At 43.0% G+C, this 72,089-nt stretch overlaps 1 protein-coding gene across 3 annotated transcripts; it reads left to right on the top strand.

The window, feature by feature from the left end:
- Positions 1-17,979: 17,979 nt before the first annotated feature.
- Positions 17,980-66,324, top strand: prkd1 (protein kinase D1). 3 transcript variants are annotated; one of them, XR_008632673.1, is made up of 22 exons: positions 17,980-18,194; positions 25,028-25,231; positions 41,325-41,463; positions 44,887-45,018; positions 47,423-47,646; positions 47,747-47,770; positions 49,594-49,798; positions 50,335-50,412; positions 51,249-51,408; positions 52,080-52,203; positions 53,227-53,304; positions 54,518-54,685; positions 54,921-55,026; positions 55,261-55,313; positions 55,430-55,502; positions 55,656-55,762; positions 56,761-56,922; positions 57,082-57,180; positions 57,314-57,474; positions 58,407-58,608; positions 60,148-60,233; positions 61,082-61,220. XR_008632673.1 is itself a non-coding variant. In XM_055156893.1 (22 exons), the coding sequence occupies exons 1-22, from the start codon at positions 18,192-18,194 to the stop codon at positions 61,271-61,273; spliced, it is 2,682 nt and encodes an 893-aa protein (XP_055012868.1). In that variant the 5' UTR covers positions 17,980-18,191; the 3' UTR covers positions 61,274-66,324. The 3 variants fall into 3 exon arrangements, 2 of the variants coding, with proteins under 2 accessions (XP_055012868.1, XP_055012864.1); XM_055156893.1 differs by having other exon boundaries at positions 49,597-49,798; positions 58,407-58,513; positions 61,082-66,324; XM_055156889.1 differs by having other exon boundaries at positions 58,407-58,513; positions 61,082-66,324.
- Positions 66,325-72,089: the final 5,765 nt, after the last annotated feature.

Raw genomic sequence — 72,089 nt, 5'->3', positions numbered from 1 at the left:
ACACACACACACACACAACACACACACACACACACACACACACACACACACACACACACACACACACACACACACACACACACAACACACACAACACACATACACAAACCACACACACACACACACACACACACACAGACACACACATACACCATCCACACACTCTCACACCAGTGTACACAGACTCTGGGGCGAGGTGGGTTAAGTGTCTTGCCCAAGGACACAACGGCAGCATTCATCTGTGGGAGCTGGAATCACACCGCCAACCTGTGTTTCAACAGATCTGTCAAACCAAATCAACCAATAATGTTTTAACGTGGAGAGCGGGATTCGAACCGACAACCTTCAGATCAGTGGAGAGAGGGAGAGGGGAGGTAAAAGAGCAGAGATCATGTGCTAAAATGTGTTTACAGAGAACAACATATGAACGTGTTTGATGAGTTTCACTTCTCCCCTCACCTGGCTTGTGGGCGGAGCCTTGTACAGACTCGTACTGCTAACTATAAGAAGGATTTGAACAGGGCGTGTTTTTATAATAATTATGGGAGAAAGATTGATACAGTGTCTTTCATTTGCCCAGTAACGTTTCTTCTCCTGTTTTTGTACACCTCTGCAAACATCTGTGAGTCTAACCTGCGCTCTCTGCTCACGCTTTGACTGACAGCTGCTTTAGTCCTGATTTAGTCCTGGTTCAGCCACAGGTTCTGGCCTGGTTCAGTCCTGGTTCAGTCCTTGTTTAGTCTTGGCATGGTTTAGTGATGTTTAATCCTGGTTTAGTCCCGGTATAATCCTGGTTTAGTCCTGGTTTAGTCCCGGTTTAGTCCCGGTTTAGTCCCGGTTTAGTCCCAGTTTAGTCCCAGTTTAGTCCTGGTCTTATATTTTCCAGATCACGTTCTTGGCACCTGTGTCTGTGTGTGTGTGTGGTTGCGCGTGTGTGTCTTTGTGTCTCTGTGTGTCTATGTGTGTCTGTGTGTGTCTGTGTGTGTCTATGTGTGTCTGTGTGTGTGTGTGTGTCTGTGTGTGTTTATGTGTGTCTGTGTGTGTGTGTGTCTATGTGTGTCTGTGTGTGTGTGTGTGTGTGTGTGTGTGTCTGTGTGTGTGTGTGTGTGTCTGTGTGTGTGTGTGTGTCTGTGTGTGTGTGTGTCTCTGTGTGTGTGTGTGTGTCTATGTGTGTCTATGTGTGTGTGTGTGTGTGTGTGTGTCTGTGTGTGTGTGTCTGTGTGTGTCTGTGTGTGTCTGTGTGTGTCTGGTGTGTGTGTGTGTGTGTCTGTGTGTGTCTGTGTGTGTGTGTGTCTGTGTGTGTCTGTGTGTGTGTGTGTGTGTGTGTGTGTGTGTGTGTCTGTGTGTGTCTGTGTGTGTGTGTGTGTGTGTGTGTGTCTGTGTGTGTCTGTGTGTGTGTGTGTGTGTGTGTTGTGTGTGTGTGTGTGTGTGTGTGTGTGTGTGTGTGTGTGTGTGTGTGAGTGTGAGTGTGTGTGTGTGTGTGTGTGTGTGTGTCTGTGTGTGTGTGTGTGTGTGTCTGTGTGTCTGTGTGTGTGTGTGTGTGTGTGTGTGTGTGTGTGTGTGTGTGTGTCTGTGTGTGTGTGTGTGTGTGTGTGTCTGTGTGTCTGTCTGTGTGTGTGTGTGTGTGTCTGTGTGTGTCTGTGTGTGTGTGTGTCTGTGTGTGTCTATGTGTGTCTGTGTGTGTGTGTGTGTGTGTGTCTGTGTGTGTGTCTGTGTGTGTGTGTCTGTGTGTGTGTGTCGTGTGTGTGTCTGTGTGTGTCTGTGTGTGTGTGTGTCTGTGTGTGTCTGTGTGTGTGTGTGTGTCTGTGTGTGTCTGTGTGTGTGTGTGTGTGTGTGTGTGTGTGTCTGTGTGTGTGTCTATGTGTGTCTGTGTGTGTCTGTGTGTGTCTGTGTGTGTGTCTGTGTGTGTGTCTGTGTGTGTGTGTGTGTGTGTGTGTGTGTCTGTGTGTGTGTGTGTGTGTGTGTGTGTGTGTGTGTCTGTGTGTGTGTGTGTGTGTCTGTGTGTGTGTGTGTGTGTGTGTGTCTGTGTGTCTGTGTGTGTGTGTGTGTGTGTCTGTGTTCTTTGTGGCTCATGTTTTTTTCATGCAGGCAGCTCCAAGATGGCGTCTCATTATCGTCACGGCGACAAACACGGCTCAGATGTTTCCACAGCTGTTCACAATCAACAAAAGGTTTTATCACAAACACAAATCGGATCAGAACGTTCACAAGAAAAGACCTCAGAAAGTGCTCCTCAAATCACAAGACACAACTCAGAAACATCAGTGCACAGCCAGGAGTTTCAGAACTAAACCAGGACTAAACCAGGACTAAACCAGGACTAAACCAGGATTAAACCAGGATTAAACCAGGCCAGGACCAGGACTGAACCAGAACTAAACTAGGTCTAAACCAGGCCAATGCAAGGATTAAACCAGGACTCAATCAGATCTAAACCATCTCCAGTCTACTTTAGGTATAACCCAGGTCTAAACCCGGTCTATCCCAGGACTAATCCAGGTCTAAACCAAGTCTAAACCAGGTCTACCTCAGGTCTAAACTAGGTCTAAACCAGGTCTATCCCAGGACTAACCCAGGTGTAAACCAAGTCTATCCCAGGTCTAAACCAGGCCTAAACCAGGACTTAACCAGGTCTAAACCTGGTCTATCCCAGGTCAACCTCAGGTCTAAATCAGGTCTAAACCAGGTCTAACCCAGGTCTATCTCAGGTCTAAACTAGGTCTAAACCAGGTCTAAAGCAGGTCTCAAGCAGGTCTCAAGCAGGTCTAAACCAGGTCTAAACCAGGTCTTGTATGGCGTGTTGTGAGAGGAGCAGGGAGCGTGTAATTGGTCGTTAGTCCGTCCGTCAAACTGGATCTGGTGAACGGCGTCGTCACGGCAACGCGCCGTAATGGGCCGCTTTGTGTCGATCAAAAAGAGCAGCACAACAAATACTACACAGGGTTAGACCGGGTTTAGTCCTGGTTTAGTCTTGGTTTAGTCCTGGTTTAGTCCTGGTTTAGTCCTGGTTTAGTCCTATTTCAGTCCTGTTTCAGTCCTGGTTTAGTCTTGGTTTAGTCCTGTTTCAGTCCTGGTTTAGTCCTGGGTCCTGGTTTAGTCCTGGTTCAGTCCTGGTTCAGTCCTGGTTTAGTCTGGTTCAGTCCTGGTTTAGTCCTGGTTCAGTCCTGGTTTCAGTCCTGGTTTAGTCCTGGTTTAGTCCTGGGTTCAGTCCTGGTTTCAGTCCTGGTTTAAGTCCTGGTTCAGTCCTGGTTAGTCCTGGTTCAGTCCTGGTTTAGTCTGTCCTGTAGTCTGTTTCAGTCCTGGTTTAGTCCTGTTTCAGTCCTGGTTCAGTCCTGGTTTAGTCCTGGTTCAGTGCTATAGTTCTCTTATATTATTTCAGACTGATGATATTGTGTTGATTAAAATCCCTCCTGGCCTCCGTATGTGGAATATTCAGTTTTCCGTGTGTTTTCCGTGTGTATTCCATGTGTTTTCCGTGTGTCGCGTGTGCTTGGTATGTTTGGCGTTGCTCACATCTGTTTGGCGGCCGCTCCATCAGCTCGCTCGCCCGTTGCCGTGGAGATGTCGGGTTCAGGGGTCACGGGGCCAGGATAATTGCGGCGTCCATCTTGGCTCCACGATCACAGTTTCCTCTAATGAGCAGCAGCTCCACTCTGCAACTGCTCTGATTAAAACAGGACTAACCCAGGACTAAACCAGGACTAACCAGGACTAAAGCAGGACTGAAACAGGACTAAAGCAGGATTAAACCAGGACTAAAACAGGACTAAAGCAAGACTAAAGCAGGACTAAACCAGGACTAAAGCAAGACTAAAGCAGGACTAAAGCAGGACTAAAAGGACAAAAAGGACTAAAGCAGGACTAAAGCAGGACTAAACCAGGACTAAACAGGACTAAGCAGGACTAAACCAGGACTAAAGCAGGACTAAAAGACTAAACAGGACTAAAGCAGGACTAAAACAGGACTAAAGCAGGACTAAACAGGACTAAAGCAGGATTAAACCAGGACTAAAAACCAGGCAGGACTAAACAGGACTAAAGCAGGACTAAAGCAGGACTAAACAGGACTAAAGCAGGACTAAACCAGGACTAAAGCAGGACTAAAGCAGGACTAAAGCAGGACTAAAGCAGGACTAAAGCAGGATTAAACCAGGACTAAAACAGGACTAAAGCAGGACTAAACCAGGAATAAAGCAGGACTAAACCAGGACAAAAGCAGGACTAGACCAGGACTAAAGCAGGACTAGACCAGGACTAAACCAGGACTAAAGCAGGACTAAAGCAGGACTAGACCAGGACTAGACCAGGACTAGACCAGGACTGAACCTGGCCTCTCCCTGGTCTTTGTGTCAGTTTAACAGGAGGAGCACAGGGACCATTCACACTTATTATCTCCCTCCAAAGACTCCCCCTGACCCCCCCAAACAGAGACCAGAACCAGAACCAGACCAGGACCAGGACCAGGACCAGACCAAGACCAAGACCAGATAAAAACCAGGATCAGACCAGGACCAGACCAGGACCAAACCAGCACCAAACCAAGACCAGACCAGGATCAGAGCAAGACCAAGACCAGCCCAGGACCAGACTGTGGCCCCTGGACTTGTGTGCACCACCTCACATCTTTTATCTCCGTGTGTGGACTCCCTCGTGATGTAAAACCTGGTCTGGTTCAGGGACTCACTGATCCAGTCCTGGTACTGAGTATCATCAGTGATACTTAATACAAACAGCTGATCATAGTCGCCCTGAAAATCTCAGAATGTTTGAATTTATTATTTGAATTTATGTGATTGAGTTTATTCATGTATTTGTTTTATGGTCACTTAGAGACGTCCTTTCTGTCTTATTTCATTTTTGTTTTCTGGAAATAGTTGCTGTGTTCAGTCTGTGCTCTGATGGTTTATATCAGATATTGACAGATACTTAAAGTCATAGTATTGAAAAAGCTGGATCAGTGCATCTACAGTCAGGATCTGCACAGACACTCTGAGGACCTGGACCTCTGAGGACCTGGACCTCTGAGGACCTGGACCTCTGAGGACCTGGACCTCTGAGGACCTGGACCTCTGAGCTGGACCGGGAGTCCTCTGCGAATATCAGGTGACACAGTGAGATTCAAACTGTTGTGTCCTTTGGCAAGACACTTCCCCAGCATGGCCTAATATGAATGTGGAGTGGGAGTGTTGGTGGTGGGAGGGGCTGATGGCACAGACTGGCAGCCTCACTCCCGTCAGTGGGCAGGGCAGCTGTGACTACTACTTAACTCATGTAAAATGATGATAAATCTCTAGCGCAGGTTCTATCCCACCAAACCAAGAATAAGAAACACAACACTGTCAGACGCACTGTGAGTAGAAGTCGTCTCCCTCTGCTTCTGCTGCTTCTGCTGCTCCTGTGTCTCTCCAGTGTGTGGAGCTGCTCTGGTCTGCAGGAAACTCTGTGACCACAGAGAGGAGCCAGAGAGTCACTCTACACTTCACACATGGAATATATAGAGTCCTGGTTTAGTCCTGGTTTTCCAGGTTTAGTCCAGGTTTAGTCCAGGTTTAGACCTGGTTTAGTCCTGGTTTAGACCTGGTTTAGTCCAGGTTTAGACCTGGTTTAGTCCAGGTTTATCTGGTTTAGACCCTGGTTTAGGTTTAGACCTGGTTTAGTCCAGGTTTAGACCTGGTTTAGTCCAGGTTTAGATCTGGTTTAGACCTGGTTTAGTCCAGGTTTAGACCTGGTTTAGTCCTGGTTTAGACCTGGTTTAGTCCAGGTTTAGTCCTGGTTTAGACCTGGTTTAGGGACTGAACAGGGTTTAAACCAGGACAGTGGTTCAGTCCTGGTTTAAACCTGGTCCTGATTCACCTGCTCCAGTCTCATGTGAATAAGAGAGGCCTTTTTATCAACTGGACACTACTACTGTACTACTACTACTATTACTACTATTACTACTACTACTACTACTACTACTACTATTACTACTACTACTGCTGCTGCTGCTACTACTACTACTACTACTACTACTACTACTACTACTACTACTACTACTACTACTACTAACTACTACTACTACTACTACTACTACTACTACTACTACTACTACTACTACTACTACTACCACTACTACTACTACTACTACTACTACTACTACTACTACTACTACTACTTACTACTACTACTACTACTACTACTACTACTACTACTACTACTACTACTACTACTACTACTACTACTACTACTACTACTACTACTACTACTGCTACTACTACTACTACTACTACTACAATTACCACCACTACCACTACTACCACTACTACCACTACTACTACTACTACCACTACTACTACTATTACTACCACTACTACTACTACTACTACTACTACTATTACCACTCCCACTACTACTACTACTACTAATAATAATGATAATAATAATATAATTACAACTATTACTACTACTGTATTACTCTTACTACTACTAGTACTTGTGGTCTCAGTGACAGTGTGGTTGTAGCAAACATGTTTATTTCAAGCAGATGTCAAAAGTTCACACTAATGTCTCTCTTTATTTACACATGTTTCTGTTCCTGTTGTTTTTCTGTTTTATCGACACAGTCCTCCCTCCATCACCCCCTCCTGAGAGAGAGAGAGAGAAGAGAGAAGAGAGGAGGAGGAGAAAGGGAAAAAAAGACAGGGAAGGAAAAAGGACATAACAAGGGAAATACAGAGAAAAAAAGAGGGAGAGGAGAGAGTGACAGAACGAGGCAGGGAAGAGCAAAAGAATGAGAGAGAGAGTGTGGTGAGGTAAAGAGAGAAGAGAGAGAACAAAAGAGAAGAGAGGGAGTTGAAAGAGTGGAGAGAAAGGGGGAGAAAGAGAAAGAAAAAATGAGAGAGGGAGGAGGAGAAGGTAAAGAAAAAGGGAGGGAGAGAGAGAGGAGGAGGAGGAGGAGGAGGAGGGATGAGATGAAAAAAGAAAGTGTTTGGTAATTTATTCAAGAGAAACATATGTCTCGTCTCTGGAGCTTTGTGAAACAGCACCTTTAATTTACTTTAAAAATAACACCTTTAATAAAGACAGGGGCAAGAGACAGGAGCAACGCCCGCCAGGCAGGAGCAAAGACAGGACCAGAGCCAGAGGAGCAGACAGGGAGAAAGAGAGAGAGAGAGAGAAGAACGAAAGAGAGGAGAAAGAGAGAGAGAGAGAGAGGAGAGGCTTTGATTTTACCAAGGCAGATCATTTTAACCACATGAGCTTAGAAGAGATGGAGAGAGAAAGAGAGGAAAAAAAGAAGAGAGAGAGAGAGAGAGAGAAGAAGAGAGAAGAGAGAGAGAGAGAGAGAGAGAAGAAAAAGAGAAGAGAGAGAGAGAGAGAGAGAGAGAGAGAGAGAGACAGAAGAAAAAGAGAAGAGAGAGAGAGAGAGCTGTAGAGCTGTAGACAGACTAATAATGCAGGATTAGTCAAACGTGTGAATGAAACAAAACACAAGTGCAGGTCTGTTTTGATGAGGTATAACCTGTCTCAAAACTCACTTTTGTGCAACATACGACCGATAAACAGGTTTTATTAAAATATGTAACGTCAGACCACAAACAACGAAAGAAACACAAACAAACAAACAAAAACATACAGAAAAACAGGTAAATATAGAGACACAAGCCGAGGAAAGAGAGATCCTGACGAGACTGCACCTCCTAAAAATGAGAAAAAACAAAACAAATATATGTAACATCTACTGTTTGAACATTCAACTTATAGATTAAAGCTGCACTATGAAACCTTTCCAGTAGAGGGTTCACTACCTGCCTGTCTCCCTCTCTGTTCTCTCTTCTCTCTCCCTCTCTCTTCTCTCTCCTCTCTCTCCTCTCTGTTCTCTCTTCTCTCTCCCTCTCTCTCCTCTGTGTTTCTCTCTCTCCTCTCTCTTCTCTCTCCTCTCTCCTCTGTTCTCTCTGTTTCTATGGAGTGTCAGACATTCAGCAGCAGTTCTCCATAATGCCTCATTTCTCCGTGTAAACACCATAAACTCCTCATTTATGAACAGGAAGTTTATTTAAATCACATTTTTACTGCTCTGAGTCAACACTGTCGTAAACTACAGCCATAAACACTAATGCACTAATCCCCCCTCTGTGTGCTCTGTGGTTATCATCTGTGACACCAGTGGATCATTTTGTCATAATTTGTACATTTTTCATCGTAATATTGATATAATAAAAAAGTGCTGATGGTCTCTTCTGTGGATAGCTGCACATCACACTAGTGAACAGAGGATATTAACAAAAAGTATAATAAAAAAAAGTACCAAAATAACTACACAAGTCTGCAGAATCCCACATGCATCACCGATTAAGAAAATAAAACTGTAAAATAAAGTGCGTACATCACAGTGGTTGTGTAATAAGTGAAAATGTGTGATTAAAGATTGTCCAAACATGCAGAAATCACTGACACAAGTCTGGGGAGTAAATGGGGAAACAGATAAAACATTAAAAACTTAATTTTGCAGAATAGCTTTGATTTAAACCTTCTGTGTGTCGCTAAACTGACTCTGCCCAGATGCCTTCCAACAAGATACTGCCACCCTCACGCCTCATGCACATCACTACATTATATCTGGAAAACAATGAACTAGGACTAAAACAAGACTAAACCAGGACTAAAGCAAGTCTAAAACAAGTCTAAACCAGGACTAAAACAAGTCTAAACCAGGACTAAAACAAGTCTAAACCAGGACTAAACAGCACTAAACCAAGCCAAGACTATACAGGGACTAAACCACAAATGAACCAGGACTGAACTCTGAAATCAGAACTATCCATCCATTCATCCATTTTCTTCTGCTTATCCAGGTCGCAGGGGCATCAGTCTAAGCAGGACTCCCAGAATTCCTTCACCCCAGACACTTCCTCCAGCTCCTCCAGGGGGACCCCGAGGTGTTCCCAGGCCAGACCAGAGACATAGTCCCTCCTGTGTGTCCTGGGTCTTCCCCAGAGCCTCTTTCTGAAGGCACATGTCTAGAACAGGAGGCATCCAGAACAGATGCTTATCTTCATGTGGAGGAGCAGCGGCTCTACTCCAAGCGCCTCCTGTGTGGCTGAGCTCCTCACCCTGTCACTAAGGGAGCGCCCGGCCACCCTGCAGAAACTCATTTCTGCCGCTTGTATCCACAATCTCGTTCTTTCGGTCATTATCCAGAGCTCATGATCATAGGTGAAGGGAGGAACATAGATCGACCGCATCACTGCTGGTGCTGCACCGATTTGCCTGTCAGTCTCACGCTCCATCCTTCCCTCACTCATGAACAAGACCCCGAGATACTTGAGCTCCTTCACTTGAGGCAGGGACTCTCCACCCACCTGGAGAGGGCAAGCCACCTTTTTCCGGTCGAAAACCATGGCCTTGGATTTGGAAGAGCTGATCTTCATCCCAGCTGCTTCACACTCGACTGCAAACTGCCCCAGTGCACACTGCAGGTCCTGGTTCGATGGAGCCATTTGACAAGATCATCTGCAAACAGCACAGATGAGATCCTGTGGTCCCCAAACCAGTGACAGGGGCAGCCCTGGCAGAGTCCAACATGCACTGGGAACAGGTCTGACTGACTCCCGGCAATGAACACAGCTCCTGCTCCGGTCATACAGGGACCGGACAGCCCTTAGCAAAGGGCCCCGGACCCCATACTCCCAGAGCGCCCCCCACAGGACACCACGAGGGACACGCTCGAATGCCTTCTCCAAATCCACAAAGCACATGTGGACTGGTTGGGCAAACTCCCATGAACCCTGGAGCACCGATGGAGAGTGTAGAGCTGGTCCAGTGTTCCACAGTCTCACTACACTGCTCCTCCTGGATCTGAGGTTTGACTATCGGTCGGATTCTCCTCTCTAGTCCCCTGGCATAGACCTTACCGGGGAGGCTGAGGAGTGTGATTCTCCTGGAGTTGGAACACACCCTCTGGTTCCCCTTCTGATACAGAGGGACCAACACCCAGGTCTGCCAGTCCAGAGGTACAGTCCCCGACCGCCACACGATGCTGCAAAGACATGTCAACCAAGACCCACAACATCCAGAGTAAATCAGCACCAAACCAGGTCAAAATCAGGACTAAACCAGGACAAAACTAGTTCTAAACCATGTTAAGACTAAACCGGGACTAAACCACAAATAAACCAGGTCTGAACCAACACTTAACCAGAACTAAACCAGGTCTAAACTAGGTCAAATCCAGAACTCAGCAGAATTAATCCAAGACTAAACCAGGACTGAACCTCAAAAACCATCATTAGACTGAGATGAGTCCAAACACAGTCCCAGTTTGGCTCTAAGTTTGTTCTGAGAGACAGCTGTGGTGAGATGTGTTTATCTGATCTGATCTGAAACATCAACAACATGAAGAGACACGGAGCAGAGCCAGGACCCGTCTCATCGTCTGAAAAGAAAAAACAAATCCACAAATGCTTTTTTTTTTTTTTTGCCTGATCATTTCTATCAAGGCCCAATCTCCTATAGGTCCTGTTCACCCAACCACACCACGACATCACAACACAAAGATGAACTAGACATTTGACCTGATTCTATCTCAATCTAACACTACAGGGATGCAGGGGGATGGGAGGGCATCTGGTTTTGTCCTCGTTTCACTTCAGGATCTGAAACTGTTGTGTCAAATTCTCACATTAACACTTTCTCTGTGTCCATCTGGGAACATTGTACTGCAACAAGAACCAGGACTAAACCAGGACTAAACCAGGACTAAAGCAGGACTAAAGCAGGACTGAATCAGGACTAGACCAGGACTAAACCAGAACTAAACCAGGACTAAGCCAGGACTGAATTAGGACTAAATCAGGACTAAACCAGGACTAAACCAGGACTAAAGCAGGACTAAGTTAGGGACTAAACCAAGACTAAACCAGGGACTAAACCAGGGCTAGACCAGAACTAAACCAGGACTAAAGCAGGACTGAATCAGGACTAGACCAGGACTAAACCAGAACTAAACTAGGACTAAGCCAGAACTCAGCCAGGGACTAAACCAGGACTAAACCAGGACTGAATTAGGACTAAATCAGGACTAAACCAGGACTGAAAGAGGACTGAATCAGAACTAGACCATGACTAAACCAGGACTAAACAAGGACTAAACCAGGACTAAATCAGGACTAAGTCAGGGACTAAACCAGGACGAAATCAGGACTAAGCCAGGGACTAAGCCAAGACTAAACCAGGGACTAAACCAGGGCTAGACCAGAACTAAACCAGGACTAAGCCAGAACTAAGCCAGGGACTAAACCAGGACTAAACCAGAACTAAACCAGGACTAAGCCAGAACTAAGCCAGGGACTAAACTATGACTAAACCAGGACTGAATTAGGACTAAATCAGGACTAAACCAGGACTGAAACAGGACTGAATCAGGACTAAACCAGGACTAAACTAGGACTAAAGCAGGACTGAACCAGGACTAAGCCAAGACTAAACCGCGGACTAAACCAGGGCTAGACCAGAACTAAACCAGGACTAAAGCAGGACTGAATCAGGACTAGACCAGGACTAAACCAGAACTAAACCAGGACTAAGCCAGAACTAAGCCAGGGACTAAACCAGGACTGAATAAGGACTAAATTAGGACTAAACCAGGACTGAATAAGGACTAAATCAGAACTAGACCATGACTAAACCAGGACTAAACCAGGACTAAACCGGGACTAAACCAGGACTAAACCGGGACTAGACCAGGACTAGTCCAGGTCTAAACCAGGACTAGTTTGGGGTATAAGGAGCAGTGTGATTGGTCTTACTGGTCTCTACACTTCATACTCCGCCCCTGCAGCCTCCCTGCGTGATGTCACATAGTACTTGAACTTGTCGAGGCATCACACACTTTAGGCCCAGATTTATTTCAAGTGGATTTAGTGTTTAGTTCCACATGAACCTCAGCATCAGTCCACACTGGCTCTGATGTAAATGTGTGTGTTTGAGATGATATACATGTGTGTATTGGTCCACTTTAATACAAAGAGAAAAGTGAAAACATGACCACAGCTCTCGTTAAGGTTTGTGATGAAAAAGCTGTGTGTGAGTTTTTAATACATTTAAATTTCATCATTTTGGGAAAATAATCCAAATTGTCCCTTTATATCATCCATAAAATATCAGCAGAGATAATCGGCCATCGGCTGCTCTGGATTCTAAACAATCGATATCAGCATCGGGAAAAAAACCTGTGTGTGTGTGTGCAGTGTGTGCGTGTGTGTGTGTGTGTGTGTGTGTGTGCGTGTGTGTGTGTGTGTGTGTGTGTGTGTGTGTGTGTGTGTGTGTGTGTGTGTGTGTGTGTGTGTGTGTGCATGTGTGTGTGTGTGTGTGTGTGTGCGTGTGTGTGTGTGTGTGTGTGTGTGCGTGTGTGTGTGTGTGTGCGTGTGTGTGTGTGTGCGTGTGTGTGTGTGTGTGTGTGCTGTGTGTGTGTGTGTGCGTGTGTGTGTGTGCGTGTGTGTGTGTGTGTGTGCGTGTGTGTGTGTGTGCGTGTGTGTGTGTGTGTGTGTGTGTGCGTGTGTGTGTGTGTGTGTGTGCATGTGTGTGTGTGTGTGTGTGTGTGTGTGTGTGTGTGTGTGTGTGCATGTGTGTGTGTGTGTGTGTGTGTGTGTGTGTGCTGTGTGTGTGTGTGTGTGTGTGTGTGTGTGCATGTATGTGTGTGTGTGTGTGTGTGTGTGTGTGTGTGTGTGTGTGTGTGTGTGTGTGTGTGTGTGTGTGTGTGTGTGTGTGTGTGCATTTGTGTGGGCAGAGGCAGAGTCAGGCTGAGTCACAGGAAGTGGAGTAATCTGTGTTATTTTAAGTCCTGACCTGGGTAAGTCCTGGTTTAGACCTGGTTTAGACCTGGTTTAGACCTGGTTTAGACCTGGTTCAGACCTGGTGTAGTCCTGGTTCAGATCTGGTTTAATCTTGGTTTAGACCTGGTTTAGACCTGGTTTAGACCTGCTTTAGACCTGCTTTAGACCTGGTTCAGACCTGCTTTAGACCTGCTTTAGACCTGCTTTAGACCTGCTTTAGACCTGGTTTAGACCTGGTTTAGACCTGGTTTAGACCTCGTTTAGACCTCGTTCAGACCTGGTGTAGTCCTGGTTCAGACCTCGTTTAGTCTTGGTTGAGACCTAGTTTAGACCTGGTTTAGACCTTGTGTTGAGACCTGGTTTAGACCTGGTTTAGACCTGATTTATACCAGTTAAGACCTGGTTCAGTCCTGGTTCAGACCTGGACCAGTTCAGACATAGTTTAGACCTGGTTTAGAGCAGTTGAGACCTGGTTAAGATCTGGTTTAGTCCTGGTTTAGATCTGGTTTAGACCAGTTAAGACCTGGTTAAGATCTGGTTCAGACATTGATTAGACCAGTTCAGACCTGGTTCAGACCTGGTTTAGTTTAGACCAGTTTAGAGCGAGTTTAGTCCTCGTTCAGATCTGGTTTAGATTTGGTTTAGATCTAGTTTAGTCCTGGTTCAGTCCTGGTTTAGACCTGGTTCAGACCTGGTTTAGACCTGGTTCAGACCTGGTTCAGACCTGGTTTAGACCTGGTTCAGACCTGGTTTCTGGTTCAGACCTGGTTCAGACCTGGTTTAGACCTGGTTTAGACCTGGTTTCAGACCTGGTTTCTGGTTAGACCTGGTTAGACCTGGTTTAGACCTGGTTTCAGACCTGGTTTAGACCTGGTTTAGACCTGGTTTCAGACCTGGTTTAGACCTGGTTCAGACCTGGTTCAGACCTGGTTTAGACCTGGTTCAGACCTGGTTCAGACCTGGTTCAGACCTGGTTCAGACCTGGTTCAGTTCTGTGTATATTTAGAGTCCGTGGGTGCAGTGGAGCCTGAGTCAGACTGAATCTCATCTATGATCCGAGCGAGAGAAAAACATGGAAATGAGTTTATGAAAAAAAAAAGTGATTAACAGAAAAGAGGAGAGAGAGGAGAGAGGAGGAAGAAAGAGGAGAAAAAGAGGAGGAGAACCAGGTGGAAGAGGACGAGGAGATGAAGAGGAGGAAGAAAAGAGTCGGGGAAAAGGAGGAAGAGAGGAGGAGAACCAGGAGGAAGAGGAGGAAGATAAAAGGAGGAGAAGAGAGAAGGAGGAGAAAGGATGTGCTGTAGATCCTCACCTCCTCCAGTGAGACGCTTTCCACAGACACACGCTGAGCACCACTGGGTTTCATCCACCTTCTTCACGATCCGGGCCAGAGTGAGCAGGTACACCTCGACTTCCCTCACCCCAGACACCTCCTCCAGTCACCACCTCCTCCCGTGTCACTGAGCTCCTCTCCCTGTGCTGTGTTCAGATCCCAGCGTCAGGAGGGTCTACGGGTCATGGGCGAGTTGGAAAAAAAAAAAAAAAAGAACTTTCAGCAAAATTTCGTTTCGTTTAATGTGTTTAAAGTGTCTCTCCTCAATGCAAAAGTGTCCAACTACAGAGGTGTTTTGTGCTATTTTGACATCAATATCTTTTGGTCTTTACCCAAAACTCATGAGCATAGGACCATAGGAGAGTAGGACCAGAGATATAACCAGGACTAAACCAGGACTAAACCAGGACTAAACCAGGACTAAACCAGGACTAAACCAGGGAACATAGGTGAGAGTAGTAAAGTGGATTGAATACTAAATCCACAGTTGCATTGCTTTTCAGCTTCTACTTCACCACAACAGTCTAATAAATCTACACCACTGCTCCATCCTCAACCAGGACTGAACCAGGACTGAACCAGGACTGAACCAGGACTGAACCAGGACTGAACCAGGACTGAACCAGGACTGAACCAGGACTGAACCAAGACTCAACCAGGACTGAACCAGGATTGGACCAGAACTCAACCAGGACTGGACCTCACTCTTGAGAAAACACAAAAAAAAACATCCAGACATCAAAAAATCTAAATAGTCAAAAAAATATTTTAAAAAGTCTGCAAACTCAAGGAGAAATACAAAGTGAATCATAATTGGAAGACAATTATTCCGATGCCCCGGCAGGTCAGGAGACCAGGTCTTCTAAACACTGAACTACAACATTACATAAGGGTGAATCACACACACTTAAAGACTTTAAACCCAGTGCCACGCTGACCTCTGACCTCTGAGGGTGTATATGAGCTTGTGCAAAGACAAGACAGACAACTAATACTAATACTAACACTAACACTAATACTAATACTTGTCGCCAGGATCATGTAGAGTGTGTATATGAACATTTTCAAACCACAATGTCGAGGTTCACAGCAGCAGTCAGAGAGAGAGTGAGAGGACATGGTCAGCTGCAGTCAGAGCTCCAAGAAACCACTTCATCCTCAAGCTCATTTCCTGTTTGGAAGTGACTTCCTGTTTGTCTAGTGTGTTAGCTATGTCCTTTTATAAACAGTCATTGGTTCTAGTGCCTCTTTTGCCCCCGTAGACCAGGACCTGGCTCTGACACACTGAGCTGTGGACTGGGACAAGAGTCTGAGGTTTTGGGGCAAAGATGATCTGGATTCTTTTGTGCAGTCGGAGTTTCCTGTGTGAACCCTGAGTCCTGTAAAACAGAAACATCTTAACTCTCTATTGTTCTTTTCTCATGTAAATGTGACACAAATATCTATAGAACTCAACCAGGATTTAAGCAGGACTGAAGCCAGGACTAGACCAGGTCTAAACCAGGTCTGGTGTGAGACGACTTTATTTTCTTAACACATTTCAATAATTGAAATAATATTTTCATGATTTTCTCACTTCTGTCTGTGAAATGAATCACCCTCAGAGCAGAGACTGAACCAAGTCTAAACCAGGACCAAACCAGGACTAAATCAGACTTAAACCAGGACTAAACCAGACCTAAACCTGGACTAAATCAGGACTATATCAGAACTAAATCAGGACCAAATCAGAACTAAATAAGGACTAAATCAGGAGTTAATAGGACTAGACCAGGTCTAAACCGAGACAGACTGAATAAATCAGGACAATGCAGGTCTAAGCAGGTCTAAGCAGGTCTAAGCAGGTCTAAGCAGGTCTAAGCAGGTCTAAGCAGGTGTTGTCAGGTCTTAACCAGACCAGGTCTAAAGCAGGTCTAAAATAGGTCTAATCCAGGTCTAAACCAGGTCTAAAGCAGGAACATTAAAAGAAGGACAGGAGGTTCTGAACGTCGCCGCGGAGACGAGTGGGAGGCAGGCGTCTCCGTGGAAACTGTCTCCCTCCCTCCGTCTCCGCGGCGACAGCAATGGAGCAGCATCAGGACCAGGACTTTACATTATTCAACCTCCTCTTTTTAATGTCCTCTTTAAAAACACAACTACAGTTTAGACTCAAATATTAAACATGACCCAATCCAAATCACTATTTGAATTGACACAATTAGAAAAAAAGACTGACTTTTTTTTTTTGACATTTTACTGCAATTTATACTCCACAAACAACAAAATACAATGTTCTGAAATGTGATTCATCTATTAGTTTGTCAGTTCAGATTTCAGTCTTTGTTGTTCCTTCTGGACGTGTTTAAAATATGAACTTTGAAGAGAATCCTTTACTGAAAACAGAAATCAAAATCACGATGTTTCAGAAAAAAATCACCTTTAGAGTTTTAAGTTTCAGGTTTAAAATTTCAGTATTTAAAGATTTTGTAAACCGCTTTTGTGTCATTTATTTTATTTAAGATCAAATTAATATGAAAAACTAAACCAGGACTAAACCAGGACTAAACCAGGACTGAACCAGGACTGAACCAGGACTAAACCAGGAATAAACCAGGACTAAACCAAGACTGAACCAGGACGAAACCAAGACTGAACCAGGACTAAACCAGGACTGAACCAGGACTAAACCAGGACTGAACCAGGACTAAACCAGGACTAAACCAAGACTGAACCAGGACTAAACCAAGACTGAACCAGGACTAAACCAGGACTAAACCAGGACTAAACCAAGACTGAACCAGGACTAAACCAGACTGAACCAGGACTAAAACCAGGACTGAACCAGGACTAAACCAAGACTGAACCAGGACTAAACCAAGACTGAACCAGGACTAAACCAGGACTAAACCAGGACTGAACCAGGACTAAACCAAGACTGAAACCAGGACTAAACCAGGACTGAACCAGGACTAAACCAAGACTGAACCAGGACTAAACCAGGACTAAACCAGGACTGAACCAGGACTAAACCAAGACTGAACCAGGACTAAACCAAGACTGAACCAGGACTGAACCAGGACTGAACCACGACTAAACCCGGACTAAACCAGGTCTAAACCAGGACTAAACCAAGACTGAACCAGGACTAAACCAAGACTGAACCAGGTCTAAACCAGGACTAAACCCGGATTAAACCAGGACTAAACCAGGATGAAAAAAAAAAAAATCCTAAATGTGATTACTTTTTGTCCAGCCCTCTCTCTCCTCTCTCCCTCACTCATCCTTTCATCCTGTCTTCTCTCCTTTCTCTCTTTTATCTTTTCCCTCCTCCTTCACTCTCTCCTCTCCATCTCTCCATCCCTCTTCTCCACAGACTGTACATCTCTCTCTCCCTTTTCTTTTCTTTATCCTTTCATCTTCCATCTTTCTCACTTTCTCTCTCTGCCCTTCTTCCTCTCTTCACTGTCTCTTTACTCCTCCCTCTCTCCCTCTCTCTCACCCTTTCTCCTCTCCTCTCTTCCTTCATGGCCCACCGTCCCCGCTCTCTCGCTCGCTCACTTACTCACTCACTCCCTCTCTCTCTTTTCACGCTCTCCTCTCTCTCTCTCTCTCTCCGCTCTCCTCTCTCTCTCTCTCTCTCTGTTCCTGTTTCTGTGCTGCTGTTGTGTTGAGTCAGACCGCTCTCTATGGCTGCAGCGTGCCTCCTCTCTCCTTCCCTCTCTCCTCTTTCCTAACTCCTCTGTCCTATATCCTCTCCTATTTTAACCCTTCATCTCTTCTCTCATCTCTCCTCTTTCCTGTATCCCCCCCCGACTCATCCCTCCTTTTCTCTCTCCTCTCTACTAACTCCTCTCCTCCCTCCTTTTCCTCTCTCCTCTCCTCTTTTAACCCTCCGTCTCTCCTTCGCTTTTTTCATTCTTCCCGCCGCTTGTTGCTTTGGAGATTTCACACTTTTCTCAGAACAAGGAAACAAGGACACGAGGATGGATTTAAGGAGCTAGGAAGCACGTGAGGACTAACTGTTTGGATACGGACCAAGGATTAAAAAGCCATAGCGTTAAGGACACATGGTAAGGACACTTCTTTATCTAAACTGTCGCAGCCGCGTGGACGAGGAGCTAGGGAAGGTTGCATGAAGACAGCACTGAGTTGACAAAAAAATCTGATAATTTAGTTTGTTTTGGTTGGAGTGAGGTTCGTGGGATATCAGAATTACACCGGATGCCCTCCCAGATTCAGAGATGAGATTAACACAAAAAAAATCTACAACCAAGGAGGCAAGGATGCAAGGGAAGAAGCTAGGAGTCTTCACTGAGGACGCACTGAAGGAAAGAAGGAAGGACAGATGAATGTACTGGGTTAGTCCAGGTCAAATTTAAGAACTAAACCAGGACTAAACCAGGATTAAACCAGGACTAAACCAGGTATAAACCAGGATTAAACCAGGACAAAATCAGGACTAAACCAGGGCTAAACCAGGACTAAACCAAGATTAAACCAGGACTAAACCAGAACTACACCAGGACTGAACCAGGACTAAACCAGGACTGAACCAGGACTAAACCAGGATTAAACCAGGACTAAACAGGATTAAACAGGACTAAACTGGACTAAACCAGAACTAAACTAGGATTAAACCAGGACTAAACCAGGTCTAAACCAGGACTAAACCTGGACTAAAGTAGAACTAAAGTCAAATTTAAATCAGGACTAAACTGGGACTGCACCAGGTCTAAACCAGTCTAAACCAAGTCTAAACCAAGTCTAAACCAGGACTAAACCAAGATAAACCAGGACTAAACCAAGATTAAACCAGGACTAAACCAGAACTACACCAGGACTGAACCAGGACTAAACCAGGACTGAACCAGGACTAAACCAGGATTAAACCAGGACTAAACCAGGATTAAACCAGGACTAAAAACTGGACTAACCAAACTAAACAGGATTAAACCAGGACTAAACCAGGTCTAAACCAGGACTAAACCAAGATTAAACCAGGACTAAACCAGAACTACACCAGGAACTACAGGAAACCAGGACTGAACCAGGACTAAACCAGGATTAAACCAGGACTAAACCAGGATTAAACCAGGACTAAAGGACCAGGTCTAAACCAGGTCTAAACCAAGTCTAAACCAGGACTAAACCAAGATTAAACCAGGACTAAACCAGAACTACACCAGGACTGAACCAGGACTAAACCAGGACTGAACCAGGACTAAACCAGGATTAAACCAGGACTAAACCAGGATTAAACCAGGACTAAAACTGGACTAAACCAGAACTAAACTAGGATTAAACCAGGACTAAACCAGGTCTAAACCAGGACTAAACCTGGACTAAAGTAGAACTAAAGTCAAATTTAAATCAGGACTAAACTGGGACTACACCAGGTCTAAACCAGGTCTAAACCAAGTCTAAACCAGGACTAAACCAGGTCTATACAGGAAGCAGCTAGGACTCTTCACTGAGGAAGCACTGAAGGAAACAAGGAAGGACACATGAATATATTTGGTCTAAATCAAATTCAGAGCTCCAAAATAGAACAGAATATTTATTTATTTATCATTATTTTTTTTTCCATTTCAAAACAGTTGAGCTGTTTTACTGTAATGAAGTAGGAACCTAAAACTGTAACTTATTCAGAAAAAGAAAGAGGAACTAGAAGATAAAATAGCTTCTGACTCACGTTCCTTTGGCAGTTTCATTAGTGAGAAACGATGAGCACAACATGACGTCCGTTTTACGTCAGATGAGACTATACCCTCTTGTTTTTATCCAGGTTTTGGACTGACACAATTTCTTCAACACACCATATGAACTTTTGGACCTGTAGTGTCTCTTTCACAAAAATGTGCTGGTAAAAAATGGACAAAAATAAACAAATCTATCACAAACTGTAAAAATGAAACAAGATACAGAGGATTATCTGGGTCTGGGACTGGCACAAAGCATGTTAAATCACTTCTGTTTAAAGGTGCATTATGTAACTTTTTGGTTGGGGGTCTGATGTGTGATTGCTCTGCCTGGAATGTCCCACAGTATGACTTTAAGCATTTTTACAGGTAGTTTTATGGCTCAAAAATACAAAACAATACAAAACATTCTGACTGTGAGCGGGGTCGAATCTCCACAGATCTGACCTGTAACCTGATAGAAAGTTTTAATGCCACACCGTGAAACAGTCAAGACAACGCAACAGCATCTCCATGGAGAAAAGCATTTGACAGACCACCCAAAAGAAAAGTTACACCATGCACCTTTAAAGGGACAGTCCGGAATTTTGGACATAGGACGTCATTTCCTAGTGAGCCAGAGTGTTGGAGACGTGTGGAGACACTTTTTCAAATATTCTATCCAGTCCTTGTATTTGCAGAGGTCGCTGGTGCTAGGCTAGTGCATGTCAATGGCCATAGTTAGCCTGTCACTACAAACAGTCTTACCCACTCCACAAAACACCCGAAGCAAATCTATTATTACACCAGACTGTCCATGTGAATGTCTGTGTTGACAGAATAATTGTAGAAGTAAAACTAACCTTGCATTTGAAGGATTTATGTGTGAGCAGCAGCAGTGAGTTGTACTAACTGATAGAAAGCTCGGCAGCAGCGGACTGATATATGAGAAAATAGTCCCTCAACATGCGACGATTCACACGATGCAATGTTAGTTTTATTTCAAACATTATTCTGTCAGCACAGACATTCACATGGACAGTCTGGGGTAATAATAGATTTGTTTCAGGTGTTTTGTGGAGTGGGTAAGACTGTTTTTAGTGGCAGGATAAACTATGGCCATTGACATGCACTAGTCTAACACCAGTGACCTCTGCAAATACAAGGACTGGTTGGAATAGATGCATCAAGAATTTTGGACTTCAAGTCATCGTGCAATACAAACTGGGAAGGATTTTCCAAAAAAGTGAGCATCAATCCACCATGTTTGTTTTTCCAGTGGGATGCGTCTATAGTCAAAGTCGATCTTTTCAAGTCTTTTGAACCATATCGCTTCTGTTTCTGGTTCTGATATTGTCATATTTTAGTTTTGGGATTCGGACATTGTAATTGTGTGGTTGTTGGATCCTAACAGCGGAAAACGGCTCGAGAAATTTGTTTGCAAACTCCATAAATGCAAAAGTGAATCAGATGTGTGTGACTCAAACCTCTGTGCAAACTGTTTCTCTTCCCAACGGAATTGAAAAATAGTGAAAGGTGAAGGTGATGGGCAGGACTGATCCACAGGAAGAACCAAAAAGGAAACATTTGACTGACTAAATCATCCCGAGTTTGCAGAGAACATTTTTTATGTAGAGAGCCAACAAAGAAGGATCCTGTTTGTTAAGCGAGAGGTGCAGAAGACAAACAGACTGAGCTGCACTTTCTTGTTCTTGTGGTTTTACAGCAACATCACGTCTTGGTCTCTTTGCAGTGGAAGGTGTTTCTTGGTGAACAGCTGGTGTCTTTTACTTTGGCGTTGACTTTTTAAATTTGTAACCGAGGTTGAGCGAGGGATCAGGATTTTGCTTTGATGGAGCTTCACATACAAAAAGCGGGATGATTTAGGCAGTCAGTGGTTTCCTTTTTCAACCTTCTTGTGGATCACTCCTGCCCATCACCTTCACTTTACACTATTTTTAATTTCCGCTGGGAAGGGAAACAGTTTGAACGGAGGTTTGCAGTCACACACATCTGATTCCCTTTTGCAGTTATGGAGTTCACAAACTAATTTTTCGAGCCGTTTTCTGCTGTTAGGATCCAACAACCACACAATTACAATGTCTGAATCCCAAAACTAAAATATGACAATATCAGAACCAGAAACAAAAGTGATATGGTTCAAAAGACTAGAATAGATGGATCCCACTAGGAAAACAAACATGGAGGTTTGATGCTCACTTTTTCGGAAAATATTTCCCAGTATGCATTGCACAATGATTGGAAGTCCAAGATTCTTGATGCATCTATATTTCAAAGAGCGTCTCCACACATCTCCAACAGTCTGGCTCACTAGGAAATGAGATCCTATGTCCTTTAACCTATCAGCCTTCAAGCTTCTATATTGATTCTTGAATTGAACTGAGTCTTTTGAGCTTTAAGTCATGTTATAATGTTGTTACCTCTTCAAAAACAGATCTGGAGTTATGTTTTGTTTTATATGCACATGTTTGAGTCACATTTTATTATTAGTCTGTCCACATCTCCAAAGCTCAAAATGCTCTGTTCCACCTTGTGATGTCATGAAGCAGTAGTTCCACCTCCTTTTACCTTTAGTTCAGTAGAGATTGGCAATTACAGCACTGATATTAGGTGTATGGAGTTTAAAAACACAGTGGAGCACTTCTAGAGTGAGAGAACAGAGTGTTTTCTGGTTGAGAGAGGAACAAAATCTGCAGGGTTTGTGTGTTAAACATGAAAACTCCAAGTCTGTTTGTGATGGGGAAACATTATAACAGAGATCAGAAAACAGAGTGATGTGAGCTCTTTAAATCTCCAACACACGCCGATATTTAGTTTTGGATTTATGTACAAAACATCCTGCAGAAATGTCCCCGCTCAGCTCTCTGATCCAGTCTGTGATGAAACTGATCATGGATGAGTTTGTGCTGAATTCAGATTAAATAATTGGTGGAAATGATCAATATTGCCTCAAAAACATTACAGATGCACCAATATCGATACTGGAAAATTTGCTGGATCAGGTATCGATTCCATGGTATCAGTTCAGATGATATCCTGGTTGGGTCTTTCATTTATTGGCTGATTTTGTGCCTCATAATGTTTGAACCTGTGTCCATATAAAGCTGCTCTGTGCTGATTTGAATAAATAACAGTTACATAACTCAGCTGGATCTCTTGTGTAATAAGTTAACTGTGTTTTAAAGGGCCATATTACTCTGATTATTTTTGGATCTCCAATCTCTGTTATAATGTATACAAGTATATATAATATATAAACTATACGTATACTATATAAACAGAATCATGGAAAAGGAGGATTGTTTTTTTCCCTAAAACGGGATTTGAACCCAGATCACCTGCACTGGAGACAAGTGTCCTAATACTCTGTGCACAGCGCCCAGCAGCCTCACTGTTAGCATCACTACTTCCTGTCATTACTACATCACTACTTCCTGTCATTACTACATCACTACTTCCTGCCCAAGTTTATCTCCGTGTGTTTTTTTACTGAGTCGTGCTAAAATCTATAGATATTTAAAGATAAAGCTGTGAGCCTGTGGCCTGTGGTGAATGTCACTGAAAACATGTTCAAAATTACACAAATAAGTCTTTTATTTATATAGCACTTTTCACAGACATTTGTCACAAAGACACTTTACAGAGCATTATTCATTCACTCCACACCCGCTGGTGATAAACTAATACTGTAGTCACAACTGCCCTGGGGCAGACTGACGGAAGCGTGGCTGCCATGTCAATCTCCACCATCTGTCCCTCTGACCACCAACATCACTCACACACACCACTTTCATACCAGGCAATGTGGGTGAAGCGCCTTGCCTAAGGACACAACAACAGTTTTTTTGTGACTGGTGCCTCCTGTGGCACCTGATTTTCCCAGTGTCTCCATCCAAGTAGTGACCAGGCCCAGCCCTGCTGAGCTTCTGAGATCTGACTGGATCAGGCTTTGACAAGCCAGTATGGCCACACAGACTTCTACAAATAAAACATAAGAAGACTTCAGCGGGGGACACAACACCACAAACTGACTGTCACCTGCCTCACCTGCCTCCCTTGAACGCACATCACTGAAATTTAGATTTTGAGACAAACTTTAAGTCTCTGCACCTGATTTTTACATCTTAAAAACATGAAAAACAGAACTAGTTCACTGTAAACAGTTTGCAGTATCATTATGAATCAGCACGATGAGACTGAGCGATTTTCACAACTCTCTGAGACCAGAGTTTTCATGTGACATTAAAGCTAACAACAACTAGCATGCTAATGCAAGCATCCTGATACAACGTGGACTTATTCTGACCTCTAGAGCTGCTTACACACTACATCTGTGCAAGACACATTATGCTCAAACACATGTGGAAACATCTGGTGCAGGGACTTTGCTTTGCAGCTTCAGAAGTCGTTTCTCCTCTGTTGACAAAATATTACAGTTTCAAACCCAATTTCGAAACCTGATATTCAATACTGATTCTGATACCACGATGATAATAAAAACATTCTTTACTTAGACAACAGAATGTAATTTTCAACGTTAAACGGTAGTACGTTCTTTTATATTCCCGTGTGTTTTATATGTGTGTAATCCCTCAGTGGTCCAGGTAAGTTCCACACTGATCCATGTGTGTGTACTCTTCTATGTGCTCTTATACTTGATCTGATACAGCTCAACATCATTCTAAAACTATTCAGGAAAGGTTTATTTCTGTCCTGTGAATGAGTGTCTAGTTTCAATATTAGTTTTAGTATTGATTGATATCACTTTTTTTTTTCTTTCACCGCCAACATTGTGACGTACATACTTCCTTCTCCAGTTTTATTTTCTTAATCAATGATACACGTAGGATTCAGCAGCGTCGTGCAGTCATTTTGGTCCAAATGAATTCAAAATGTTCTGCTCTAGTGTGAGGTGCACATATCCACAGGAGGGGCCCACAGCATGTGGCCATTTGTTGTGATGAAATTTATAGAGACGTCAGCTCCCACTGGACACGCAGAAGTCAGCACACTTGTTTTTTGTTTCTTTAGATGAATATTGTGATTTAAAATGTGTAAATTCTAACATAATAATCCACGGGTGTCATAGATTATAACTATAGAGCACATACAAGCACTTTATGTCTGCATTAAAATTAAAAACCCAACTATCAGCTCAGACTCAGTTTTTTTGTTTTTCTTTCTTACTTTTGTTGCTCTTAAAGATGTCGGCGCCTCCTCTGATTCGTGCTCCCAGCCCTCTCCCGTTTCCCGGGGCGACAGAGGAAGAGGGCGGGGCAGCTCCACCAGGGGGCGTGGTCTCCTTCCACATCCAGATCGGACTGAGCAGAGAGCCTGTTCTACTGGACTCTGGAGACCTGAATCTGAGCCAAGTCCGAGAGGTGGCCTGCTCCATCATAGACCAGAAGGTAAGACCCCAGAGAGACCATGTTTACACCGGGTTTAGAATTGGTGTTGACTTGGTTTAGCTCTGGTTTACTCCTGGTTTAGACCTGGGTCAGATGTGGTTTGGAGCTAGTACTGTCTTTATTATCATCTGCATTTGACCCAGTGTGTCAGGGTTAAACCTGCATTTGCCCCTCCTTCAGCCTCTCTACTGGACTAACTTAAGAGCGCCACACACCACAGGATTTTTTGGTCTTAAATGATTTTTAAACATGGAACAAAAAGCACACACCACAGACACAAGGAGAATCTGAGGAGATTTTAAATCTCTGATCCCACAGACTGCAGAGTGATATGACCGTGGTCCACAGGATATAAAGTTGAGAGCACGATCACATCAACTGTTTCCTGTCTACAGTAAAACCAATGACTCTGAGACACTTCAGTGTTCAAAAGATCAGACTCTGCACTTCTAGTTTGGATACAAGACAAAACTGTGTTATTACCTCCACCAAGGAGGTTATGTTTTTGCCGGCGTTTGTCTGTTTGTTTGTTTGTTTGTCTGTTAGCAACATAACTCAAAAAGTTATGGACCCATTTTGATGAAATTTTCAGGATTTGTTGGAAATGTGAAAAGGAAGAACTGATTTCATTTTGGGGGTGATCCGGAAGAAATCCTGGATTCTGGATCACTTTGAAATTTTTTGTTAACATTGTGGTAAATGGGGCCAAAAATTTTGTTTCTCAATATCTCGGTTAATTATTGACCAAACCCCATGAAATTTGACTCAGGGATGGACAATGGGATCCTCTTTCATATTCCAAAGGCTGATCCGGATCTGATCCAGAAGACTGATTTTATCGCAATTTATATAAAAAATGGGGGTAGTCCTTGGCGGAGGTCTGCGCTCTCTGACTGCTTTTCTAGTTATTATTTGTGAAATGTGAAGCAAAACTTCAGATACAGGATTTTTAAAGCATAAAATATTGGAGATAAAGGTCACAGGAAGTAGAGCCACTATCGCTGATCTGCAGCTTCACCTTGATCTATGCTCTGTGTGGATGTAAACAGACACACATGAGGAACTATTCTTGCCTTTTTACTTTTAAAGAAACTGCAAGGTTTTGTGGACTGTCATTATTTGCATAGGATGAATTCTCTGGATAATGTGGATGAAATGCTGCTTCTGCTGCTGTTTCAATTTACAACTTTATGAGATGTGAGTAATAATTATTTTCTCTATATTCCGAGTTTGTTTGTTGCGTCTCTGTGTCTGTTACTCCTCTGATCCTGACGTTCTGTTTTATTGTCTGTTATTGTAGCGTTGCTGAAGTTTGGTGGTTCTGATCTGACAGAGCAGCTCAGAGTCACACACACACACACACACACACACACGAGGAGCGCAGTCATATCAAAATCACACATGAAGACACAAAGTCGGGTCATGCCTCCTCCAACTCGGGCAGAAGCAAATTGCAGCCAAAATAGTGCAAATTCTCCTGTCGTGTGTCGAGGCCTTTAGGATTTGACCTTGATAGTATTGTTCATGTTTTGGGTTGATGGAGGAAACCAGAGGAAACCCACCCAGACACAGGGAGAACATGCAGACTCCACATGGAAAGGCCCAGGAGTTGAACCAGGGACCTTCTTGCTGTGTGTGTTCTGGGTGTTAGTTTTATCCTGGTGCAGACTCTGTCCTGTTCTAATCGAGTGACGTGAACATGAGGCTCTGCTCCTGTTTTTACACATGCATCATCTGTGTTTGTGTCCACTTTATTTTAGACTCTAACCCTCTCTCTCCCTCCTCTGACTCACTGCTTTTCATCTCTCCCTCTCCTCTCTCGCTCTTTCTCTCCTCTTCTCTCCCTGTCTCTTTCTCTCTCTTTTCTTTCTCTCTCTTTTTCTCCTCTTTTCTGTCTGTCTCTTTTTCTCTCCTCTCTTTGTTTCTTCCTGTCCTCCTTTCTTCCTCTCCTCTTCTCTTTCTCTCCTCTTCCCTTTCTGTCTCTCTTTCTCTACTCTTCTCTTTCTTTCCTCTTCTTTTTCTGTCCCACTGTCTCTCTCTCTCTCTCTTTCTCTCCTCTTCTGTCTCTGTCTCACCTCTTCTCTTTTTCTCCTCTTTCTGTCTCTCCTCCTCTTTCTTTCTCTACTCCTTCTCTCTTTTTCTTCTCTCTCTGTCCTTCTCTCTCTTCTTTTCCTCTCTCCATCCCTCTTCCTACCTCTTCCTCTCCCCTCTTTCTCTCTCTCCACTTTGTGTCCCTTTTTCCCACATCTCCCTCTTCCGTCTTTCTCTGTCTTCATCTCTCTCGTTGTGTCCTCTCTCCTCTCTTTCTCTTTTTCCTTCTCTCTCTCCTTCTGTCCTCTCTCCTCTTTCTTGCTTGCTGTCTTTCGTCTTCTCTCTGTCTCTCTCGTTCTCTCTCTCTTCTTTTCCTCTCTCTCTGTCCCTTTTCCCATGTCTTCTCTCCTTTCTCTCTCCTCTAACCCTCCCTCTCTCTTTCTCACCCTTTCTCTGTCTCTCTTCCTCTTTCGATCTTCCTTCCTTCTCTCTCTCCTCTCCCCTCCCTCTCTTTCTCTGAGTCACTGCATTCTCAGTCTCATCTTTTTTTGCTAATCTGTCTTTCCTCTCTGTGCCCCCTGCTGGTGTATGTCAGTAAGTGTAATCCACAAAGCTCCTCTGTGTTTTTAAAGTGCGCACACCTCAGACATGTCAGAGTCAGCACTTTTGGAGTATATATATATATATATATATATATATATATATATATATATATATATATTATTATTTTTATTTTTTATTCTAGTCTCTGTTTAAACATTCTGTATTTGTCATTTGGACGTTTTACAAGAGATGGGACTAAAAACAAAAGTTGGGACAGTTCAGAATTCCTTTATTGTTCTCTAATAATGCGTGTTTAGCCTTTTTTTTTTTACCCAGACCTCCCAGTATGTTTATAGTGTTAAAGAGTGCGGCCTGTGCAGTGACTAAGCGCTTAGGGATGAGCGGGGACATTCACACAGACATGTTCTTAATTTTTTTTCTGTTTTTGTTCATTCAAAGCCGAGACTTAAATCTTTTAGTCTGGATGTGAACATGAATGTGCTCAAATCAAAATGAAAAGTACATTTGAGTAAAAAATGCAGTGGAGTAAAAAGTACTGCTCTGAAATGTAGTAAAAGTAACAGTTAAATGTATTCCTACACTGAAAAAAAAAGGTTGCTGGATTTGCATAAAAAAGTTCCGGAAAGCGGCTGCATGCAATAAAATAATGTTTAGGCTTTGAAACTTATTTCGATCCCTCTACACATATTTTTCTCAGAACATGAATGTCACTTTTTCATGTTGATGAAATTTGATCAAATCTTGCTGAATATGTATATTTATCTTATGTTACCTTATCATGAAATGTATACGAATGTATAATTTAATTTAATTGATCTAATTCTGTAAAAGAATACAAAACCAGCCTTTAGTTTTCCACAGTTCTGTCTTGTCTTAAACAGAATCAAACACACAGAGAGCACAGGGACAGAGACACACAGTTTGGAGCTGGACAGTGTGGAGATTTATTCCAGTGAAGAAGCTCTGGTCTCTGCCTGTGGACACAGAATAACACATGATGATCACATTCTGATGATCTACTCTGTTGTACATGTTTAAATACATTTAAAGTACCTATAATGGACCAGAACAGAATCACAAGAACATTAGAAGTGTATCTGCAGAAACAAAACTCACCATGTGCTGCTTTTCTTCCTCTAATCACAGTAACAGGGAGGGCATCTGGTATAAAGTCTCCTAATGCCACATCACCCTGTAGAAACATGATAACTGTTTCAATAGGAAGTTCATTTTGAAAAATTCATTTAAAATCAATTTAGTTGAGTTACTTACTTTGTTCATCTGTGGCTCTGTGTTTTGTTGGTTCTCAAACATCTTCCTTTTTCCTGAAACATCAGCTGTAACATTCATGAACTTCCCCACAGCTCCAGCAGAGCTCTGGACGTCACTCTGTGTTTGTAGACGACTCTGGAACAAACACATTCAAATCTGAGTACAACTGTCACACTCCTGTAGATGGACAGTCAAATACAATTTGTTTAATGGAAACAGATCTTACATTAACTCTAATTTCAAATAAAACACCACAAACATGTTTTAACAATGAAAACATTCTAGGCCAGAGAAACATATAAAATCTTTGAAAAGTCTCACCTCCAGATCAGTTCTCATAATCCTCCTGCTCCACACTGTGTGTCTCTGCTCCTGGATCTGTCCTGTGTCCTGCTACATTTGAATTTTCCCTCCAAAAGTTTTGGGGAGGAGAATTCCAGAGGGAGGAGCCTCACCACAGATTATAATAAAGTCATGTTTCCTCAACCTGATTAAAACATGCAGGTCTCACATCGGCCACAATCAAGTGACCTTTGTAAGATTTAAACATGCTTTACAGAGAAATGTAAAAAAGTCATGTTATTGTTGTCAAATTAGTTTTTGCAATTTGAGCAACCCCTCTCGGACCATTTTTTCAGTATATGTGCACTTAAAGCCCCAGTATGTAACATTTTGGCCATTAAATAGGCCCAAACAAAAGTATGATTTTTCAATATGTAAGTTTTTATTGAAGTGAAGAATGTTCTGGAGGATGAGTTTTAGTTTCTGTTTCTATGGAAACATGTTGTTGACTTTCGACCACCAGAAAGTTACACACTATCGCTTTAAGTACTTTTACTTTAGTCCAGGCCCGAACCGGAACAGGACTGTGTGGTGTCACTGTGAAATAGATAAATATTGAACTGCGCCTCAGGCTTTACTGTCTATAGAACATGAGACCTCCCTCTGACCTGGTTCAGGCCTCGTTTAGACCTTGTTTAGACCTGGTCTAGACCTGGGTTAAGGCCTGGGCTAGTCCTGGTTTAGAGCTGGTTTAGAGCTGGTTTAGACCTGGTTTAGAGCTGGTTTAGCTCTAATCTAGTCCTTGTTTTTACCTGGTTTAGTCCTGGTTTAGACCTGGTTTAGGCCTGATCTAGTCCTGATTTTTACTTGGTTTAGAACTGATCATTTTACCTGGTTCAGTCCTGGTTTAGACCTAGTTTAGACCTGGTTTAGCCCTGATTCAGTCCTGGTTTAGACCTGGTTTAGTCCTGGTTCAGACCTGATTCAGTCCTGGTTTAGACCTGGTTTAGTCCTGGTTCAGACCTGATGTAGTCCTGTTTTTTTTTTTACCTGGTTTAGACTTGGTTTTGTCCTGGTTCAGTGCTGGTTTTGACCTGGTTTAGACCTGGTTTAATTCTGGTTTTGAAATGGTTGAGTCCTGGTTTAGTCCTGGTTCAGTCCTGGCTTAGTTCTCCGACAAAGCTGCAGACAAAGGATTTTATTCATAAATCTGTGAGACGTGATGCAATCCTCCTCCAGGCTCAGTCTGAGCCAAGAGAATATCAGGTGCCCTCCCATCCTCCTCTGTTTTCTGCTGAAGGGGTTTCCTCGTGCTAGTCTCCATGGAGATGTTATTATTTCCCTTATATCCTCCACAATATGGCATTAAATCTGTTTAACTCCATAGAGACAAGCAGTGGCACCATCAGGCCAAGTTACATGTCACATCTGTGGAAAAGTGACCAGGTTTTTCAAGGTAGTCACATATGTGTAATACCATAGGTGGTCTTGTCTGTATACATTCTAACATGCATTGTACTGTCTATTTAAAATTTGTATTCTTCTTACTTTTATATACTTACTTACTATGAACCAGATATTATGTGTTCTTAATAAAGATTGAATTGAATTGAACACAGATAACTGGTCTCCACTAGAAAAATATTTGCATTATATATTTTCAAATTTCATTCATACAAATTATTGACTGGATTTTTATTTAAACCTGGAAATACAAAAAAAGTGCTGGATAAAGTGATTTGTGACGAGAGCCAAAGTGAGCAGCGTTGTCACTAATGAACGTTTAACACGCGACGGTGTAAAATCCCACCGCGACAACGGCACCTAAACACCTCACCTGTTCTCACCTGTGCAGAGATACTTCACACGTGAGGAGGAGGAGGAGGGAGGAGGAGGAGGAGGGGGAGGGGTAATTAATATATCATTTCATTCATGTAAAGGGTGAGACTTTGTTGAAGAAGTTGGTTTGTGAGAGCTGCAGTTGTCACAGTTTGAATCATCCCCATAGACTGTAGATATACACAAACAGGAAGTGAGCATGGACACACTTCCGGCTCCATTGACTTTTGAAAAAACCTTAATCCTGGTTTAGTTTTATATGTTTTTTGTGGGTCTTGGAGCTGCTTATACAGTTCATCTGTACTGGGGCAAGACAAGGGGAAAAATTAGGTACTGGCCCTTTAACGCTTAGATGTACTTATTGTAAAGTTGTACCAAATGCAGTTACATTCTGCTCTTAAAACTCTCTTTGTGCTGCAAGATAAATCACAATCCAATCAAAATCACTATTTCAATGGACACGATTAGTAAATGACAAAGACTGGAAGGGCTGTCTCCATGAAACCTGCTCCCCCTGTAGTTTAGATTTGTACAAACATGTTCTGTAATGTGATTCTTGTATTAGTTTGTCAGTTCAGATTTCTTTTTTTAATCATTTCTTCTGGACATGTTTAAAATGTGAATTTCGAAAAAAATCCCATTACTAAAACATAAATCACAGATCTAATCTTATGTAGTGGCAGAAAGTTTGGTAGAAAAATTCCAGTTCAATATATTTCCCAAAAGGTTCAGTCATATACTTGGGTTTCAGATGATATCACAACATTCTATAGGCGAGTTTCATTGTTGACAAAAGCGTGCGTTGCATGCTGGGAATTATTTTGGTCGGCGGCAAGAAACACTAATTCAACATGATGGACGGGGCGAGAAAGCACGTAAAGGGTATTGATCCTGGTTATTTCTCCACTCTAACGGCAGAGGACTGAAGACAATTTGACCAGAAATTGGTCAAACATCGACAGACGCCAAAACACCCTTTTCAACCCCGACAAAAGGTGGACCAAACCAAATTTCTGGTCGGAATCACAAACTACCTGGACAAATATTCACTTTGGTGATATCCACAATGACTTGGTGGAAACTCCTGGGTCATTCACAGCAGAAAAGATGAAAACCTCCAAGAGTCTCCATGTGTTGTTGAACTTGTTGGAGTCCACGGTTTGTTAGGATCTTCTACGTTTGCTCTGCAAATGTTTGAAAGCCGTTTAATTTACTGTTAGTGGTTCTTTTCACTCAATACGAAAAAGACATTTTCCTTCTTCTGTGCTTCTATTTGTGCATCCGATAATGCAGCAGGAATTTACCATTATCGGGGATAAATACGTGAGGTTACGTACTGTGTTTGACGCTATCATGTTTCTTGCCTCCAACCAAAATATTTCCCAGCATGCAACACTGGCTTTTAATAACAATGATGTCAGCTGAAACTCGCCTATTAGTTTGTTGATTTACATTTCAGTCTTCTTTATCATTTCTTCTGGATGCGTTTAAAATATAAATTTTGAACAGAATCCTATTACTAAAACATAAATCACAGATCTAATCTTATACAGTGGCAGAAAGTTTGGCAGAAAAATTCCAGTTTAATATATTTCCAAAAAGGTTCAGTCGTATACTTGGGTTTCAGACGATATCACAACATTCTATAGGTCGGTACTAATAAATAACAACAGTGGCTCAGTTGGTCGAGTGTTTGTCCGCTGATCCAAAGGTTCTCGACATAAACATGATTGGTTGAGCGGTCTAATCCACTGACCCAAAACTTGGCTGTTGTGATTCCAGCTCCTGCAAATTAATGTTGTCATTGTGTCCTTGGGCAAGAAACTTAACCCACCTCGCCCCTAGTGTCTGTGTCAGAGTCCTGCACAGGTCCAGTACAGCACCACACCCGCCTGTTAACCTGTCACCAAAGTTAAATCCACACCCGCCCTGACCTGTGAACATTCCACCTGTTACCTGCCCATGCCCGTGATACATCAGGTCAGCACATTAGTCTGATAACCCAGTAGTCCAGGACTAAACCAGGACTGAACCAGGACTGAACCAGGTCTAAACCAGGACTAAACCAGGACTGAACTAGTACTGAACTAGGACTAAACTAGGACTAAACCAGGACTGAACTAGGACTAAACTAGGACTAAACCAGGACTGAACTAGGACTAAACTAGGACTAAACCTAGGACTGAACCAGGACTGAACCAGGACTGAACCAGGACTAAACTCGGACTGAACGTACAGTGTCATTAGCAGATTATAAATATATACACACCTCAACCGCAGAGTCGATCGCCAGGACTAAACCAGGTCTAAACCCGGATTAAACCAGGTCTAAACCAGGACTAAACCAGGACTAAACCAGGACTAAACCAGGTCTAAACCAGGACTAAACCAGGAACCAGGACTAAACCAGGAGCGCGGCCGCTGAGCCGATCACCTTCGCTGATGTGTTTTATGTAATAAATATACTAAGTCACTCTCTCAGTCTGGTTCCATCGTTCTAGGAAAAGACCAGGAAATGGCACTTGTTTCCAGGGCAACAGACGACCTGGACACACATCAAGTATTTGTGTGTGTTGTTCATTTGATTCACCTGACCAGCCCTGTGTGTGATCACTGCCCGCCCACATACCCACCTGTTACATTCCAGAACATTAAAACCCACCCGTTTCAGTAACTATTTGCAGGTGCAGAACTCTGGTCTGTGTGCAACAGTGTGTGTGTGTGTGTGTGTGTGTGTGTGTGTGTGCAACAGTGTGTGTGTGTGTGTGTGTGTGTGTGTGTGTGCAACAGTGTGTGTGTGTGTGTGTGTGTGCAACAGTGTGTGTGTGTGTGTGTGTGTGTGTGTGTGCAACAGTGTGTGTGTGTGTGTGTGTGTGTGTGTGTGTGCCAACAGTGTGTGTGTGTGTGTGTGTGCAACAGTGTGTGTGTGTGTGTGTGTGTGCAACAGTGTGTGTGTGTGTGTGTGTGTGTGTGTGTGTGTGCAACAGTGTGTGTGTGTGTGTGCAACAGTGTGTGTGTGTGTGTGCAACAGTGTGTGTGTGTGTGTGTGTGTGTGTGTGTGTGTGTGTGCAACAGTGTGTGTGTGTGTGTGCAACAGTGTGTGTGTGTGTGTGTGTGTGCAACAGTGTGTGTGTGTGTGTGTGTGTGCAACAGTGTGTGTGTGTGTGTGTGTGTGTGTGTGTGTGTGTGTGTGTGTGTGTGTGCGTGTGTGCGTGTGTGTGTGTGTGTGCTGTGTGTGTGTGTGCGTGTGTGTGTGCTGTGTGTGTGTGTGTGTGTGTTGTGTGCTGTTGTGTGTGTGCGTGTGTGTGTGTGTGTGTAAGTTGGGGGGGTGAATGTGTGAGTGGTTCCTTAAAGCGCTTTGAGCCTTGAAGTTGGAAAAGCGCTTTATACAAATGTGACAATATAAAAATACAGATGGGGGCAGCTGAAATGAATTTTGTTAAAATGCAAAATGATGTTGTCATAAAGTCAGATCTGGGGTTTAGTCAATAATCAAAAATACCAGGTTTGACTGGAAATGTCATGGTAAAGTCACCCTTATGTAACAGATAATACTCCCTACAACTGTACAACAACTCACCCTTATGTAACAGATAATACTCCCTACAACTGTACAACAACTCACCCTTATGTAACAGATAATACTCCCTACAACTGTACAACAACTTACCCTTATGTAACAGATAATACTCCCTACAACTGTACAACAACTTACCCTTATGTAACAGATAATACTCCCTACAACTGTACAACAACTCACCCTTATGTAACAGATAATACTCCCTACAACTGTACAATAACTTACCCTTATGTAACAGATAATACTCCCTACAACTGTACAACAACTCACCCTTATGTAACAGATAATACTCCCTACAACTGTACAACAACTTACCCTTATGTAACAGATAATACTCCCTACAACTGTACAACAACTTACCCTTATGTAACAGATAATACTCCCTACAACTGTACAACAACTCACCCTTATGTAACAGATAATACTCCCTACAACTGTACAACAACTTACCCTTATGTAACAGATAATACTCCCTACAACTGTACAATAACTTACCCTTATGTAACAGATAATACTCCCTACAACTGTACAACAACTCACCCTTATGTAACAGATAATACTCCCTACAACTGTACAACTTACACTTATGTAACAGATAATACTCCCTACAACTGTACAACAACTTACCGTTACGTAACAGATAATACTCCCTACAAGTGTACAACACCACCCTTATGGAACAGATAATGCTCCCTACAACTGTACAACAACTTACCCTTATGTAACAGATAATATTCCCTACAACTGTACAACAACACCCTTATGGAACAGATAATACTCCCTACAAATGTACAACAACTTACCCTTATAATACTCCCTACAACTGTACAACAACTTACCCTTATGTAACAGAATACTCCCTACAACTGTACAACAACTTACCCTTATGTAACATAATACTCCCTACAACTGTACAACAACTTACCCTTATAATACTCCCTACAACTGTACAACAACTTACACTTATGGAACAGATAATACTCCCTACAAATGTACAACAACTTACCCTTATAATACTCCCTACAACTGTACAACAACTCACTCTTATGTAACAGATAATACTCCCTACAAATGAACAACAACTCACTTATGTAACAGATAATACTCCCTACAAATGAACAACAACTCACTCTTATGTAACAGATAATACTCCCTACAACTGTACAACTCACCCTTATGGAACAGATAATACTCCCTACAACAACTCACCCTTATGTAACAGATAATACTCCCTACAAATGTACAACAACTCACACTGATGTAACAGATAATACTCCCTACAACTGTACTACAACTCACCCTTATGTAACAGATAATACTCCCTACAACTGTACTACAACTCACCCTTATGGAACAGATAATACTCCCTACAAATGTACAACATCTTACCCTTATAACACTCCCTACAACTGTACAACAACTCACCTTTATGTAACAGATAATACTCCCTACAACTGTACAACTCACCCTTATATAACTGATAATATTCCTTGTATATTATTATCTACTCATTGTTGTCAATTTTATTTTGACTTGTACATTTACATTTATATAATTATGTCTTATTTGATACCTGTCACTTGCTCTTTTTTTGCTACTTATTTTGAATTTATTATCCCCATTTATATTTTGCTCTTTGTTGTTATATTTATTGTGATGTGTGAGCTCCCGTGTCCAAATAATTTCCCTTGCGGATCACTAAAGCTTGTCTAAGTTGAAGTCTAAAGTATAATGTGATCTGTAGTGAAATGTGGCCCTTGCCCCCAGCTGTGAGTACGACACCATCACATTCCACAACCTGAAAACACCAGTACTTGAAGTACATTTTCCATGGGGACGTAGCTGATACATTGTAGTTTGAGTGCTGGTGTTATAGTGCTGGTGTTATAGTGCTGGTGTTATAGTGCTGGTGTTATAGTGCTCGTGTTCTCGTGCTCGTGTTCTCGTGCTCGTGTTCTCGTGCTCGTGTTATCGTGCGGTGGTGGTGTTGGTGACAGATTGGTGCGTGCGTCTTTGGGGGTGTTCTAAACAGACTGGGGAGGTGTGATTCGGTTCCTGCTCCGGTTCAAACATGGCGTCTTTATTTACAAACTGCAGTGGCCCTCTCCTCTCGGAACCTTCTCCCATGTTCCGCGCTTTTGTTGGGCTCTCCGCGGGGAGCCGTGCCGTGCCGATCTGTGCCAAACGAAGCCGTGATTCACCAAAACGCGGAGGTGCGAATCCCATTCTCACTCCCAAACAAAACCTCACCACAAACAGGACCCAAGTGAGAGGAGCAGGAATTTAACAACAAATATGTGAGGGTTAGACTGGGTTTAGTCCTGGTTGAGTCCTGGTTGAGTCCTGGTTGAGTCCTGGTTGAGTCCTGGTTTAGTCCTGGTTTAGTCACGGCCTGGGTTAGTCCGGGTTTAGACCATGTTTAGGCCTGGTTTAGTCCAGGTTTTTTATAGGTTTATTCCATGTTTAGTCTGGGTTTAGTCTTGGTTTAGTCCTGGTCAGTGGCAGCTGGTGGTATAATTTTATTTTATTTTATTTTGGGGGGGGGGGGGCAAGGCCAAAATTATGAATATATATTATAAATATATGTATTATATACAGGCTATATAGTATTGTAATGAAACAGAAAAAGACATTTTCATTTTGGTCACTATTGGCTGAACTATCAGAGCACAACGCACAGCCAAGTGCAGTTTTACGCAAGTTTACCCAAGTTTACGCAGCAGCACAACCTGATCCACCGCTCACAACCAGCCCCAACAACACAAGGTAACACGACACAAGGTAACACGACACAAGGTAACACAACACAAAGTAACACGACACAAGTAACACGACACAAGGTACACGACACACAAGGTAACACAAGGTAACACGCAACACAACGTAACACAAGTAACACACACAACGTAACACGACACAACGTAACACGACACAAAGTAACACGACACAAAGTAACACAACACAAGGTAACACACAACACACAGGTAACACATCGCTCACACCCATCCCCAACAACATCAGCAAAACTACAATAAGAGGTTATGGTCACAACATGAACACACAGCATCAGCGCAGCTCCTACAGCGCACAGCGGAACAACAGCAGCTCCATCGCACCACCAGCTCATTTACGCACTATTTAACTATAACACTACAACACTCTTTACCTGTGAGGCTCCATCTTCAGATTTGCCCCAAACTAATGAAAACAAGCCTCTTACCTTCTCCAGAGACTGAAGCAGAGTGTTTCCTCTATCCACTGTCCCATTGGTTCTGTCTCCAAAAGTTTATTGTCCACACGAAGAGATCAAACTGATGCAAATCCTGGTCCAGTCAGGTCCGTGACGCGAGGTCCACGAGCTGGTTGTAAAATTGTCTTAATCTCACTTCCCACATAAATGTGAAAGTTACACCAGTCCATATTAGCACCAGGACACAGGTGGACTGATGCCCTCTGTGCGCTACGCCCAGTGAAACTTTTACACCGAGAAACACGCGGGCAAAGGCGGACAGAGCAGCGAGCAACAGCCCCGGCCCCGGCGGCGCGTGGCTCCTGGTCCCAGCGGCGGGTCTGTCCTCGCGCTTTACTGTGGACAGGTTTAAGATAACAGCTAGCCGCCATTAGCCAGTGTGCTAATGAGCCGTAGTATCTCACCGCAGCTCATTCCAGCTTAATGCTTCTTTTCTTCTTCTTACTCCCTAAAACTGTTCCTGGGACGTACTTGTACGAGCTCTTCATAACTGTACAGCACACAGCTCTGTTGTTCTCATCATGATCCTGTCGCAGTAACATGTGTCAGTGCAGAGTCTGGGCTGAGTGACAGAGCAGCTGAACCACAACAGGTCAACATGTGTGTTCATGTTTATTCAGACCAGTCACTTGATCTCAGGTCTGTCCCACCGTGCGCCCCAAACACGGATTTTATCGCTAATGTAAAGTCATGGGCAGAAGCAACGTCATGACGTCACATTTTCTCAAAACTTCAGGCTCTTCCAGAGAAACTCCATTAGGTCGCATGACTCAAATAAAGTGATATGAGCACATTTAACCTGATAAAAATAGGTCTATGCAGATACACGTTACATTTTAAACACAATATTAAACATGGTCTAATACAAAATAACAACTTACAATTTTTTTTCTTCTTTTTTGTATTTAGGTCAAGTTAGGGAGTGTGGCGCTCTTGCGCCCCTATTGACCAGCCGCCACTGGGACTCATGGTCTAGTCCTGGTTTATTCAAGGTTTATTCCGGGTTTAGTTCTGGCTGAGACTTGGTTTAGTTTGGGTTAAAACCTGATTTAGATATGGTTCAGTTCAGGTTTAATGGTTTAATCCTTCTCTTGGTTTAGTCCTGGTTCATCTTGGTTTAGTTTTTGTTTAGTCCTGTTAAAACCTAGTTCAGTTCTTGTTCAGTCCTGCTGTTTTAGTTCTGGCTTTGAACTGGTTTAATTCTGGTTAATTCCTGGTTCAGTCCTGGTTTAAGTTTTTGGTTTGCTCTCCTTTTTTAAATGATCACAGTAAGTACAGAGCTGTGGGCAGAGATAGGGGGTAGGTGAATCAGACATTTTCACACACACTGAGTGAGGTCATGAGGAGGGACCACACTGATATTTTATCAGCGTGCATCAGCTAATGAAATGACTGCACGTTGCATCAGGTTTGTGAAGTTGTAGTGTACAGTTTTGTATCATGTTTTAGTATATTTATGGAGAGTTGTCGTGTGGGAGCATGGGTGATGTAGGCTTGTGGGCGGAGCTTTGTACAGGCTCGTATTGCTTGAATTGGCCCCAGAGATCGCTAGATTACTCAAACATGAATGACATCTAAAACCTCTTCAGGGAACAACATTATAACATGGTAGAAAACTCCAAAAGGTTCATTTTGCATAATTCCCCCTCTTCAAGCGTCTTATTTCCTCTCATTTAACTAGTTTTTCTCCTCGATTTCTCCTCTGTTTCATATCGTTTTGTCTGTTTAAACCTCCTCATCCTGTCAGATCCAACGTGATTTTCGGTGGTTTAAATCATTCTTCTCGGATATTTCTCAGTGTTTTTCTGTATTTTGCGTTTGTCCGTTGCCATGGAAACAGGTGATGGCTCCGATTCGAGTGTCCTTCAGAAACCATTAGAGCTCCAGTGTTCAGCAAGCATGATCCCAAAGCATTACACAAGGACCAGACCTGGTTTAGATCTGGTTTACATCTGGTTTAGACCTGGATAAGACTTAGATTAAAACTGGTTTAAACCTGGTTTTGACCTAGTTTTAACCTGGTTTAGACCTGGTTTTGACCTGCTTTAGACCTGGATTAGACCTGGTGTAGAATTGGTTTAGACCTGATTTAGTTCACAAAAATCATTAGCTCTAAAACCTGTGCTAACTTCATTTGATTTAAGTGAGAGTGTGAAGCAGGTTAAACGTCTGATAATCAGGAGAATGACTTTAAAACCTGGAGGAGCAGCACCTGATGACATCACCCGGTGTAACAGAGTGTTGTGAGCTGTGCAGAGAGAGACAGACTAAATGTACAGGATTACTGAAATACATGAATGAAACAACACACAACTCCAGGGATGTTTCTGATGAGAACACTACATTAGAACAGGGTTAAAGCCCCACTGCGGCACATTTCATCACACTATGGAGGGTTACGGAGAGAAAATCCTGGCTTCGATCTTTTTCAGACCTGGTTCAGTCCATATTTAGTCCTGGTTCAGTCCTGCCTCAGTCCCTCTTCAGCCTCTATATAAAACCTTACATAAAGACATCATACACACAGAAAGGTGAGATGAAGCTGTGGTCCTCCGCTGCCATGGCGACCGTGGCTGCTGCTGCCGTGGCGACCGCTGCCTCCCGCTGCCGTGGCGACGGATGATGCCCTGCTGCCATGGCGACGAGATGATGCAGGACACGAGGAGGGGGCTTTGTTCAAAGATGAAAGAACTGAGAATGACACAGAGAGTAATGAGACCACTTATGTCCTGCTGCAGTCCTGCTCCAGACCCAGTTTGGACCTGGTTCAGCCCTTCTTTGGTCCTGGTTTAGACCAGATTTAAACCTTGTTTAGACCAATGTTAGATCTGGTTTAGACCTGCTTTAGTCCTGCTTTAGTCCTGCTTTAGTCCTGCTTTAGTCCTGCTTTAGTCCTGCTTTAGTCCTGCTTCAGTCCTGGTTCAGTCCTGGTTCAGTCCTGGTTCAGTCCTGGTTCAGTCCTGGTTCAGTCCTGGTCAGGACTTTGCTGTTTCTTTAACGTCGTACTTAGAGTATTGTTGAGAATGACAGCGGGCGAGCGAGCAGTACTGTGAATGGCCCTGATGGAGGAGAGAGAGTTCAGCTGAAGCTTTAGAACAAAGAGACTTTATGTGTCTGTGCTTTTTCACATCTATTATTTTAATACAACAGCGAGCTAAAACCTGTCCAAACCGCATTTGAAACGGTCAAAGGAGGACGTCTGTGTTTAAATCTAACCTGCCACCTCTCTCCCCCTCTCTCTCTCTCGCTCTCGCTTCCTCTCTTTACCCCCCCAGCTCCCAGAGTGTGGGTTCTATGGGATGTACGAGAAGATTCTTTTGTTCCGTCATGACTCGTCCTCAGAGAACCTGCTCCAGCTACTGCGCTCGGCCAGTCAGATCCAAGATGGAGACCTGGTGGAGGTCGTGCTCTCAGGTAATTACAGAAACATAACATACAGGTGTGAAACAGACCCAAGATGGAGGTGGTACTCTCAGGTTACCATGGAAACATAACATACAGGTGTGAAACAGACCCAAGATGGAGGTGGTACTCTCAGGTTACCATGGAAACATAACATACAGGTGTGAAACAGACCCAAGATGGAGGTTGTACTCTCAGGTTACCATGGAAACATAACATACAGGTGTGAAACAGATCCAAGATGGAGGTCGTACTCTAGAAACATAACATAAAGGTGTGAAACAGATCCAAGATGGAGGTCGTATTCTCAGGTTACCATGGAAACATAACATACAGGTGTGAAACAGATCCAAGATGGAGGTCGTACTCTCAGGTTACCATGGAAACATAACATACAGGTGTGAAACAGATCCAAGATGGAGGTCGTATTCTCAGGTTACCATGGAAACATAACATACAGGTGTGAAACAGATCCAAGATGGAGGTCGTACTCTCAGGTTACCATGGAAACATAACATACAGGTGTGAAACAGATCCAAGATGGAGGTCGTACTCTCAGGTTACCATGGAAACATAACATACAGGTGTGAAACAGATCCAAGATGGAGGTCATATGTTGCCAAAGACAATACACTTTAAACTTGAATGTTTATGTATGGTGACAAGAGACTGGGGCCGTTGCTATAGCAATGAACAGTTCTTTGTTGAGATGAGGGCGGGTCAAATGTCTAGTTAATCTGCAGATGTTGTTGTGTGTCCCGTTCTCCCGTCTCTTTGTGTATCAGATGCCCTCCCATCCTCCTCCACCCACACGTAGAGGAGGTCTTAAAGTGGTCAGATTGTGCTTAGGACTAAAGACTTTCTCTCCGTGTTTCCTCTCATCCTCCCCTCCTCTCCTCCTCCCTTCCTCCCCTCCTCCTCCTCCTCCTCCTCCTCTCCTCCCTCCTCTCTTCCTAAGCATCCTTCAGCCAGAACGCACCAGGCGCCCAAACAAAAACATAAACAATAATTTTAATAAATACGGTAATTTCCCGGCGCAGAATGTGTAATCAGAGGCTTTGGAGCGACGCGGGGGAGAGTTTGGGACCAAAGGAAAATCTGGCCACAGCCGAAGCACGCGCCACTCGGAACGCATGCACCACTAAACATTTACAAATACTGCTAACAAGATATTCACTCCGAAAGAGAGAGGGAGGAGGGAGAGAGGGAGAGAGGAGAGGAGGGAGGGTGCAGGGGAGGAGGGAGGAGAGAGAGTAAGAAGAGGGAGGCAGGGAGGGAAGAGAGAGAGAGATTCGTTCAGAAAGAGAGAGGGAGAAAGAGAGAGAGGAAGGAGAGAGAGAGAAGTGGGAGATAGTGAGGGAAGAGAGAGAGATTTGTTCAGAAAGAGAGAGGGAGAGAGAGAGAGAGAGAGAGAAGAGGGAGATATTGAGGGAAGAGAGAGAGATCTGTTCAGATAAAAAGGGGCGAGGGAGAGAGGGAAAGGAGAAGGAGAGAGAGAGGGAGGAGAGAGAGATTCATTCAGAAAGAGAGGGAGGAGGGCGAGAGAAAGAGCGAGAGAGAAAGAGAAGACAGAGATAGGGAGGGAAGAGAGAGAGATTCATTCAGAAAGAGAGAGGGAGAGAGGAAGGAGAGAGAGAGAGAGAGAGAGAAGAGGGAGATAGTGAGGGAAGAGAGAGAGATTCATTCAGAAAGAGAGAGGGAGAGAGAGAGAGGAAGGAGAGAGAGAGAGAGAGAAGAGGGAGATAGTGAGGGAAGAGAGAGATTCATTCAGATAAAAAGGGGAGAGAGGGAGAGGAGAGGGAGAGAGAGAGGGAGGAGAGAGATTCATTCAGAAAGAGAGGGAGGAGGAAAAGGCAGAGAGAGAGAAGAGGGAGATAGTGAGGGAAGAGAGAGAGATTCGCTCAGATAAAAAGGGGAGAGGGAAAGAGGGAGAGGAGAGGGAGAGATTCATTCAGAAAGAGAGGGAGGAGGGAGAGAGAAAGAGAGAGAGTAAGAGAGAAAGAGAACACTCAGATAGGGAGGGAAGAGAGAGATAGAGATATTCATTCAGAAAGAGAGGGAGGGCAGAGAGTGAGAGAGAAAGAGGGAGGGAGGGAGAAGAGAGAGAGAAGAGGGAGATAGGGAGGGAAGGAGAGAGATTCGTTCAGATAAAGAGGGGGGAGAGAGGGAGAGAGAAAGAGGAGAGAGATTCATTCAGAAAGAGAGGGAGGAGGGAGAGAGAAAGAGAGAGAGAGAGTGCGAAAGAGAAAGAGAAGACAGAGATAGGGAGGGAAGAGAGAGAGAGAGATATTTGTTTAGAAAGAGTGGGAGGAGGGAGGGAGAGAGAAGAGAGAGAGAGAGAGATTCATTCAGAAAGAGAGAGGGAGAGAGAGAGAGAAGAGGGAGATAGTGAGGGAAGAGAGAGAGATTCGTTCAGATAAAAAGGGGAGAGGGAGAGAGGGAGAGGAGAGGGAGAGAGAGAGGGAGGAGAGGGAGATTCATTCAGAAAGAGAGGGAGGAAGGAGAGAGAAAGAGAAGACGGAGATAGGGAGGGAAGAGAGAGATAGATATTCGTTCAGAAAGAGTGGGAGGAGGGAGGGAGAAAGGGAGAGAGGGAGGAGAGAAGAGGGAGATACAGAGGGAAGAGAGAGATAGAGATATTCATTCAGAAAGAGAGGGAGGAGGGAGGGGGAGAGAGAGAGAGAGAGAGAAAGAGGGGGAGGGAGGGAGGAGGAAGAAGAGCGAGAGAGAGAGAGAGAGAGAGAGAAGAGGGAGATAGGGAGGGAAGAGAGTGAGATTCATTCAGAAAGAGAGGAAGGAGGGAGGGCAAGAGAGGGAGGGAGGAAGGAGAAAGAGAGAAGAGGGAGATAGAGATGGAAGAGAGAGAGAGAGAGAGAGAGAGAAATTAATTCAGAAAGAGAGGGCAGAGAAAGAGAGAAGGACAGAGGGAGGGAGGAAGGAGAGGAAGAGAGAAGAGGGATATAGGAAGGGAAGAGAGAGATAGAGGAGGGAGAGGGTAAGAGAAGAGGGAGAGAGGAAGGGAAGAGAGGAAGGAGGGAAGGAGAGAGGAGGGAGTGAAGAGAGAGATAGAGGAAAGAGGGAGAGAACAAAAGGGAATGACAGCGGGAGAGAGAGAGAAAAAGATAGAAGGGCAGAGAGAGAAATGAAGTGAGCAGAGAGGAGAGTTAGGGAGGAGAGAGAGATAGGAGAGAAGGGGAAGTGAGAGGAGGGAGAAAGGATGGAAGGAGAGATGGAGGTTGTTTCCACACAGTGTTTAGTGTTGCTGTAGATCTGCTTTGCTCTCTCTCTCTCACATTCTTATTTTGACATTATTCTCTCTCTCTCAGATCTGTCCTGTCTGTCTCTTGGTCCTGTCACAGCTGCCCCGGGGCACACTGGGGACACAGTGGCTTTAATTATGTGCCTTTGGTCTCACATGCGTCTCTCTCGTTTTAGCGTCTGCCACAGTAGAAGACTTCCAGATCCGTCCTCACTGTCTCTTCGTGCACTCGTACAGAGCCCCGGCGTTCTGTGATCACTGCGGAGAAATGCTCTGGGGGCTCGTCCGGCAGGGACTCAAGTGTGAAGGTAAGACCAGGTTTAGATCTGGTTTAGATCTGGTTTAGACCTGGTTTAGACCTGGTTTAGACCTGGTTAAGACCTGGTTAAGACCTGGTTAAGACCTGGTTAAGACCTAGGTTAAGACATTGGTTGAGACATGGTTGATACCCGGATTAGACCTGATTAAGACCTGGTTTCAATCTGGTTTCGACCTGTTTTAGACTTTGTTCAGACTGGGTTTCGACCTGGTTTCGACCTGGTTTCGACCTGGTTTCGACCTGGTTTCGACCTGGTTTCGACCTGGTTTCGACCTTGTTCAGACTGGATTTAGACATGGTTTTAACCTGGTTTAGACCTGATTTAGACCTGATTTAGATGTGGTTGAAGCCTGGGTGATACCTGGTTTTAACCTGGTTTAGACCTGATTTAGACCTGATTTAGATGTGGTTGAAGCCTGGGTGATACCTGGTTTTAACCTGGTTTAGACCTGATTTAGACCTGATTTAGATGTGGTTGAAGCCTGGGTGATACCTGGTTTTGACCTGGTTTTGACCTGGTTTCGACTGGTTTCGACCTGGTTTCGACCTGGTTTCGACCTTGTTCAGACTGGATTTAGACATGGTTTTAACCTGATTTAGACCTCATTTAGATCTGATTTAGATCTGGTTTCAACCTCTTTAAACTGATCTTAGGTCAGGTTTAGACCTGGTTTAGAGTGGGTTTATTTCTAGTTTAATCCTGGTTTAGACCCGGGTTACAATGGTTCTAAGACTGATTTGGGTCCTGGTTTATTCCACATTTAGGTAAGTCCTAGTGTAGACCATTTTAGTCCTGGATTAGACTATGAACTTGGCCAAAATATAGTCCAGATAATCCCGGTTCAGATTTTGGTTTTAGTCCTGGTTTAGTTGCCCATAGCAATATCTGTTGTTAGACTTTGTTAACCCTGCATGTGCTGGTTTAGTGTTGGTTTAGTGTTGGTTTATTTTTGGTTTAGTGTTGGTTTAGTGTTGGTTTAGTTTGGGTTTAGTTTGGTTTATTTGGTTTAGTGTTGGTTTAGTGTTGGTTTAATGTTGGTTTAGTGTTGGTTTAGTGTTGGTTTAGTTTGGGTTTAGTTTGGGTTTAGTGTTGGTTTAGTTTGGTTTAGTGTTGGTTTAGTTTTGGTTTAATGTTGGTTTAGTGTTGGTTTAGTTTGGGTTTAGTTTGGGTTTAGTGTTGGTTTAGTTGGTTTAGTTTGGGTTTAGTTTGGGTTTAGTGTTGGTTTAGTTTGGGTTTAGTGTTGGTTTAGTTTGTTGGTTTAGTGCTGGTTTAGTGTTGGTTTAGTGTTGGTTTAGTGTGGTTTAGTGTTGGTTTAGTGTTGGTTTAGTTTGGGTTTAGTTTGGGTTTAGTTTGGGTTTAGTGTTGGTTTAGTTTGGGTTTAGTGTTGGTTTAGTGTTGGTTTAGTGTTGGTTTAGTGCTGGTTTAGTGCTGGTTTAGTGTTGGTTTAGTTTGGTTTAGTGTTGGTTTAGTGTTGGTTTAGTGTTGGTTTAGTGTTGGTTTAGTGCTGGTTTAGTTTGGGTTTAGTTTGGGTTTAGTGTTGGTTTAGTGTTGGTTTAGTTTAGTGTTGGTTTAGTGTTGGTTTAGTGTTGGTTTAGTTTTGGTTTAGTTGTTGGTTTAGTTTGGGTTTAGTGTTGGTTTAGTGTTGGTTTAGTTTGGGTTTAGTTTGGTTTAGTGTTGGTTTAGTGTTGGTTTAGTGTTGGTTTAGTGTTGGTTTAGGTTGGTTTAGTGTTGGTTTAGTGTTGGTTTAGTGTTGGTTTAGTGTTGGTTTAGTTTTGGTTTAGTGTTGGTTTAGTGTTGGTTTAGTGTTGGTTTAGTGTTGGTTTAGTGTTGGTTTAGTTTTGGTTTAGTGTTGGTTTAGTTTGGGTTTAGTTTGGGTTTAGTGTTGGTTTAGTGTTGGTTTAGTTTGGGTTTAGTGTTGGTTTAGTGTTGGTTTAGTGTTGGTTTAGTGTTGGTTTAGTTTGGGTTTAGTTTGGGTTTAGTGTTGGTTTAGTTGGGTTGGTTTAGTTTGGGTTTAGTTTTGGTTTAGTGTTGGTTTAGTGTTGGTTTAGTGTTGGTTTAGTGTTGGTTTTAGTTTGTTGGTTTAGTTTGTTGGTTTAGTGTTGGTTTAGTGTTGGTTTAGTTTGGGTTTAGTGTTGGTTTAGTTTGGGTTTGGTTTAGTTTAGTGTTGGTTAGTGTTGGTTTAGTGGGTTTAGTGTTGGTTTAGTTTGGGTTTAGTTGGTTAGTGGTTTAGTTTGGGTTTAGTGTTGGTTTAGTTTGGGTTTAGTGTTGGTTTAGTGTTGGTTTAGTGTTGTCTTAGTCCTTGTTTGGTCTGTGGCCTAGTTGGTTGAGACCTGGTTCAGACCTTGTTTAGTTCTTACTCTGACTTGTTTTGTCCCTGGTTCTTGTCTTGCAGGTTGCGGGTTGAATTACCACAAGCGCTGTGCCTTTAAGATCCCCAACAACTGCAGCGGCGTGCGCAGACGGCGTGGCTCAAACGTGTCCTTGGGTGGGGGTCTGGGTGGAGGTTTGGGTGGGGGTCTGGGTGGACTAGGTCTGGGTCTGGGTCTTGGGACTTTGGGGAACCGGCCTCTCTCTGCTGAACCATCTCCTCCACATTACTCCGACGATGCTCTGCTGGTATGTCTCTAGTGCTTTTTTTTTTAATTTTTAATTTTTTTTTATGTGTGATATATTTGGACGGTTGAGTTGAATTATTCCATTTTCTTTTCTCCTCCAGTCTCCAGTCAGCCCCAACATGGAGGTGAGTTTTCTGACCAAATCGTTTTAGAGCTTGTCCAGAAATCATCTTCGTCAGTTTGTGCTGTTCTTTATCTAAGGCTCTTTATTCATGAGGTTCAACTACATGACCTTTTAATGGGTCCATCGACTCTGGCTCTGATTCAGTTTGTATTGAAAAACCATGGCCCCTCTCTCTTTGTAACTGCTGCTGTCAGACTTGTCATTCTGGTCTCACAGTATTTGTATTTGTAACTCACTCTATATGATCCTGGGGTTTTTATTTCACTATTTTGTTCATAAATCAAGAACATTGATAAGACAAATCAGACACTTTTCTCAAAACTTATCCCAATATCCTTAGCAACAGGTTTGATTAGATTAGATTTGCTAAGCCGAGTGACTCTTTGGTTGCTATGACATTTGCGGCTGGAATTCCAAACATGGAATTCACCTCCAAATTGACCCCTATCACTACAAGCCTCAATGAATTTCATTTGACTGGAACCAGGCACTATGGGTGATGTCACAACACTGTCTTTGGCTTGTGAGGTCTGCATTGTCTATTTGGAGATTTCAAACACTTAAATATCGTATTTTTCGGACTATAAGGTGCACTGGATTATAAAGGCACAATATCAATAATGTTGAATTCTCTCGTCTATTTTCATACATAAGACACACCGGATTATAAGGCGCATTAATTGAAACCAATGGACGACACTTGAGACTGATCCCTTAGTCCAAGCATCCATGATCCGTTGGCAGATTGTGGTGCAACTCGCCCAGCGTTGCCTGAATGTGGGTGGATAATTTAAGTTTGAATTTTCATTTCCTACGAGGGGGACTCAAATATACCATCCATCCATCCATTTTCTTCCATTTATCTGGGGCTGGGTCGTGCAGTCTAAGCAGGGACTCCCAGACTTCCTTCACCCCAGACACGTCCTCCAGCTCCTCTGGGGGGACCTCGAGGTGTTCCCAGGTCAACCGAGAGACATAGTCCCTCCAGTGTGTCCTGGGTCTTCCCCGGGGCCTCCTCCTGGTGGGCCATGCCCAGAACACCTCCTGAGGGAGGTGCCCAGGAGGCATCCGGAACTCCTCTCGACGTCCCTCACCTATGATCATGAGCTCTGGGTAATGACCGAAAGGACGAAATCTCAGAAATAAGCAGTAGAAATGAGTTTCCTCCACAGGGTGGCTGGGAGCGCCCTTAGAGTGAGGTGAGGAGCTTAGTAAGACACGGGAGGAGCTTGGAGTAAAGCCACTGCTCCTCCATGTCGACTCAAATATACATTGAGTAATAATGTGTTTAATGCAGCTTTGCCACATTTGTTTATATTTTACAGAAACAAAACTTAAAACCACATGGCTCATTTGCATAAAGTGTGAGTGCTGAACAGCTTGTTTGCTCTTACTCCCCGAGGCTCCTGACTATGGTAGCATACATACATATAATTGGGTCGACGTCAGTAAGCACAACCAGAATTAATACAGAAGGCGCAGCGGATTATAAGGCACACTGTTGATTTTTGAGAAAATTAAAGGGTTTTAAGTGCACCTTATAGTCCAAAAATTATGGTACTCGACTGGTCACGATAATTTACAATTAATTGTTGAACCTCCAATGAAAATAAAATATATATTTCTAAGCATCTTTTGTGCATAAATATTTAGTTTCAAGTTCCTCTTTTGTTGCATGTCACATACCAGTATTTTAATAACTGTGACACTCTTTTTGCCCTGTCTTTTCCCCGTTTTCCCACCTTACCCCCTGTTTTCCTTTCTTACCCTTTGTTTTGACCCTCTTACCTCCTGTTTCCCCCTCTTACCTCCTGTTTCCCTCAGAAGTCCCAGATGGACTTCCTCCCTGGCCGTGAGCGCAGGTCCAGCTCTCAGTCGTACATCGGACGTCCCATCGAACTGGACAAAATGCTCCACAGAATCAAAGTCCCTCACACCTTCCTCATCCACTCCTACACCAGGCCCACGGTCTGCCAGGTCTGCAAGAAGCTGCTCAAAGGGATCTTCAGACAGGGACTGCAGTGTAAAGGTACAGGCTACGATAAGTCCACCATATCAAACACCACAGTTAGTATGTGAGTATGTCCAGGGACCGAGGCCAGTCACCAAAGACTCTTAACAAAGCTGACTCTGTTCTGTGTCCACTTTTAAAACCCGACTGGAAAATCTCTGAAATACCATTTTCATTCAATCTTACAAAGCTAACTATTAGGTGCTTTTAAGGATTAAAAAATAGAAAAAGACAAAAATTGAGAAATAAAAAAAAAAAAATCCGCCCTTTGGGAAAGTACCACAGAGCCCAAACTAACATCCGGACAGAGAGGGCGTAGCCTTGTCCAGGTTATATTATAGATCCATGGGTAAGACAGAGATTTAACTAACACTGCTTCAACTAAGACGGGGACTCCAGTGCAGGGTAAGAGAGAGGGATTCAATAAGTTGGGTTTAACAAACACGATGACCAAGACTATGTGTGGTGCATTAGAAGAACATGTGTGTGAGTTTAAGATACTTCTGTGTGTTGCCATAGTGACACGTGTCTCTGTATTCTCTGATGTTCTTCAGACTGCAGATACAACTGTCACAAACGCTGTGCGGCTAAAGTCCCCAACAACTGTCTGGGAGAAGTGTCCAGGAACGGAGGTAAGTCTGAGTCTCCAGATCCTGACCAGGATCATAACCCAGTGTCGTACTACTCGAGACCGGTCTTGGTCTTGAGACCAGCCTCAAGGCAGTTTTTTTATGGTCTTGGTCTCATCTCGGACTTGACCATGATTGGACTTGATCTTAGAGGCACTTGGACTCAGCCTTGTCTCTGACTTGAGGTCTGACACTGGACAAGTGCAACCATATTTCATTATGGCTGTTGTTGTTGGCAATAAAGTTGTACTGGTGTGCGGGAGCACGCGGGGCGTCTCTCTCCAACTTGTGCGTTCGTCTGGAGCCCGCGGACATTGCGCTGTACGTCATAAACACACACACCCCCAGCACGCGGCAACCACAAGGCAAGTTAAACTTCTTAAAACATCCTACCTGTTCATCTGCCTCATATCAGCGGGCCACTCTTCACCTTAAATGAACACTTCTCAGATAAAACTGAGATATATTTATTTAAAAAATGATATATTTGTGCCAAAATAACTGAAATACAGATAAATGTAGAAAATGACAAAGATGGTCTCAATGGGCTGAGGTCTTGGACTTGTCTCTGTCTCCACCCTCAGAGACCTTGGTCTAGTCCTGGTCTCTGGACCCTGTGGTCTCAGACAGGTTCTGGTCTCAGTTAGTGCAGTCTTGACTACAACACTATCATAACCAGAGCGTCAAAGAGTGAAACTTTTCTGGTGAATATAGCATTTTCAAAACAATAAAAGGTACCATGATGACCTAAATATGTTATGTGTTACAGTTAATACCTCATAGAAATGTAATAGTCCCTCTTTAAAGTTTGTGACTGTGAGGTTCTTAAACTCTTTCAGAGCTGCTGAGTCCTGGGGCGGAGTCAGACGAGCACGACGGCGGCAGGAGGGCGAGCCTATTGGACGACCTGGAGGAAGTGATGTCATCAGAGGGCGCCCTTCTGCTGGAGACCGGGGCCAGCGATGACATGGATCTGGATGACTCCAACCGGGCCATCAGGTACTAAACCAGGACTGAACCAGGACCAAACCAGGACTAAAACTGGACCAAAGTTTTAAAGCAGAACAAAGAAAGACTATAGGACTTGACCAGAACTAAAACATATCCATTCCAGGACATAACCAGGACTAAACCAGGGCTAAACCAGGACTAAATCAGGACTAAACTAGGAATAAAACAGGACTAAACCAGGACTTAAACTAGACAAAAGATTTAAAAGGAAAACAAAGGAAAATTATAGGACTTGACAGGAACTGAAACATCTAAACCATGACTGAACTAAACCAGGACCAAACCAGGACTAAAACTGGACCAAAGATTTAAAGCAGAACGAAGAAAGACTATATTACTTGACCAGAACTAAAACATATCTAAACCAGGACTGAACCAGGACTAAACCAGGACTCAACCAGGACTAAATCAGGACTAAACTAGGACTAAAACAAGACTAAACCAGGACTTAAACTAGACCAAATATTTATAGCAAAATGAAGAAAAATTATAGGATTTGACTGGAACTAAAACATCTTAACCAGGACTAAAACTGGACCATACCAGAACAAAATCAGGACTAACTTTGAATCTCACTGTTGGCGTTGCTTTCTGTTGTTGTGTCCTTCAGCAAATCATGTCAGACCTCATATTTCTGAACCTGTCTGTCTCATTTTTAGCCCCACCACGAGTAACAACATTCCCCTGATGAGAGTGGTCCAGTCGGTCAAACACACAAAGAGGAAGAGCAGCAATGTGATGAAGGAGGGCTGGATGGTGCACTACACAAGCAAAGACACACTGGTAAATATAAAACCAAAAACAGAACCATCAAACCAACCAGGACTCGCCAAAACTCACCAGAACCCACCAGAGGCCCGAAATTCAAGTCTGGCTGAACTTGGATAAGCAGATGCTCGTCTCTGATTGGTCACAGCAGCTGGAGTTTGCTCTCTGATTGGTCAAAGGCTTGTGTTCTAATCTTATTGGGGGAACTTAACCTGGTTCTGAGTTCAGGGCATGTTACCATAGTGATTTACCCCGATATAAAGTGATCCAGCTTCATGGACTAAACCCAGACTAATCCTGGACTAAACGCAGACTAAACCAGGACTAAACAAGGACTAAACCAAAACTAGACCAAGACTAAACCAAGAATAAATCAAGACTAAACCAGGACTAAACAAGAAGTAAACCAAGACTAGACCAAAACTAAACCAGAACCAAACCAAGACTAAACCAAGACCAAACTAAGACTAAATCAAGACTACACCAGGACTAAACCTGGACTAAACCAGGACTTAACCAAGACTAGACCAAGACTAAACCCGACCTAAACCTGGACTACGCCCAGATTAAACTCAAATTAAGCCATGATTTAACAAGGACTACACCAGGACTAAACCAGGACTAAACCAAGACTAGACCAAGACTAAACCTGATCTAAACCTGGACTACGCCCAGATTAAACTCAAATTAAGCCATGATTTAACAAGGACTAAACCAGGACTAAACCAGACTAAACCAAGACTAGACCAAGACTAAACCTGATCTAAACCTGGACTATGCCCAGATTAAACTCAAATTAAGCCATGATTTAACAAGGACTACACCAGGACTAAACCAGGACTAAACCAAGACTAACCAAGACTAGACCAAGACTAGACCAAGACTAGACCAAGACTAAACCAAGACTAAACCAAGACTAATCCAAGACTAGACCAAACTAAATCAGGACTAAACCAAGACTAAAGCAGGACTAAACCAGGACCAGAACATGACCCTGTGACTCTATCCTTTATAACATAATTGCGTTTTGTGTTTCAGAGGAAGAGACATTACTGGCGTCTGGACAGTAAATGCATCACACTGTTCCAGAATGACACCAGCAGCAAATACTACAAGGTACACACCAACACCAGGATGTACTATGTCAAATACTATGAATGAATAATGGACTTACTGTCAATTTCTTCACATGTTCGTGTACATACAAAGGAATCAAAACTGGACCTGCCACCCCATTCGTACATTACAAACATACAGTCCAATCAATGGGAAAGACTACGTGGACTGGTAGCAGATCGGAATAAACACTGAAGCATAACATGAGGATGGGGGAGGAGAAAAAAAGAGAACAGCCCCACACCATGCTACTTTCAGGGCATAGTATGGGGGAGTGCACAAAAAAACACCTCTGCGACATGAGCACACAGTCAAAACACAGTACAAACATTTCACAGGACTAACAGCCGGGTAGGGGAGGGCTGTGGAGTTAACCCAACGTAGGCAAGCAGCCATCTGAGTCTGGTTAATATAAGGTACTTAAATACTGCAAGAACTACTACAAGGTACAACAGAAATGCTATGAGGTACTACAACAGACCCAGAACTTCTCCCTGAAGGACAGAACCTTTTGTTTACATGTGTGTTGTTTGAAGGAGATTCCTTTGTCTGAGATCCTCACCTCAGACCCGCTCAGACCTTCTCACTACTTCACAAAACTACAAATTTGTGCACCATTCAAGTACCTTGGATATTTAGATTGGTTGCTATGGAAACTATTGGTACAGATATGGTAGGGAGATGAACACTTAAGGCTTTTAACAGGTTCCTAACAATAAAAAAGAAGACATACGTATAAGTAAGAACGTACGACTGATTAACTTTAGTAAAAGATGTTTTTAACCATTGAAAAATACAATAGAGTCTCACAGTGTCGGTTTAGTTCAAGAACATCACAGACAGACACAGAACTGGGCCTGAGTTGTATTACACAGTAGACTGCTTTATTTTGTCAGTATAAATGTGTAAAATATTATTACTTAAAAAGTCCTGGTAGAAGTGTTAATTGTTTTGGGAAAGTAAGTGCTTCTACCGTGTCTGTTACTTCAGTTTGTACATGCTCAGTACAAAACCAGATTTGAGAAATCAGGATACTGCGTCTACAGGCCACAGTATCTCGAAAATTCTCAGAAAAACAAACAAGAGTCTCCTGGTTTCTTATCACCAGGACACTGCCTTATGCACGACACTGAAATTACATGAACACTCACTAAACACATGTATACACACTCACTGTCTTATTTTTTTGTTTTTTGTTTTTGCTTGTTTGTAGGAGATCCCTCTGTCTGAGATCTTGACCCTGGAGCCTGCTCAGACCTTCTCGCTCCTCCCCGATGGAGCGAATCCTCACTGCTTTGAGATCTCCACCACAGCTCTGGTTTATTATGTGGGAGAAAACCTGTCTCGATCTGAGTGTGGACTGAGTGGGAGCAGTCTGCTGGTAAGAATAACTGTCTGGAATAACACTATGGCAAACATCAAATACATGAGCAAATAGAGAAGAACTTACAGGGTCGAAAACTAAACGGAAACTTATGAAACATGTTAATAAGTTGTTTTTAGCATTTTCAAAACAATAAACGGTAACATGGTGATCTAAATATGTAATGTGTTAGCGGTTAATACCCCACAGAAGTCAAATATCCCTCTTTAAATGCTGTTGTCACTGTCTGCAGGTGAGTGGAGTGGGGCAGGATGTGGCTCGTATGTGGGAGATGGCCATTCAACACGCTCTGATGCCCGCCGTGTCCACAGGCATCTCCCACAACAACCACCAACACAGTGAGCATCCTCTGCACCATCTGACCTCCTCTGCATCATCTGCTCCTTTTGACCTTTGCTCCTCTGTTCCTCTGACTTTTTCTTCTGCGTCTCTGACCCTCTCTTCTGACCATCTCCTTTGCTCCTCTGACCTTCTCCTCTGCTCCTCTAACTTTCTTCTCTGCTTCTCTGACCCTCTCTTCTGACCGTCTAATCTGCATCTTTGCTCCTCTGACCTTCTCCTCTGCTTCACAGCGGAGGTGTCCGTCAGCATCTCTGTGTCCAACTGTCAGATCCAGGAGAACGTGGTAAGTCTCAGTCTGTGTTTGAGGAAAATTTTCACACAAAATATTTTTTTTAAATTGCTTAATATAAGTGATGTAAATAATCTAAACAGTTTTCTCTGTTTTCTCTGATCTTTTAGGACATAAACTCGGTGTACCAGATCTTCCCAGATGAGGTTTTGGGCTCCGGACAGTTTGGCATCGTCTACGGAGGTTAGATTAAACATGATTTAAACATGAATTATGTCTGCTGCTAAAGTGAGTCTTAACCAGGACTAAACAAGGTTTAAAACAGGATTAAAACAGGACTATTTCTGCTGCTAAAAGCAAAATAAAAGCATCAGCTTTTGTGTTTTACTTTGAAAGGGAAACACAGGAAGTCTGGGCGAGACGTGGCCATAAAAATCATCGACAAAATGAGATTTCCAACGAAACAAGAATCACAACTGCGCAACGAGGTCGCCATTTTACAGGTAACTGTGCACCTGCATGTTTCAACAAGTGTGATACACCTGTACAGGTAACACACACACACACACGCACACACACGCACCCATTATACACACACGCACACACACACCCCATACACACATGCACAGACACGCACGCATACATATATATACACACATTATGCACACACACACACACCACATACACAGGTCTCTGGTGAATAATTTTAGTGTTTGATTTAAGGGCGGGATTATTTGTTTGTCTTCATTAAATTAAATAAAAAGAAATAAGAGAATTAAAGAATTAAAGAGAATTAAACAACAAGGAGGCGTTTGCAGCGCAAACTGCAGAACGCACAGCTCCTGTTGTGTAATTCTTACATAATGTTGAGGTCAAGTATCCATCTACAGTCACATTCACTCTTTGAGATTATAATTTCCATCTGTCTAGTGGAAATGAGCAGGTTTAACTGACACAAGGCCACATAGAACATGGTAACAAAAAGATTTATGAAGTTTGTTTGCTTTATGTTTGTTTTGGGTTGTAGATTGTAAAATAGAACCTTTTGTTTGGGGGGGCAGAGGTCTCCATCCAGAGAGATTTAACTGTGACATTAAAATTATATTTTTTTGGAAAAAGTTCAGAACATATCACTACAAAACACTTGGAGGGAATGCTGTGTCCCATCAGTGAAATGACAGCGCAGAGTGAGAGAGGTTTGGACTTCACCTGGTGCCCCCTGGAGGCTGCTGTGATGCTGCAGGACACAGGGAGGAACACTTTTGTCCTGAGAGCTGTTATCTCCTCACACTGTCCTGACACAGATCAACTGACCCTGACAAGTCCTGTTAATTTACTGAGTCAAATGTCTCAGTGCAGTTTATCTATACTTTGAAGCTGATATCATCAACATTCCCTTGGGGGTGTGATGCTCACTGGGGGCACTGCATCTGTCTATCTATATATCTTTCTATCCATCCATCTATCATTTCTTGTGTATGTATTTGTGATCGTTCCTCAGAGCTTGCACCACCCAGGTGTAGTGAACTTGGACTGCATGTTTGAGACCCCAGAGCGCGTCTTTGTGGTGATGGAGAAACTTCACGGAGACATGTTGGAGATGATTCTGTCCAGTGAGAAAGGACGGCTCCCTGAACGCATCACCAAGTTCCTCGTTACACAGGTGAGACCATGAAGCCAGCACAGACTCGCACATGAATATACCAGGACTAAACCAGGACTAAACCAGGACTAAACCAGGACTAACCAGGACTAAACCAGGACTAAACCAGGACTATCTCTCTCTTTAGCCTGTGTAGTATCAAATTTGTGTTGTGTTCAGATCCTTGTGGCTCTGAGGCACCTCCACTTTAAGAACATCGTCCACTGTGACCTGAAGCCGGAGAACGTGCTGCTGGCCTCTGCTGACCCCTTCCCTCAGGTACGGACTCATTTATTCATTTATCTCTCGTGCCATTTCATTTTGTTTGCATCAGTAAAAACAGACATTAACAAGGGAGCAATTTAAATATAAAATGATTAACAACACAGAATATGTGTGCGAACTTTTCCAGGTGAAGCTGTGTGACTTCGGCTTCGCTCGGATCATCGGGGAGAAGTCGTTCAGGCGCTCTGTCGTGGGGACCCCCGCCTACCTCGCCCCCGAAGTCCTGAGAAACAAAGGATACAACCGCTCCCTGGACATGTGGAGCGTAGGGGTCATAGTCTACGTCAGGTACTCAAGCTACTACTACTACTACTACTACTACTACTACTGATATTGCTAATACAATGATCACTGAACATGTGGAGGTCATAGTATACGTCAGGTACTGATACTACTACAACAACAACTACTACTACAACTACTACTACTACTACGATCACTGAACATGTGGAGCTTGTGGGTCATAGTATATGTCAGGTACTAATAATACTACTACTACTACTGCTACTGATACTACTGATACTATAATCAATGAACATGTGGAGCATGGGGGTCATAGTATAAGTCAGGTACTACTACTACTACTACTACTACTGATACCGATACTACTGATATTACTACTACGATCACTGAACATGTGGAGCTTGTGGGTCATAGTATATGTCAGGTACTAATAATACTACTACTACTACTGCTACTGATACTATAATCAATGAACATGTGGAGCATGGGGGTCATAGTATAAGTCAGGTACTGCTACTGCTGCTGCTGCTGCTGCTACTACTACTACTACTACTACTACTACTACTACTACTACTACTGATACCGATACTACTGATATTACTACTACGATCACTGAACATGTGGAGCTTGTGGGTCATAGTAGGTACTGCTACTGCTACTGCTACTGCTACTGCTACTACTACTACTACTACTACTACTACTACTACTACTACTACTACTAATACCGATACTACTGATATTACTACTACGATCACTGAACATGTGGAGCTTGTGGGTCATAGTAGGTACTGCTACTGCTACTGCTACTACTACTACTACTACTACTATACTACTGATACCGATACCGATACCGATACAACGGATACTACTGATACTACTACTACAATCACTGGACATGTGGAGCGTGGGGGTCATAGTATATGTCAGTACTACTACTACTAGTACTGCTGCTGCTCAGAGTTTCTGTCTTGTTTCAGTCTGAGTGGAACGTTTCCTTTTAATGAAGACGAGGACATCAACGACCAGATCCAGAACGCCGCCTTCATGTACCCACCCCACCCTTGGAAGAAGGTCTCACAAGAAGGTACTGCCCCAGAGAGGTACTCCTCCATAGATGTACTCCCCCAGAGATGTACTCCCCAGAGCGGTACTGCCCCAGAGATGTATTCCCTGAGAAAGGTACTACTACTCCCAGAGATGTACTACTGCCCCCAGAAAAATACTGTTCCCAGAGATGTACTACCCCCCAGAGAGGTACTACTGCCCTAGAGAGGTACTGCTGCTCCCAGAAAAGTACTGTTCCCAGAGAGGTACTACTGCTCCCAGAAAGGTATTATTGCCCCCAGAAAAGTACTGTTCCCAAAGAGTTATTACCCCTAGAGAGATACCACCCCCAGAGAGGTACTACTGTTCCCAGAGAGGTACTCCTGAGCAGGGCTAGCGAGAGGGGGAAAAGAGCGAAAGGGAGAGACAGAAGGAGGGAGGAGAAGAGAGGAGGAATAGAGGGGACAAATATAGAAGAGAGGCAAGGAGGGAAGGAGAGAAAAGTGGGCGTAAAGAGAGGGAAGAGAGAAGAAGGGGAAAAGGGAGGGAGAGAGGGAGAAAGAGAGAAAGAGAGAGGGGGGAGGGAGGGAGGGTAGAAGGGAGACCTTCAGATCTGGGGGGAGTGAGGTACTCCTGAATGGTGTTTTTGTTGGAGACTTGTGAAGTTTGACAGCTCTGTTTTGACCCGACTTCTTTGAGACGCCGTGTGAGCAGGAGGAATGGTCCCCTCTCCCCAGACGACTCCCCCTCCTCCTCCCTCTTTCACCCCCACTTCTTCTTCTACCCTTCTCTCCCTTCCCTCTTTCTCTTCCCTCTCACTCTCCCCCATCTCTCCTTCCCTCTTTTCTCCTTTTATTCCTTCTCCTCCCCCTCTCTCCCTTTCTCCTCTCCTCCTCCCCTCTGTCCATCTTCTCTCTCTCCCTCTTTCTCCCCCTCATCTCTCCCCTCCTGTCTCATACCCCTCTCTCCTCCCTCGTTCCCCTCCTCCTCTCTGGGTGCATTCATGTGTGGAGCTGTGGGCCTCTCTCTGAAGCACAGACTCACTGACCCTTCTCTAACGCTACACTCATGTTAGCTTTGCTCATTAACCTCTGCTGGCCTCGCGCTGCAGGGGGCGCTGTGCCCGAGAGGGAGGGGGGGGCTGCCAATCAGAGAGGAGGAGAGAAGAACAGGACAGCCTATCAGAGAGAGGCAGACAGGGAAGGGACAACCAATTGGACAGAGGCAGAGAGAGACGGGACAGCCAATCAGAGCGCAGAGTCGAAACACAACTGAGATTTCCTTTTTTGACCAAACACAGTCATTCATATAAATACACTCTCTCTCCTCTGTCCCCTCCTCTGCCTCATCTTGTTTTGGAAAAAAAAAAAAAGATGATGATGCACAGTTCCACCTCAAGTTTGGACAATTTCAGTTTTATTTTAGTCGAGCCACTGGGTCAAATGAATTCTCAGACTGTCTTCTTTAATATAAACAAATATGGAGATGTCTTTGAATAGTTTGGATCCCTAAATCATATAAAAATATAAACATGGAGGAGCGGTCTAGATGACTGATGTGAGTAAAGTTGAACACTTAAGCTAATATAATGTAATGTAATAATAATATAACTCTATAATGTTCTATATGTATATAGTTCATATACTGTGGTCTCATTGTGTGTTTGTGTTTCAGCCATCGACATGATCTCAAACCTGCTCCAGGTCAAGATGAGGAAGAGGTACAGCGTCGACAAGACCCTCAGCCACCCCTGGCTCCAGGTACTCCCCACTGTGAGGTACTGTGAGGTACTCCCACTGTGACGTACGCCACAATGTGAGGTACTCCACACTATGAAGTACTCCACGCTGTGAGGTATCTTCCAAACCTGAGGTACTGCCTATATCAGGTACTCCCAATCAACAGGTTTGATCGACTCTGCTAAACCAAAGACCTGAGTGGGTGTTACCCTCAACAGTCTGGCCCTGGATTGGCTCTTTGGTTGCTATGAGGCCCTTGTCATAATTCCAAATAACACCACTATAACAGCAACCTGAGCACTGAGGGTAATGTCACACTCCCTTAGTCCACTTCTCTATACAGTCTGTGGCAGGCGCAGGTCAAAAATCAGATAAAAACAGAACATAATTTCTCGCAAAACACTACAGGCTTTTTACACCAAATGTGACAGCAAGTGTGGGAGAAGACCTTCCAGAGGAAAGACTCCAAGACCTTCCAGAAGAAAAACGGAATGATCCATTTTATCACCAACTGAAAAAAACAACTGGAGCAAGAACGAGGCCTTTCCTGTTGTGTTCACCTGGCGCCCCCTGGAGGCAGCTGCGATGCTGCAGGACACAGAAGCGGGACACGTTTGGCTCTTCCACAGGATTTGCCGACCCGCCCTGACCAGTCGTCCTGTTAAACTGCACTGAGATCGTTGACTGAGACACAAACTTGAATTTCCCTCAGGTTCCCTCAGGTATTCAGGGTGCATTTGTTTTGGTTTCTGTGAGCTTTTACAGGATTACAGGATTATGTTTAGGACTATGACCTGTTTAGGGTGCACTTGGTTACGATCTCCTCTGGTCCTTCAGGATTACCAGACTTTTTTTAATTCTTGTTTTAGGATTACCAGATGTGGTTGGACCTGCGGGGTCTGGAGATGCGTATGAACGAGCGCTACATCACCCACGAGAGCGACGACATGCGCTGGCTGCATCACGCACAGCTCAACGGTCTCCACGGCGATGGATCCGACCGGTACCCAGAGGTGGACGAGGAGCTGGAGACGCTGAGCGAGAAAGTCAGCGAACTGTGATCCTAACGCTAAAGCTAATGCTAACACTTACAATTGTGAAAGATTTAGTTTTATTTTATTTAAAAGTAGCATTTAGAGTTTTAGGTTTTCAACTGTATACGTCACTCAAGGTACAGGACCTGAGGTTCTCTGAGGATCCAAACCAACAAAAACAAAAACAAACAAAAAACAGACAAGGACTAGGCTCAGATCTGGTCCACTGCTCCTGACAAGTGTAACTTAGTCTACGTTCAGACTGCAGGGCTTAACGCTCAATTCACATTTTTCTGTGAAATCCAATTTTTTTGCAAAGTCGTTCACATTTCCATTTAAATGTGACTTGTTTCTGATCTCCAGTGTGAACTTTAAATGCCCCAAAAGTGTCCCGCATGTGCACTGGAGACACGACAACGTCACACACAGCGAGCATGCTCAGTGTTTAAGGAAGTCGCCTAAACATGGACGCAGCACTGAGCACATGGAGATTTTAAAGTTGCTGTCGTACCAGAGCCAGAACATGTACAGACTATTTGTTTAAGGAGGAGATTAAGAAGGAGAAGGACGAGGTTTTTGGCCGTGGAGTTTTGTGGGGCAGTGGTAGCAAGGTCTGTAGAAAAAAACATGTGGGTGCAGAGTCCGAGCCAAGAGTGGAGGGATTGACATGTGCTTCTCTGCTTCACTCACACAGAGTTCAGACACAATTTTTGTACGTTGAGAAGAACGTTTGTGAACATTTGTGACGTGTAGGGGGGATGAATGTAGCCTGGCCGTTCAGACTGAAGTCACATGTCAAAAGATCGGATATGTATCGGTTTTAGGAGCACATATCCAAGTCGGCTGTGTCGCTTTTGAAAAAATCGGATCTGTGTCGTTCAGACTGTCATGAAAGATCAGATACAGGAACACAGGGGCCAAAAAAATCAGCTTTGGGTCACTTGGGGCTGCAGTCTGAACTTAGCCTTAGAGACACTGGTGGATGGATCAAATGCAAAGGACAATCTTAGCAGTAAAAATATAAAAATATTTCATTTTAAACAATTTGTAGTGGTCCAGAGTTATTCCGCTTTTACCTTATGCATTCAGGGCATCCAAATTATTCACCACAGTGAGTTTATAAGCACTTTTCACAACTCTCAGAGACTAGAGGAGAGTTTTTACATCAACAGCTAGGATGCTAATAAGCCCTTCCTGATTCTGGGGCTATAAAACTCTTAATAATTAGATGTAGGCAGTACACAGCTGACTTATTTTGACCTCAAGAGCTGTTTATACAATATATCTCTACTGGGGCAAGACACTTAAATACATTAATCCTTAAATACATGGGGGAAAACATCAAGTACAAAGACTTTAAAGAGCCCATCTCATGCAAAATAACTCTTTTCACATTGTATCTTCTGCACATATTCAAGCACAATTTGGGTTTTGGAACATCCATGACACAATAGTTATGAAATCTTACTGATTTCTTGGAGACAGTCACAGACCAGGAACTATGAAAGACCGACTATTGCTCCTCCCCCCGCCCGTCCTGAGAAAGCACAGGCTCCGCCCTCCAAAACGTGACGTAGTCTCTGAGTGAGCCGCCCTTCCTCCGCCCATCTCAGGGAGGGAGGGGGAGACAGGTGTGCACCCTGATAGTGGTAGGAATAAACTTTTATTCATCATGGAGATACAGCGCGTTCAGCCGCATGTGTTGGACCCGGAATCGGACGAGGACTTTGAGATGCACGAAGCTCAAGCACCGCGTCCCACATCAACTGAACATTACTGATTGGTAAAGTTTTAATAAACACTAGAAGATCAACTTACTATATCATGTTCACTGCAGTGTAGAACAATGAACTTACGCTGTCGCTTTTGTTTAGGTGTTCATGTGGAACTGTCAGTCGATGTGGGATGGAGGGGGGGCGGAGGTGGTGGATCGGGGGCGGGGAGGCGGGTGTGAAGCGCTCTCTGCTATGTCAAACGCGTCATAGGTGTAGCTGCCGCGTCATCATTGTAGCAGCTTTAGTTTGTTGTCATGTGGGAGGGTGGCAGAAATACACTGCAATTTGTTTAAAAATCAATCTAAAAACCACTTCGGCGACAAATACAAGGCTCACACATCACTCTTAGAAGATAGAAAGCTCTGAAAAGTTGATTTTGCATTAGATGGGCCCTTTAAATGAGCAGTTCTGACTCTGGCCTGTAGTTGGCGCTCTGCAGAGAGTAAATCGTGTGTATATTCATACTCCTGTTGGTTTTGTTCCTCTGAGAGTCTCTGTATCTTCATCGGACAATCAGACTTTTATCTCCACTGTTTGGTCCTTCCTGCTCTGAGCCATTAGCCTCATTAGCTTAAAGCCTGGTTAGCCACATGTTTGTCTCACAATATAGACTTTATTTGGTAACGCCCACTTTCGCCTCTAAGTGCTCTAAACCGCATTTGCTTAATGGTGGTGCTTCTGGTTAAGCTTTAGAATGATCTCGAGCTGTGTCAGAGCAAGTATAAGAGCACGTGGACCACTGTGGGACCTACCTGGATGGGAAAAGAAAAGAAAATAACACTGAAAATCACATTCTATTCTCTGTTTTTCTACTCTGCATTCGTCGTTTTAATGTACATCACCAGACTGATTCTCTCTGTAAAAAATAATGAGAAAGACGTGAGGTTAACCAGGTTACGAACCGTCGCTAAAGTATGTCTCAGTCTATGTCAACATACGTTTCAAATGTCTCAAATTATTCTTAAATATGCCAAAAATGATAAAAAATAACCATGTTTTTGTGATTTGTGAATATAAGGGTTATAAAACTGCTCACTGCCTAAAGATGATTTAATTAGTTTGAAATAAACGTAAAGGGCCCATGTTACGCTGTTTTCTCTGTTACGATGTTGTTTACTCATCAAAAACAGACCTGGAGTTGTGTTTGTTTCATTCACACATTCACACAACCCTAATTGAAAACACTATTTTGCTCCACTGTGTTTTTAAAGTTGACACACTTTCACTGAAATCACTTGAAATCACAAAAACTGAAATTTGGATCATTTCAGCCACAGAACTGCCAACCTCTACTGAACTGAAATTAAAAAGGAGATGTTAACTTGACAACTACCACTACATGACATCACAAGGTGGTACAGAGCATTTTTGGAGATGTAAATAGACTAATAATAAAGTGTAAATCAGACATGTGTGAATGAAACTAAATACAACTCCAGGTCTGTTTTGGAGGAGGTAACAACATTGTGGCTTAAAGCTTTGCGTAATATAAGACCTTTAACAAAAATACACAATATTTTGGAAATTTAGAGCACTTAAGTTCACCTGTACATGTGTGTGTACAGACGTACATCCTGAGGTAAAATTTTGTGTATTTTTGGGTTTATTGAAAATGATTTTGCCATAATTATAACAAAGGGCTGTCCACGTCTTGTGCCTCTTTTTGAAGTCCCTGTCTAGTCCTGGTTTAGTCCTGGTTTAGTCCTGGTTTAGTCCTGGTTTAGTCCCAGTTTAGTCCCAGTTTAGTCCTGGTTTAGTCCTGGTTTAGTCCTGGTTTAGTCCTGGTTCAGACCTGGTTTAGTCCTGGTTCAGACCTGGTTTAGTCCTGGTTTAGTCCTGGTTCAGACCTGGTTTAGTCCTGGTTTAGTCCTGGTTCAGACCTGGTTTAGTCCTGGTTTATTCCTGGTTCAGACCTGGTTTACACCTTGTTTAGTCCTTTTTCAGACCTGGTTGAGTTTTTTGTATAGTAGTGTTTGCATTAATATTCACTAATTAATAATATGTTATGAAATATAATAAATACATATTAATTTACACAGATTAATCGCCATGTGAGTCCTGGTTTAGTCCTGGTTTAGTCCTTGTTATAAACCGATTACTATGACTTTTAATCCCTGAATGTATTTTAAAATAACATTTTAAAAACAATTATACCAGAATGTATTTTTGTGAATTCACATTTTGACCCTTTAAGATTTTACTTTGATTTTTTTCTGAACATTTTAGAGTTTTGTGGAAATGTCTAAAATACAGAAATATTACATGTTTTTCGAAGAAGCCATTTTCCGACGAGCTTTAAAAAAAAAAACGTGTGGCTCCTGACTCCATCTGCTGGTGACGTGTGATACTGTGGGGTTCATACTTCAGGAGAAAAGTGTTAAAAGTGTCTCTGTATATGTCACAGATCAAAATGGGACCTCAATTCTGACACAGTTTGAACAATGTGTTAAAATTTAAAGAAGAGGCATTTTGCAAAATCTATTCTTGGATCTTTCTCAAATGTTATAACATTGTTCGTTCATCAAAAACACGCCTGAAGAGGGTTTAATCCTCCATGCATGTCTGAGTAATCTAGCAGTCTCTCTTTATTGTACACTATTGACTTATTGATCCCTATTGAACCCTCTTTACAGTTAGCAGTACGAGTCTGTACAAGGCTCCACCCACAAACCTACATCACCCATGCTCCAACAATTCTCCATAAATATACAAAAACATGATACAAAACTCTGCACAATAATTTGACAAACCTGAAGCGATGTGCAGTAGTTTCATCAGCTGATAGATGCTGATTGTGATAGTGTTCTGAAGGGGGACTGACTTAGTTCAGAGAGCAAATTGATGTGGGACCCTCTAAATTATAATATATTGTTATGTGTTAGCAGTTACTACCCCATGAAAGTAAAATACTCCTCTTTAAAAACAAAAAAAGGAAACTGTAAACTAATTTCAATGCAGCTTTTGTGTCCACTCGCTCACTCTTCATATGACAAATAAGTAATAATGAATAAATAAATAAGTAACAATAAATAAATAAATATGTTCAAATAAGTTCACATTTTGACTAAAAGTTTATAAACTGTATGATTTGAGAAACATTTTTGCATAAATGTTAAAAAATAAAATAAAAAAATCACTTGTATTTGACACATTGTTCAAATTTACAGAATTGAGTCAGTAAAATTTTGTATTTTCAAAACTGAAATAAAAATTGTTGGATTGTTCTGTCGTTGCCTGAAGTGCTCTGTGCCGCTCAGACTTGAAACATTTCAGCGCCATCTCAATAAATTATTTTAAAATCAAGACGTGTTTGTCTTTAATGTTTTAAAACTGTAACTACAATGCATATGTACAGTATTTAAAGATACACTATGTCACATTTTGGTTGGGGGTCCATCACCTGCTTGTTTCTATGGATATATCACTGCTCTGCCTGGAATGTTCCACAGTGTTGCATTAAACAGCTCTGCCTTACATTTATTTAATTACAAGTGGTTTTATTGCTCAAAAATATCTAGAAAAACAGTATTCTGACTGTGAGCAGTGTTGCCTCTCCACAGATCTGACCTGTAACTTGGTCTGGTTCGGTCTCCATGGAGATAGACAGGTTTAATGTCATACTGTGAAACATTCCAGAAAAGCAATAACATCTCTATGAAGAAAAGCTTTTGACAGACCCTCCACCAGAAAAGTTACCCAATGCACCTTTAATTTTATGTTCACTCAATATAAAGACACATTTACAGAGTTTGTGTAAAATCTGTCAGTCGTCCAGGTACACTTCATGGCAAAAGGAGAAATTCAATCGTCAACTGCACAAGTTTATTTTGGTTGTATATATTTCGCAGCCCGTCCAAAGTGCTTCTTGAGTTCTGGTCAATTGATCAGTCCAGAAATGAAGAAGCAGTTTGGATGAGCTGAGAAATGTATACAACCAAAATAAACTTTTGTCCAGTTGACAAATTGAATTTCCCCTTTATAGAGTTTGCATATTCTCTCTGTGTCTGTTTTACCAGGACAGTATTAGGTAGAGATTATTCAGATCACAGAGAGACATTTTAGGTTTAAACACACTGGATTTCAGTTTTATTTCTGATTGGAGAAACATCTAGAACCAAAACACCAAATTATAACATAAATAAATTGGACATTATATTTTTGTAGTTAAGAGTAAATCAGCATTATTGTTGTTATAAGTTAAAAGTTATATTTGATTTGACCATGTTTACCTCGTATCTGGGGACACACTTGGGTCATGTTTATGGAATTTAAAGGTGCATTGTGTAACATTTCTGGTGGAAGCTCCGTCCGTCAAACGCATTTCTTCGTAGAGATGTTATTGCTTTGTCTGGAATGTTTCACGGTGAGGCTCTAAATCTTTTCTATCTTCTATGTTTTTCTAGGTATTTCTGAGCTATAAAAACATCTGTAATTGAAAAAACGTGAGGCAGAGCTGTTTAATGTCACACAGTGGAACATTCCAGGCAAGAAACAAACAGACCTCCAACCATGAAGTTACACAGTGCAGAAATCTAAATCTCACATACATTTTGTTAAAGAAAAAATAACTTTGCGTATCCGTTTTTCACATTTATTTTATTTTATTTTTTTAATTGTCATTGAATTTCCCTCACTCCATGTTTTCTGGTCCCATCGGCCTCTACTGCGGCGTCTCTGAGCCTCAGTTCCGCGAGTCGCCTGTAGGTGTCACTGCCGCCCTTCGCCTCCCTCTCCTTTCTCTCTCCCCCTCTCTTTCTCCTCCCTCTCCGCTCTGTCCTCTGTTTCTCCCCCTCTCCTCTCTCTTTCTGCTCATTTCTCCCTCTCCCCTCTCTCTTCCTCTTTCTCTATCTTCATTCTCCCCCCTCCTCCTCCCGTCTCTATCCTCTCCTCTCTTCTCTCTCTTCTCATTTCTCCACCTCTCCCCCTCTCCCTTTCTCCTCCCTCTCTTTCTCCTCCTCTCTTCTCTCCTCTTTCTCCCAGTTCTCTCCTCGCTCTCTCTCCTTTCTCCTCCTCCTTCTGTCCCTCTGCCTCTCTGTGTTTTTTTTTTTTTTCTCTCTCTCTCTGTATTTTCGTGTATTTTCGCCCTGTATTTTGTTGTATTTAGTTATTTTTGCGGCGCCGCGCGGGAGAGAGGAGACGGAGACAGCGCACACAAACAAAAACAGAACCACAATCTGCAATTAAACTCTCCCCGGGCGGCGCGCGACGAGCCGCTAACGAGCCGCTAATCTGACACACTGTATGACCAATAATCTGTAACTGCGCATGACCAATAATCTGTAACTGCGCATGACCAATAATCTGTAACTGCGCATGACCAATAATCTGTAACTGCGCATGACCAATAATCTGTAACTGCGCATGACCAATAATCTGTAACTGCACATGACCAATAATCTGTAACTGCACATGACCAATAATCTGTAACTGCACATGACCAATAATCTGTAACTGTACATGACCAATAATCTGTAACTGCACATGACCAATAATCTGTAACTGCACATGACCAATAATCTGTAACTGCATGACCAATAATCTGTAACTGTACATGACCAATAATCTGTAACTGCACATGACCAATAATCTGTAACTGCACATGACCAATAATCTGTAACTGCACATGACCAATAATCTGTAACTGCGCATGACCAATAATCTGTAACTGCACATGACCAATAATCTGTAACTGTACATGACCAATAATCTGTAACTGCACATGACCAATAATCTGTAACTGCACATGACCAATAATCTGTAACTGCACATGACCAATAATCTGTAACTGCACATGACCAATAATCTGTAACTGTACATGACCAATAATCTGTAACTGCACATGACCAATAATCTGTAACTGTGCATGACCAATAATCTGTAACTGCACATGACCAATAATCTGTAACTGCACATGACCAATAATCTGTAACTGCACATGACCAATAATCTGTAACTGCACATGACCAATAATCTGTAACTGTGTATGAACAATAATCTGTAATTTTGCATGACCAATAATCTGACTGTAACTGCACATGACCAATAATCTGTAACTGTACAAGACCAATAATTTGACTGTAACTGTGTATGACCAACAATCTGTAATTATGTTACCAATAATCTGTGTAAAAGCATCACTAATAATCTGTTACTGCACATGACCAATAATCTGGGTAAAAATAAATAAATAAATAATCACAAAAAATCTGTAACTGTGCATGACCAATAATATGGGCAAAACATTACCAATAATAAGTAAATTTCTGATCATTTTTTCTCATAAACTTTCCAAAAAAATATGTATGTTAAAAGTTTGAAAGCGCTGCACTAATCAGATATGTGGAAACTATTAACTGTAAGAGCTATAATTGTATTAAAATCAGTTTCAGAAATTTATTATGAAAATTATGAAAACATTTAGCAGAATCTTGTGTTTAAAATGTGCCTCTGCTGATATCTTAAACTCTTAATATTTGAATAAGAGTTAAATTTTCTTTTTTTTTTTTTTTTTTTAAATCTATGAGAAAAATGTACTTCCAGAACCAGAGCGGACAGTAAAGTGGGCGGGACTGTTGGGCTCCGTTGATACTATGACTATGTCCGATCTCGACCAATACGGGTGTAGGGATTTAAACATTTTGTACACTATGTTGTTGTTTTTTTTGCTCAAAACACAGTGGATTTATTACAAAACTCAAATTATTTGAGTTGTGTTTTATCCTTTAAATGACTTCAGAGCCTCTTAGCAAATCAGTATCTGTGTGTCCTTAATCCAAATCTCTCTTTACGATATGTTATGTATGATATTTACTGCAAAATTTTGTGGAAAATAACAAAATTTTGACTCTACATTTTTTTTTCTTTTTTTGTTTTGATATCATCCAAGGAATTCAGATTTAAAAATCTGACACCTGTGGAGTAAGTCAGTTTGGTCCTGGTTTAGTCCTGGTTTAGTCCAAACCTAGATCTGCTTAAGACCAGAGTGAGTCCTGGTTTAGTCCTGGTTTAGACCTGATTTAGTTCTGGTTTAGTCCTGGTTTAGTCCTAGTTTAGTCCTGGTTTAGTTCTGGTTTAGTCTTTATTCAGTTCTGGTTTAGTCCTGGTTTAGTTCCGGTTTAGTTCTGGTCTGGCTCAGTATAAAAAGTCTGTTCTTCTAGTTGAAAACATATTGACTGATGTATTTCAGACTTCAGTAACAGACTGAAAATATCTCAGGTTTTGACAGGTTTCCAGTTTAAATCTGTACCATCGATATAAACAGAATCTGGTTAAATGTACTTTTGTTTTATTCATAATGAGTGACAGAATTTCACAAATATTTTCACTTCAGTTTGCTGCTAATTTTAAACTCATAAATCTGACATATTTTTCGTAATTAAAAAATATGAGAACAAATGCATTTGAGTTTATGTACATTTGAAACCAAAATATTCAGATTAATTGTGAATGTTCAGCCCCACGTTTAGACCTGGTTTAGACCTGATTTAATCCTGGTTTGGTTCTCATAAAAATAAAAATGGAACAAATTAAACCAGGACTAAACCAGGATAAAATCAGGACTAAAACCGGATTAAACTAAACCAGGACTACACCGGGACTAAACTACAGCAGGACTAAACTAGGTCTTAACCAGGTCTAAACCAGGACTAAACCAGGACTAAACCAGATCTAAGCTTCAGCAGTACTGAACCCGGACTAAACCAGGACTAAAATGGGACTACATCAGGTCTAAAATCAGTTCTGAACCAGGAATGACCAAGTCTAAATAAACAAGGTCTAAACAAGGACTAAACTAGGTCTAAATCAATTTTAATCCAGGACTGTTACTTCTGTTCCTTCTCTGCTCCTCTCCACCTGAACAAGCAGACATATAGGCCTAACACTTGGCAAGACAGTTGTAAACCCGGTCTAAACTCGGTCTAAACCCGGTCTAAACCCGGTCTAAACCCGGTCTAAACCCGGTCTGAACCCGGTCTGAACCCGGTCTGAACCCGGTCTGAACCGGTCTGAAACCGGTCTAAACCCGGTCTATTCCTGGTCTCTTTGTGGTGTGTGCTCTGTCAGACTGGAGGCCGTGGTGATGAGGAGATGAGAGGATGATGTCGCTGATGGGTTTGTTGCCGTAGTAACGCCTCCAGCTCGTTTGGCAGCGCAGCATCAGCACCATCACTTTTCCCACGCCCGCAGTCTGTCAGATGCCCTACCATCCTCTCTATCCCTGTGTGTCAGATGCCCTCCCATCCTCCTGTATCCCTGTGTGTACGTGTGTACATGTGTGTGTACAAGTGTGTGTGTGCGTGTGTATATGTGTGTACGTGTGTGTGTGCGTGTTTATGTGTGTGTACGTGTGTACATGTGTGTGTACGTGTGTACGTGTGTGTGCGTGTGTGTGTACGTGTGTACATGTGTGTGTACGTGTGTACATGGGTGTACATGTGTGTGTGTGTATGTGTGTGTACGTGTGTGTGTGTGCATGTGTGTGTACGTGTGTGTATGTGTGTGTGTGTACGTGTGTGTATGTGTGTGTGTACGTGTGTGTATGTGTGTGTGTGTGTACGTGTGTGTATGTGTGTGTGCATGTGCGTGCGTGTGTACGTGTGTGTACGTGTGTATGTACGTGTGTGTGTGTACGTGTGTACATGTGTGTGTACATGTGTGTGTACATGTGTGTGTGTGTGTGTGTGTACGTGTGTGTATGTGTGTGTGTGTACATGTGTGCGTGTGTACGTGTGTGTGTACGTGTACGTGTGTGTGTGTGTATGTGTTGTACATGTGTGTGTGTGTACATGTGTGTACATGTGTGTGTGTGTGTACATGTGTGTGTGTGTACATGTGTGTGTGTACATGTGTGTGTGTGTACATGTGTGTGTACATGTGTGTGTGTACATGTGTGTGTACATGTGTGTGTACATGTGTGTGTGTACATGTGTGTGTGTGTGTGTACATGTGTGTGTACATGTGTGTGTACATGTGTGTGTACATGTGTGTGTACGTGTGTGTGTGTACATGTGTGTGTGTACTGTGTGTGTGTGTGTGTACATGTGTGTATGTGTGTGTGTGTGTGTACA

The sequence above is a fragment of the Boleophthalmus pectinirostris genome, unplaced genomic scaffold (assembly GCF_026225935.1).
Source record: "Boleophthalmus pectinirostris isolate CB_2022bp ecotype Guang Dong unplaced genomic scaffold, ASM2622593v1 HiC_scaffold_10, whole genome shotgun sequence".
Lineage (NCBI taxonomy): Eukaryota > Metazoa > Chordata > Actinopteri > Gobiiformes > Gobiidae > Boleophthalmus > Boleophthalmus pectinirostris.
The sequence above is the reverse complement of the archived record's forward strand: the minus strand, read 5'-3'. Positions and strand labels throughout refer to the sequence as shown.

Bases quoted from the DNA above. Each gene is read 5' to 3' on its own strand.
- prkd1 (XM_055156889.1), top strand. The intron at 54,686-54,920 runs GTAAGAATAACT...CACTGTCTGCAG, and splicing joins TGAGTGGGAGCAGTCTGCTG to GTGAGTGGAGTGGGGCAGGA. The intron at 56,923-57,081 runs GTGAGACCATGA...TGTTGTGTTCAG, and splicing joins CCAAGTTCCTCGTTACACAG to ATCCTTGTGGCTCTGAGGCA.